Below are 55,450 nucleotides of genomic sequence, written 5' to 3' on the forward strand. Positions count from 1 at the left end.
AAAGAGTCTAAAACGATATACGTTTTGATGCTTAAAATAGCATTGGTTTTTATAAGCCCTTTGCTGACCTTTCTCGAAATATAAAAGTGGGAAGAGTATTTTTGTAACCTGCAAAATTATTTGCTTAACCTTTTACTTTTAAGATTCGGCCCGAGTTTTAGTTAATTTTGGAAATATTACGAAATTGTATCTTACTTTGTGACCAACCTTCAAATTTTCAGAATTAAATAAAATTTGCTTTTAAATTCTAAACATTATATTTTATCTTAAATTTCCTGTTAGCTTGGCGATTTAATAAAAGTTATATTGTATAAAAATATAGTAAAAGTATTAAGCAAGTTGTTTCCTGTTGATTGACTTGTAGTTAATTAAATGCCAAGCCAAGTGGCTTACAAGCTGGTTTACTTTTTACAGCGTCCAATAGTTACATAACTACGTCACGAGCACTCGCCGATGGAAATATGTAATTAAAATATTGTTTGACTTTTTAAAATAGTTTGATGTAGAATATTACATGTAACATTGTTAATCAGTTTTTTTAGAATGAACCCATTTAAAGAGAAAACATTTATTATAAGGAACCAAGGAACGAACGCTGGAGTAATGCTGTTTATGGTCATTTCTATAATGCGTACTCGGTAAGTCACATTACTCCTTTTTATCTTTAATCAATTACTACGAACGTTGTCATAAAGACGTATAGAAAAAATCATAACTTCCTTCTTTTTGATACCAGTTAATCTTACTTGTATTATAAATGCGAAAGTTTGATGGATGCATATATGTTTTTGTTAGAGTTTGTAAACTAAACGGCATTACGGGTCTCGATGAAATTTGGCATAGACGTAGAGGATAGTCTGAAGAAAAACATAGGCTACTCTCTTTTGTTTTTTTAATTCCACGCAAAGGAGTCGCGGGCGAAAGCTAGTAATAGATATTAATTAAAGTTTATTTGCAGTGATTAAAGTTGACTAACCATTTGTTTCGTAATAAAATTATAGTGTATCGAAGTATTTGCTTGGAAACTTTTGAATTGAACAGAATGAAATTTCTATAAAATAAAATATCATGCATTTTGTTGGCACACAGCCAGAGCGCGTTTTGCTGCCTGCAAAAATTAACCCTTACTAGATCCCACTGCTCCCCCGGGATACTACTGTATAAAAATACTGTAAGTTTTGTTGAAGTTAGTATCCTTTATTATTTAACAATGTTAAATATTAATGAAAAAAAAAACAAGAAGATTCATTAGCTAATCGACGATATACTGAACTGTCGGCTTCTGTTACTGTCACTGTCGTTACACAAACATTTCTGTAGTCAATTTAATCCATACAGCCATTTTGGAGGTCCTCGTGATCGGGGATATAGACATAATAAAACATATGTGTATTCATACAAATTATCACAGTTTTAATGTTAATTACGATATGGATTAAAATAATTATTATTAAAATTATCACATACTTGATACAGTCCACAAAGTTTTGCAAATTCTCTGACCCTTTTGTAAGCCCGCAAATTCCATAGCTCACAAAGTTTGGGGTGACGACATTTCAAACTCATATACAATGTACATACATCATAAGTAGGCTTGGAATGTGGACATGTTACATTAGATACATTACCCTACTAACGGTGAAAGAATTTTTAAAATCGGCCCAGTAGTTTTTAAGTTATTTCAAAACATACAAAAATACAAATCTTTCCTCTTTATAATATTAGTATAGATTATATTTTTACTGTAATAGCTTATCATATAGTTACAAAACTATTATGACAAACCGTTAGCCAGCAAAGATATCACTGCAGAGACGCTATAGAGCTGAACCTGTAACTCAAGCATTGGACTGAAGATGGCGTAAGACAGTCGGTGCTTGCGTTCTCTTTTGTCGGACGCCAAGACTCACTTTGAGTCGCGCCAGCGGTGTAAGTTAAGCTGGTCATAACACCATAGATACAGCAAGATAGAACATGTTGTTGTTGAAACATCCCCATTTACAGTTTGCGATAAAAGATTTGAAATGAATTGTAATTTGAATTACTTGTTATTATGATTTGCTAGTTTGTATAACGAAGCCAGATTCGCAATACGTCAGCTATAAATAATGCACGTCGCGTCGACAACCGGTGAATCCCCAGCGGCTACGAGGAGTACAGCTTTAATTCAAAATCAATCTCGATGTATTATTCAGTTAATTTCAAATACAGGTTTCTGTTTAAACAAATCCTTCGATTTTAGTTTGGTAGCTAAACATAACTATGCGTAATTTAAGAGCGGGAGTACACCTTTGACTAAACTATCACACAACTATTGGGCGATTATCAATTGTTTTGCAGCCAATTCAACTGTTTAGTGGCACAACTAAAAATCGAGTATTGTGCGCGCCTCTATAAAAACTCGTAGCAATCAAAGCATGAGTAAACAGTTGTGCGACAGTTTTCAAAGGTGTGCGCGCTGTAATTGTTTAAAAATCTTCATGTACACTTAAAAGAGTCGGTGGCATAGTTCTTCGCTTGATCAGACCATAACCTACTCGCCCAGGTTCGATCCCTCTGATTTACCTTAGTCGTTCGTGTTCGGCGATTTTTTTTTAGTTCACAAGCGTCAACTAAGCAATTTATTACTACGGCAGCCTGTCAGGTCTTGATTAATTTATCCTTCAAGTAAAAAAGTACCACAAAGACATTATTATTATATCAATTTGTCTTGTCGTATATTATCGTTGTTGTAAACTTCATTCAACTTGGAAAACATTTTAAATTGTAATGGCTCCGTGGAAAAATTCATTGTTAAAGTGACTATTTTGATGTATTAATTACTGCATGTAACCGGGAATTACAACTGTTGTAGCGTATGAGAACACTATCGTTATCACAGCTTTAAGAGAGAGAAAGTGAGAGACGGCATTATTGTTGCGACACAGGTTTTACAACAGTGGAAACTTACCATGATAGTTATGTACTTGTAATTGTACTAATGTGATGTGGTCCTGCGTATCAAATTGTTATAGAACGTATCAATTTGCTTAGTAGACTTATAAGTACTTATTAGTAGTAAGTTTGTTCATTATATGGCTTGCATTTAAAATTAATGTGTTCAAAGTAAACATTGTGAAGTTAAATTCGACGAAGCGTGCGTTTTTAATTGCGTTCGTTACAATTTATATTTGGGTAGTGACCTATTTCATATCGAACGTTAGCGTGAGTTACACTGTTGTGAACTTCGTTTGTGTACACGATAAATTACTTGCCCGTATAATTATGTACATTTTTTATTTTAATTGATTCATGTACAACAGTATTTAATTAAATTTTATGTCTAAAGCTTTTCATAGCGAAAAAATGTATTGATGTTGGTGGTTGTAGTCGGAAATCTAATTAAAAATAAGACATAAAATAATAAACAATAAAAGCTTTTTCATCATTTATTTTACCTTATAACCGTAATAGGCGAAAGCATTTATAATAAGGCTGGTCTTTGATAAGATCTTTGAAGAGAACAAATTGAAAATTAAACATCGAGTTGCAAGAACTTCCTCTTGCCGTTTTTACGAGCGGCCATTACTCTCCACCGGCGGCTTTAACATTTCTATTACCACTGCCCCGTCTATACCTGCCTTCCCTGTCTGAATAACTATAGGTACTGAGTCTTAAACGTTTATTATTTATTTTAATTATTTAAATTCTCGTATTTCAATAAACCTAATGGGGTACCTGAGAGACGCAGAGTAAAATGTAAATACACTCACACCTTATAATTTATAGATAAGTGAACAGCAACAAACCTCTTTACATTATAAATTGCACTTAAGTGCAAAAAATCTGCGAGTCACTGAAAAAGTTATAAAGGTATGCAAAAAAGAGCAAAAAAACAGTTTCAGGTCAAGCGATGTCACCCTTTTAATATTTTATTCCGTGCTTACATCAAATCCGCGCTAGCTATTTCTTTCTGATTTCCGTATCTTTTTATTAATGCCGTGAAAAGGTTCTTCCTAAAGAACACTACGGAAATTGTTCTAACTTCTAATGTTATGAAAAGCAACCTTGATTTCGACTTAATAATATGCTTTGTAGATTATCTTACGTTGCCTCCATGACAATTCATAAGAGAACACTTGTAACCCATACCAATATAAGAAATGCATTTTCACATGTAATTGGTGCTATTTCCTTCAAATAATTAATTTCAGTTTGAAAATCAGAAACTAAGTTAATAAGAAATTAGATTTTCTCAAATCATGCCACGCCGGCCTGTTAAATATTTATTCTACCCTTACATCTAATCTCAGTCGGGCGTTTGTGTCTGATTTACATACAATTTTTTATTTATACATCGCCAGGGTTGTTTGTTTCAAACAATTTGACAAGGGTTGCTTGCGACCGCAAAAGGGAGTTGATGGTAATAATCACGAGATGAAACTCTTATTAGCTAAAAAAATCAAACTTCATATAGTTTACTATATGTAGTACTTTTTAGATTTAAAAAATTACTTTAAAAAAAACGAGATAAAAAAGTTATATATGTCTCAGAATAAGGATTCCACATCCTACTATTCTATAGTTCCCTAAAGTTGATAAATGAAAGTCATGAACAGGATTATCTTAATCTTTTTATTAACAATAAAATGAATCATGTGCGATACATATTGAATTCTCAATTTTCTTTCATTGTCTTCTTGTTCCAGCTTCCTTTAACACCACGTCCTGTAATCTATTGAATGTTGAACACATGAACATTGTGTTTATAAAATGAATTTCCTAAATGTTTTTGGTCGACTGCCACGAGCAGGTAAACAGTGACACGAATCCCAACAATCAAATACATTTAAAAGTTAAAAAGCATTTTCGTTTCTGTGTTCAATTGCAAATGCAGTCCGCTTACCATTTTATAATCGAGAAATATGTAAGAAGAAAATTTATGGAATCTATGTAACAATAAATAACTTTTTTATTTACAGATAAAATTGTTTTTCCTATCTATTACACTTTTGGGCGTTTAAAATAAATTAAGCCATAGGTTATGACTAGAAGTGTTTAAATTATCCCAATGCAACGATGTGTCATTCTGGGCATGTTTTAAAAAAATAGGGTTATTTTTTTATTACCAGGAAAAATGTTGCCGGTACTGATCTTATAAATGATATAAAATATGGAAATCATAAAAAAGCAAATTATTTTTTTTATGGGAAAATACATTTATGTGATCACGATTTAAAGATTCTTTTTTAAATTTGAATTTGCTAATAAACTTTATTATTATTGAGTAAAAAAAAATAAAAAATAGTTTAAGATCGTACATTTAGTCTACAATATTGGATTTTATTTTTCTGGTAATTAAAAAAATAACACTATCAATAATATGGAAATAATATGGAAATAATATAGAAAGAAAAATATAAGCCCACCTTGCAAATTCTCAATCCTAACCCTCGTCATAGTCCCATCGGGTCACTCGTGGCACATTAAAAAAATGTTCCATTGAAAAATGTTAGCTTATAAATATGTACCATAGACAGTATTTACATTTTACTTAGTGATAAATTATTTTATTCGTTCTTACAATTTGGTACAGTTTTATGATCAGATCATATTAATAAATACATGTAATTACAAATTAAGAGACTAAATGAACATCATGAAAAGCTTTAACAATAAAAATTATTTAAAATGCGAAAACTTTGCATAACAAGATAAACAAATATAACATTTACCGATAATTTTATAAATAATTTAAGTACAAAACACTCATCAGTTACTTGATTAATAATATTTTAATATTAAAACATTTTTATCTACTTAAATCTTATTTGGCAGTAGTTGTTTTTTTTTTATTTACCAAACTGATGTAAGTATCTATCAGTTTTAAGCTACCTTAATACATAGGTAATAAATCGTTTTATAACAAATTCCAACTTACGATGGTCGATTTATTTATCAGAACTGATTCTGAGAGAACTAACGAGTTCGTTTACTTTTAAGAATATACACAGATTAACATATCAAATTTGTTAAAGAAAGATCTACCTATTCCCTAATCTGATGTGATATAAACATGGGAAAATGGTTGTGATAATTTACAAGGATCGGAATGTATGTATCGTTGAAGTCTTCCAGGTCTTTAACTATAATTAAAGCTCAAATTTAGTAGATAAGAAAGTACTGTCCTTTGATTCACAAACGTACAACAAAAATTCCGACGCTTGTCTTTGGCACATTCATTTGGCACATATTAAAACTTTTGAATACATTTTGGTTGGCAATACAACTCACAGATAACCTTTAGTTACACATTCTGCAATACAAGACAGTTTTACGGCGTAATAACAAATCAACAAGTACAATTAATTCAAAGATACTTTAATCCGCTGTATCTTAGCATGACAAACAACAAAGGTTATACAAACAGCTGTTATGTACAACAATCGTACGTTGAACATACAGGAGACATCGTGACGTGGCCTGCACACTGCCACAATATAAACACGTCGTAGATGCTCACACGCACGCGCACGCGCACGGGGCGGCCGCTCGCAGCAACACTACACACCTCGATGTACTTAAACGATAAAGGTTAAAGATAATATTGTCTGGGCAAAATCTCACTCCACAAACACTCGTCAATTAGTAGCGAGTCGTTAAACTAAGTATATGTATATAAATTTTGATAAAGTTAATTCGTATTTAACTATTCCATAATATAATTAATTCATCATAAAAACACTTCAATAGTCATTCGAATATTCACAACTTTGGTTACGTGGGTAAAGCACAATACGTTAAGAGTTAGGGCGCCACGCGGCAGGCGCAGGCGGGGCGCGGCCCGTGACGTCAGTAGACGGAGAGGCGCGGCGGGTGCGGGGGCTGGGGCAGGGGCGGGTACACGCGAGGAGGCTGCGAGGCGCGCGCTGCTTCCGAGGCGCGCCGTTAAATGATGCTCTCCCTGTTCCTCTCGTTCTCCTCCTGTGAGCTCAGCGAGCTGCCGCCGCAGATCTGCATCTCTATCTCTTGTAACCTGGGACAACAAAACAATACTATTAGTAATAATTAGTAATAAACAAATCTTCTAAAAACCCCTATATAGATATATCAGTTTACTGATAGAAAAATCTTCAATCAGTGACACATATGGATACGTGTTACGATTATAGAAAGACTATTTAAATTTAGAATAGACCCCAGACCTCTGATCGACTTCCCACTGTTGCTGGCTCAGTTTGGCGGACATGGCTGCGTTCTCCGTCTCGACAGTGTAGAGACGCTCGCGCAACCGCTTGATCTCGCACTCGAGCAAATCGTGCGAGTCGAGTAGTGCACGCGGTGCCGCTGCGCTGCCGCCCGCCGCACTGCTCCGCACAGACGAAGCGCACGACGCTACCGGCGACGCTACTCGTAGGGGGCTTACTGACGAACTGATGACAAAATACAAATATTATTACATTAAACCCAATCGGCAACGCATCGCCGCTACTCTTAAACAGCTTTCGAGAAAATCTAACTTTTATTTTGGTTCATAGTATCCGAAGAACGCGGCGCTCATTCAGTCTCAAGAACTGGCTGCCACCCTATTTAAAAGAAAGCCATGTGAAAGATTTAAAAAAAATGAAATTTACCTATAAAGCTGGTCCCGATAAGAAGGCGGGTGTGTAGTATGTAAGGGTGGCGGCAAAGGCGCAGCCGGTAGTTGCATTTCTTCAATAGGGATGCGACCGCTCGTTTCTACCAAGCCCGGTGTTGATTGACAACGGCCCATTGCAACTAAAATAAAGTGAACATTAATTTCATTTTTAGTTAACAATAGTTTGGTGCATTTTTTGTGTCAATGTTACCTTTTTCTAAGGGCGCCTTCTTATATTTCTCGAGTCTCTTGACGGCGATGGCTTCTAACCGCACCCTGGCGGCTGGGTACTCCTTCAGGACATCCCACATGTCCTTCTTGCTGAGCACGAACAGGTCCGAGTAGCCCACGGATCGCACCGACGCTGTCCGGCGGTTGCCTGTCGACGTGTCATCCACACACTCCGTGCCAACCGGTGCTCGGCTCATATAACTCATGCATTGTTCCAACTTACACATTTCATCAGTGCCAACCATGTTTTATCTCACCAAGAAAAACTGATGTGCCACTTTAATTCATTCAATTCAAAAGCCAGAACAATACACAAGTAATGCTAAAGACCGCCGATAACACCATAAAATTAAAAGTACAGGGAGGAGTTTTAGTTTTAATAAACCAAGCTTAAGAAGAAAAGTAATAAGTTAACTAACTTTACCTATAAACAAGAATTAAAAATTTTAAGACGAACAGTTTAAGATAAGGAGGGCATCATACTCAATCTTAAAAAAATAAAAGCAACCTCTATTAAAATATCCATATGTGCTTAAGTAAAATAAAGCGTTCCAGGTAGAAAAGGTATCTGATACCGTCTTCGTAGAAGACTCTAAGCATTACTACTCATTATAATGCCTATATTTTAACGATAACAATAGAAATTAAAAATAATCATTATAACTCAAGTGATAGAACGACTTCAATATAAATTAGTAAGTAAACATGACGAGTTACAATATTATTGGGATACATGCACCAAGAGGTCACGCCAAATATATGAAGTAATCGGGGAGGATGCAAAGCGACCGGGGACACTGCCTTCAATACAACCAAAGGAGATGAAACAATAATGGAAACCAAACATGACTGTAAAAGCTACCAATCGTAGGAAATCTAAATTAGAAGCTACTGAAAGGAAAGGAAAATATAACAGTTGGCCATTCACTATAATGAAAGATATGTTCATGAAATGTAATTTCTACAAAGATAAGCATGAAAAGGAGACTACAAAGAACGAAAGAATTCTAAAATGCTAATAGCTTTGATCAAAAAAATATAAAATGTAGAAGCGCTTCCTAGGAGAATCCATTGAATATTTGTTAGCGCTGAGTCAGTGCCCACCGTGCTACTCTTGGAGGGTATTTCCATTAGTAGCAGGTGAACTTCGTCGGCGATAACAAACGTTAAGGTCGATGTCCCAGAACCTGTTGGTGGCGGCGGCCGCTCCCTCGGCCTGACTGCAGCGTCTCCTCGAAACGTTTGCGTTTGCTTTTCAAAACTTTTCAAGAAAAAAAATAGAGTAACAATGGCGTGGCGTCTCGGGCCGTGGCGATATTTACCAAGTTGTTTACCTGCCGTGCCCATGTTCAGAATGGAAATTTCGCCAAAATAAGAACCCGCTTTTAGTGTAGCCAACACCGTCTTTCCGTTGTCGCCTACCACCTGCAGCTTGCCCCTGTTCACTATGTACATCTCCTTGCCGACCTCGCCTGAGGACAAATAACACATTGCTGATTCTGCTCTATTTTCAATAACAAGATATACTTATATTTATATACTCTCTCAATAAAACTCTAAATATATATTTTTTCTTTAGAAGCAAAATGTGATCAAATAAAGGTCTGGAGTGTAATATACCAATATAAGTCAATGATCGTGGCTATGATTGTGATTTAAATCAAAATTGGAAGTATTTCCTATTATAGCTAAATATTAAACGAATGGTTTGCTTAACTAAAAAAAACTCCCGTCTCACCTTTTCTACAAATGTAATCGCCCGGCGAGAACAGCACGGGCCGCAGCCTCAGGACAAGCTCGCACAGAAATCCCGCCTCCGTGTTCTGAAATATCTCCACCCTGCAAAATAGTATAAAAGACATAAAAACGAGTACTCATGCAAGTAAAATTCATTTATATAAAAACTTATTTTAATTACAAGATGTTCATCATTAAATTTTCCACATGAATGCAAGTCAAAGGAAAAATAAAAACATGGAGGCAGCAATAAGGAAACATAAAAAACACGGATCGCATAAACGAACGCTTTTGCATAATTCATGGACGTAAAAAGCGAATGTTTCTGTTTTTAATTATACAGCACGGGATATTAAGCTTCAACTGTCATTGCCGGGCTGCATTAATTAGAGGCCGTTCTGTTTACTCCTTGCTAAGTCATGGTCCAAATATACTCGCCTCATTCAATTTTCCAAATGACAATGAGTGAATACGACCATTTCATTCTACTTATAACATTCTCATTAACGAGTTTACACTGTTTTCGATTCTCGTAAGCCCGTAACCTACATAGTAAACCAAATAAAATTAAGAAAATAAAATAAAACACCACTACAGAAGAGTGTCAAAAATCCCTTTGTTAATCAAAAATCAGTAAATTCTGTAACGAAAATATAGAACGAATGTTTATCGACACAAGAGGCGAAATGTAATCCATTTTCCACGTTTCCACTTAAATTTTCTTTTATAAAACATGGGCCTGGTTCGAGATAAGCGCGCCGAACATTTTCCCCGACTGTGGCACAATTTGAGAAATGTTCTCAACAGAGATGGCAACCGGCCATACTTGCCGATTACAATTACAGTCTATTGTAGAAGAAAATTTCATGAACTCGAGGAATTGAAGCCAAATAATTTGTAAGTGCCGTGTACAAATGTATACTTGGTTTTGGAAAATAAATTTATGTTTTAAGATCTGTGACTGACCATTGTTAAAGCGTAAACCTAGACGTGAAATGTCAGAAGAAAATTTTAATGGCAAAGTAAAAGTACATTTCACAATGAAAAACTTTTCATGCACTCAGATAAAAGTAATGGATCAAACGCTTTCAAAACTTGATCTAAAATTTACCCTTTTGTACAAGTTGTCGGAGTTAGTTATAACTGTACTTTACTAAAAACTGTTTTTTTAATAAATAAATGCCATACAACAGCCATAAAAAACAACAAAAAAGCAAAAGAAAAATATATTTATTCTCTTAAGCTATTTCTTAAAAAATTACTTAGGTCCTCTCGTCTTTTGTTCAAAACAACAGCGACAGAGCATCAAAGGTAAACGTCAAATTATGGAAGGAAATGTAATAAGAGAAAATGCGAAATATAAATATTTAAAAAAAGAGATTTCTGCGACAAAAAAAGCAAACCTCTTCAACGTGTCAAGATGGACGTTGATGGCAATTTCCGCCTTGAGTTTGTCGGGGAGACAGGAGACAGCCTTTTCCTCGTCGGAGCACTTCTGAGTGAGCCAAAGATAATCGAACCATTTTATCACTTTGACTTGAAGATGCGTCGGTACTCTTCTCATCCGCATGTAAGTTTTTACGCCGTCTAGTTTCGCTGCAACAAAAACATTATTTTTTTATTATATATTTTCTGCTCATGCCGTTACACTTGCTAATTAAAGTAATATACAAATTGATTAAGTAATAATTTAAATGACGTTTCAGCGTTTTAAAGCGCAATCAAAATACCACGTGAATGTTTACGATTATTAATATGTATTAGAACCAACACTATTTTATAAAGGCACATAATAAAAGCCTTAATGAAGACGTAACTATAAAAATATCGCGAATATTTTTCCGTTAGTATAACATTGATTGTCGAATTCGGGCAAAAGAACGCCTTCGCTGAAATCGATTGAACACGGTTTGCCCATAAAGGCGAAATCTGTAGACGCCCACGATTGCTTTTTATTATTATTAGCGGGTATATTAAGTGATTTGTTGTATATAAGATACTTAAATGACGCTTTTCAAGTGTAGATTCCTTTCAGAGCATCGGTATCTTTTGTAAGTGTAATTTTTTGAACCACAGCGTATATTCAATTAAGTTTCATGATTAATGAATTTCATTCAAACGATTATGCGATGAAATATAAATAAATGGGTTTGTTAATTTTATTGACATTTTCAATTTAATCCAATGAATCTTACTTTTCGTTATATACTTACATTACTAATATTATAAATGCGAAAATTTATATGGATGTATGGACGGATGTTTGTTATATTTTGCCGCCTAAACGACTGCACATCATCATCATTATCGTTACCAGCTCACTATACGTTCCAACCGAGGGGCTCGGAGCCTACCCTAAGTTAGAGAGACTAGGTCATAGTCAACCACGCTGACCATGTGTGGGTTGCTTGACTTCACATATACCTATGATTTTAGCGCCAATATGTGCAGATTACATCACGATGTTTTCCTTCACCGTAAGAACGTCGGAAAAATTACGTACATATGAAAATTCGAAAGATCGAAAGTCACATTGGCTGTACATATCTCGATTTAATTCGACATAGATGTAGAGCATAGTATTTGCCGTATTTTTTTATTCTGCGTAGACTAAGAACGATTACAAGGGTGGCGAACCAATGTCATGTTAGAGCACACCACTGTTCACAAAATCAATTATGCACTAAAAATATGCATATGTTATATGAGGATCTCGAATTAATCCCTGCAGTATTGAATGTACCTAATAAACATGAAGTTAAAATTATTTAATGGAACTTCAACGATCGCATTAAACAATTTGCCACCCATGTACTAGTATAACATAGTTATCTATAAAAGCTAAACTATCTAGAATATTCATGCAGAAATTCAACCGGGTAACGTCAGATATTACAGTTAGTTTACAAGATGCTAACCATAATGTTAGTGATAGTCTAACATTTGCATAGTTTACACGACAATCGGTTAGGCGATATCTTGTAATCGTTACCGACTAATATCGACTGCGCTATTCCTATGAAATGTCTCACATACCTTGCAATATACACACAGTTTATACACAAACTAATGCTGACATATCTATACTATTATAATAAAGCGTAAACACACACTACTTTGTTTGCCTAAGATGTCAGCAATTACAGCATATTTTTGGATACTACTTTTTTAATGAAGCCCTACACTTACGTCACGCTTTAGGCTATATATTTTCACGCCATTAAACTTAGGAGATAAATATTTTGGATAAAAGCCTTAATGTGAGAAAGAGACCATAAGTTGCTGCCAACATCAAGGAAGCAAGATTGTCAAGGTTTGTAAGGTCATGTGATTTTGACATTTGCTATTGATAATTTGACAAATGTAAACAATACAATAATTTTATTATTATTCATAATTTACCGCGGATGAAGTCGCACGGAAACAGCTAGTATATGTATAAAATGAAATCCAGGACATCATTGGTCACTAAGTAAAGCTCTTAGATTTCTAATACTAAATTGACACTAGGGAAGAACACTAAAAGACTTCTGCAGCTAGAATTTTGTACAGATGTACATGAATTTGAAATATCGTTCAACATTTTATTATATTTATAGAGTACTAGCTTCCGCCTGCGACTCCGTCCGCGTGGCATTAATAAAAAAAAAGAAAGTAGCCTATGTGTTCTTTCAGACTATCCTCTACATCTATGCCAAAATTCATCCAGATCTATTCAGCCGTTTAGGCTACAAATTCTAACAAACATCCATCAATCCAAACTTTCACATGTATAATATTAGTATAAGTATATTAGTATGATTTGTAAGCTCTGTTTCCTTCAGTCTTATGAAAGATGTCTGACGCTAAAATCTAACTTAAAACAATATCGCAACAGTAGTTGCATAACGTATTTCGTTACTAAGTACAGAAATTCATGGAACACGGTGACGTCTGAATTGTAATGTTAAGTAAATCTTGCTTAATCACATCTGTCGTCGCACGTAAATTAATTCTAGTTTAAGCGCCTTACGTCAAGTATGCTGCACTTAATATCCTCTAGATGTACCAAGATGTACGTCGCATGCTGTAATGCATTTTGATGCTATGACACTATTCTATTAATTTACAAGGATAATTTTCAACCGAAATGCTTAACTAGAAATAAAAAATTGTAATAAACATAGCCTATGTTACTCAGCAATAACGTAGCTATTTATTGATGAAAGATTTTTAGTAATCTTCCCACTAGTTTTTCAGTTATTTAAATATATATATATATAAATTAACAAATCTTTCGTCTTCATACTACTAGTATAGAGTATAGATAATACGAAAATTATCCCGAAAGTATAGATGAAACATGATGAAAATAACAAAAACTCGATTTACAGCGAATATTAAACAAGAAAAAAACATTTTTCAAACCACACCACAATAAAAAAAGTTGTTAATTTATCTTCTAAAATTCGTTCAACAGTGAATTGTAGTCTGTTTCAATTTAATTTATAAAATACAAAAATAAACGTCAAACAAAACGTTCGTGTATAGAGTTTCCGCAATTAATTAAACAGCTCGACTATCAATGAACTGCGCGTTAATTAACGATGATAGAGACAGCGCGCGAACCAACGCTCTCAGACGCCGTGTTAACGGATTATTTTCACGGCGAGTTTCCACTGTCAAAGTACCTGTGTAACAACAATACTGCTAGGCAACTTAATCTCTGACAGTTCCTATGTACGATAGTACTCAAAACTATTTAATTACACAGCTTCTACTTAAAGCAAAAGTATGTATAAATACACTATGAAACTAAGCATTAGAAATAAAAAGTTAACACTTAGAATAACCCAAACAATTGAACATCTCGTATAAGGTTACAACGTTTGTAAAACAATTTTCAAAGCAGTAAAATTTTAGGAACAGTACCACCGCGTAAGTTTAATCCACGCTGTCTTAGTGAAACAAGTAATTTCTCCGCATCTGGCAACTGAACATTATTATTGCAGACATTTCGAGTAATTTAATTCCACTTCCAGTTGAGCCTAGCGCCGCGCAACTTGCAGCCAGCGGGAGAGCTCGTCGGAAATAAGCTGTGTAAAAATGCGCCGTGCAGATTCGGCGTAAACATTTCAATATTTTTATAGACCAAGCTTTCAACGAAATCCCGCGACAGAAGGATTCTAAGTGACGTCACAAATTGCACATTGTTACAACAGTTAAAAAAATAAAACAAGAGACTGTTCTATAATTTGAATTTTGAAAGCCCCAACTCAGATAACATCAGTTACCTCTTTTTTCTTAAATAAATGACACTCTCTTCTTAAATAAAAGACAGATGAACAATAATAATTACCAAGTTATACAAAAGCTTGAAAAAAACATGTTTTGTGTACTTTTTCGTCAGTAACACGGGTGCGTGAATCTTGCACCAAACGCAAACAGAGCGGGATCGTGGCCTACGGGCATAATATAAAATTCTACGAGCGACATGACTTTGTACGTACAAAGCCGGCACGAGTAACCGCGTTGATTGCGTAGCTACAACACAACTCGTCCAACAATTTGAATATAAACTAGGTGGTTACTCGCCAGCCGGGTGATCCACGCCATGTTTACCCTGCCTGCCTCTCTCACGACTATATCTCTGCACGATACAACGTTCGATGCATCGACAACCATTCGATACAAAGATACGATTAGAATATATATACGAAAAAGATACGATTCCTGTAGCCAAAACAGGTAAATGATATTTCAATGGAAGTAAATCAGGGTTAAAAAGGTTTTTTGAAGGTTTATAAAGCTGTTATTTGTAGAAGATAAGCCTATGAAAGGTACTCTTTTGAGAAATTGACAAAGAAAATATAACAATTTTTCTCTACGACAATCAGTCTTAGTAAAGGTACACAAAATAATCTACATGTCATAGTACCTAGAGTATAGTGTTTATGGTGATGAACCAAACTTTTTTTAAAGAAGATGGCAAATTAGCTTCGGTAACTTCGGTAACAGTGAGACATCACATCATCGACAACCATAAACATCCGCAATATCGAAGAAAAATTTACAAACAACAGAGAATAATAACAATGTTAACTAACATACCAAAGTTTTGTTTAGTATTATTTAAATAATAAGCAAGATCGAAATCTCCGTAGTTATAATTTTCGGGTTCTAAAATCCAATAGGAGAGGAATACGAACAGACAACAGTCGCAAAACTTTTAATTGGTAGCTCAAGTATTCCTCTATGTCGGGACTTTAACGCAACGAGATTGTCAAAGTAAATAAACTGGGTGTGTCTTATAATGACTTAAAATAATAACAATAAGTAAGGCAGAACATCTTTGTCTTCGATCCGTTCAAAGAGAAGTTTAATTGCTTAAAATTTAGAGGCTTAATAAAAAAAATATATGGTGATGATGATAAATGTTAAGGTTAATAAGTTTAATTTCGTCTAAATGTCATAGTACGAGTAATCTTAGCTGCTATATGCAGAATTGGGCAGGTCTAGTGACACCGCAACATGTTATATCATTGCCGAGTGTTTGTTGTGGTGACGGACGGTGACGGACGGTGACGAACGGTGACTGGGGGTTGTGTGCTGGTGGCGGCGAGTGCGAGTGGATCAATTATTGTCGAATTGTTGGTGTCGGGGCGCGGCGTGGCGCGGATCGATGAGGCGCGCGGGGCCCTCTGCCGGCCGGGCGCGGCGCGGCGCCCGACTTTCGCCGAGCTATTTATAGCATTCAAGCCGGTGACCCATTTCGCTGCAGCGCCGGCGAGGAAGGTCACGGATTCAGCCGGCTCTGCTCTGCCGTCGCGGCGCCATTGTCTTTTCAACCGTGCTGCAGTGCTAATTAAAGTTGTTGACACTCCGCCGGCTCTTTCTGCCTTCATAATGCTCGCCTTGTCCTTTTTCCGAATAAAACGTAATGGAGATGTATATTAATGCATTTTAGTGCTTTAATTTTTTTATTAAGGTATTATTTGTGCACTTTTGGAATATCACAATTTTACATTTAAATAAAAACTAATTGGGAATCCCTTGAGCATTTGCCTTCTCTCATTTATTTCAATTAGTTTTAGTGTAAGAACATTGGAAAATACTAAAAAAAATAAGTGTACTTGTTCTGTCCAAGTCGTAAGTTTTCAATAACCAAGAGCTATTAAACATCTATCCGAAGCTATTAGGTTATTGGCTAATTGTTATTCAGCATTCGTATTGTTGAGGCAGTGGATTTCCAGTGGAGTGGGGACGTGACGGGACGGGACAGAGGACGGGACGGACATGTCACGTCGCGGCACGTGTTAGCACGTGCACCTGCTTAGCGGCTTAATGCGAACACGCCTCGTCGCCAACACTCACGGATAATGGACGGACTTTTTAAGCTGCGCGCAAAAGATAACATTGACCATCATTAACATAAACCGCACCATGTTTAAAATAAAATTATTAACCCTGTTAAAAGCGAAAGTGTAAATATCTTTCCGGTTATAACATTTTCGTCAAAATTTTCATATATTATGAAGTTTTATTTTACAAAGTCTAGGCATAGGACCGAAACGATTAATTAATAGATCCTAAACATAATTTTTATTGATTATCATTGCAATAGAACAAAAATTGATTCATAACGCTTTAAACGATATATTTACTAAGTTTTTTATGACTATTATGACAGAAAGGTTATATAATGAAATGGATCAATATCGATTATTAGATGTGGCGTTGACTTCGCCGTAACTACTTAGGAACACATCAATCTTACCTTGAAACTCTTTCCTAGCGGTACTGACGGATGTGACGATGTTGGCCACATGCCCCAACACGGTGGCAAAGAGTAGTAACCCGAACAGAAGCTGCGCGATTACAAACACGTACTCGCCTTTACTCCGCGGCCGCGGTAGATCTCCTAAATAAAGAACACTTACATTAGAAAATATTGAACAAACGACAGTTAAAAAAGTTGTTTAAAATCTTAAACCAACTGACTACACCCCTTGTACAGTCATCAAAATTTTTCAAGTCAAGGTAACTGGAAGTCCCAATGGATTACATACACATATAGGGATAGCCGATACATAAGACATACATACCCTATAAAACAATGCTACTTAAAATAACAAATATTTTAAACAATTCCAATACATTGTAATACTTAATAAAAATTAGCATTACTTTAAATTAAGGTTGTAGATCCTAACTAAATACATCTTAACAAAACATTTTTGTTTTGTTAAGATCCCATTTGGACTCTTTGTCCCAATTTACTGTACAGTACAGTACAGTAAATTGGGACAAAGAGTACACTTGAATAAAATATCAATCAATACATACACACACTTATACACATACAAAATACATTAGAACAAAAAGTTCAAAATATCAGATAATAGCGTAATATTTAATGGAAACGTTTAAAATTTTAACAACTTGAATTTTAAACACCCTGTAATTTAAGCAGCAGGTAAATTATGCGAAGCGGCAATGGCGCACGGCTTTGTGGAATTTATTTCGAAACGATACAATTCAAATATTTAACTTAAAATGGAATCAAGTCGTAAATTGCATTAATAATACATGAATATTAAATAACTGTTGAAAACTGAATTAAATCCAGTATTTATTGTGAAAATGTCTTTTGTAATATCATTTTAATACTATCGATAAAACACTTTGATAAAAAATATAATAAACTATTTTCAGAATTATTCCATGAAGCTACAACACTCTGAAGACTAAAACAGTTACAAATTTGCTATGGGTTAAATAGTAATTATCTATAGTAACAAAAGTAATTTACAGTTTTGTAAACACATTAAAAACACATCTTATATTTTAACCAAATCTTACAGCTAATAAACAGTTTCGTTAACACAAAAATCACAACAAAGTCAGTCCACGTATAAAACCCTTTGCAAAACATAACGAAGTACAAATTGTAATAAGCAATATAATTAAAAGTGCGAAAACGGAACGGCGAACGGCTAATTAAAATTTTTAAAACGTCAATTCAGCTTTAACGAGGGGCTTTTCAAATTCACAAACGAAACGACCTATAAAAAGATAGCTCGGAATGAAAAAGATTGTTTTGCCTCGCATCCCCTTGAAACTCGTAAAGCTATCGAGATAGAGAACACAGATGTGAATTCACGTAACACGGGTGACCTTTAATGTCCATGACCGATGACATTTACGAACTTACCCTGGATATTGACCCCATTAACTTATATTACACAATGACCATTCAACTTTTATTAGCGAACAACTGTTCAAAAACTATGCCACACATTATTAAAACTACCCATACAATATCATTACCAATTACTTACATAATCAGTAGTTGACAAAATCTTTTAACGCTTTCAATGAACAATCTAAAAATTACACTTATTTTTAAGCCAATTTTTAAAAATGTATGTATAAATAATATTAACAAAATGCATGCGCAACTTTATGTATATGAAAATACTTGGTGTATTTTGAACACTTGCAGAAAGTTTGTTGTGGCTGAAATTTAGTATGCAAAAGCTCGCAAAGCGTGGTCGTCCAATAGGCTAAACGATTAGGAAGTCCAAACAGCGCGGCCGGACGGTTTGATGTTGGTCCGCTTTTAATGCATTTCCCGGACATTTCCGGGCCTCGGAAAGCACTCTAAGAAGTTACTCTTACTCTAGATGCAACGTTATTTAGCAAGATATTTATACACGTAACAGCTTGCTAGTGATTTATGAGTGTCATCCCTTTAGTGTGATTTGCAGTAGTTATATGTTTGTTAAGAAAAATACAAAAATCTACTTTAATAAAAAAATAACAATTTGATTTTAATTAATTCTTTCAATAGATGTTTGGAACAGCGATATTAATGAAGTCTTTAACATAATACAAAAAAACATTACTTAACTTTGTGACCTAAAGGGAAATAAGAATCTAATTAAGATTTCTCAAGACGATTGTTTATAAGAGTAATGAATCATAGCTTAAAAATACAACTCAATTTTAATTATAACTTAGTCGCTGGTCAAGGATAAGAAAAATAAAAAAAAACGGTCTCAAAAGGTAAAATATGGTGTACGACGAAAACAGAATAAATATATAATTTGTATAACAACAATATTAGCCTCCCTCTCGTTATCTTTGATAAAAGAGAGACACAGCATATCAATACGAGTTTCATAACCGAACATAAAGACGATGCGAGGTGTCAATTTATTGGAACGTAACATTATAATTGCAGTGCGAGATAAAAGCCCGTTGAAGCGATAAACAAATAATATGCAAGTCCTTATCCCGCAATAGCTCGGAGTTTGTTTCTCCCACTCTCACATCGACAACGTACGAGATAATATTAACATCAAGGGAAATACAGATCACGCTTCCCTATTACGTCTGCATGAATGATATTCCAACAATTTACCTTCTAACATCTACCATTTGCTATCAATTTTTCAAGAATATATACAGGATAGAGTTCTGGTGTATAATTTGATACATTCCACAATTTGGATATTTACTTATAGATGTCGTATTTTTTCCATAATTTTTAGTAATTTCAAACTAATTATGAACTGGTTTAATAGAGTATAAAGTAAAGAATTATTATATTATAATAGTTGTAGTCCAAAATTGTACTAGAAATAGTTATTTTCTTCTAAATTATTGCAAAATAATGACATACAACATTTTGCAACACAAAGCAGTGAAATAATACGAATAAACCGTTTTCTGGAATTAGTGTCAAAGAAAATTAGTAATGTGAAACGTTGTCATGTAAGTTGTATTAATGGAAGTACATGAAGGTATATTTTAAACATAACTCATTTCGTGGAATAAGGGATATTAGATGTGGGAGCTCAAAGCTCGCACAATAGGAAGAAAGCGGACGTCGGAAGACAGATCGCCACTCAAACGATGATGGCGGTGGGGTCGACAAACACACATCCATTCTCGCTACGACGCATTTTAATACTGAATATATCAACCCTGATGTACGCTTAAGCACTTACTTAAATAAGGAAACAATAGGAGAAAAAATTATTTATTACGTTGATTTAGTACATTTTTACTAGCTTTCGTCCACGACTGCGTTCGCGTGGAATTTTAAAATAATAGGTGGATATTCGTATTGTTTTTAGTGATGACGAAAAATATCGTTATTTGACTTGAGTATTAATAATTTGAATGAATGGTTTACATCGTTTTGTCATACATTTCATAAGCAATTTAATATGCGCCAGAGAGAGTATGCCGTTAAGGGTTATAGAGGGTGTTACATTTGGCAAGCTTGATGTCTGAAACGATCGCGGTTAAGAGCGTGGTAACACCTTTTTATCATACCCATAAAGGGCATTATCTGTCGTTAGCATTACGTGAGTCACTTACATATAACCAAATAAACTGAATTATGTTCCAATTTGTTTATGAAAACATATAAAGAAATATTATAACAAAAATAATATAACCGACATCCAAGTTAAATTATTATAAGCCACAATAAACTTCTTATCTAACAAATATTCATTAGGAAATGAGAATACAATGTTGTCTTTTATCCGGAATAAAATTCGTAAGGGAATACCTTTATTGTACGTAGATCCCAAGAAAATGGAATTATCATTACACAAAGAAATAAATTGTATTGTCTCGAGATCGCTGTACACAGGAAGTCGATCAATCTTGGTCCTCCTATAGCCTCGGTATTACGAAATAATACCGCAATGGGAAAATTTAAAAAGATATATCTTCCGATGCAGAGCTGGCGGTTTGCTACTCTAGATTTATGTTAAGCTACCAATCCCTTTCAAAATTATATTCCTTATTGAATTGAAAGAAACAAAGCTAATTGAAATAACCCCTTTGTTTCAATGTTTTATATGGGAATAACATTACAAAATAACATTAAAATATATCATAGTATAAAATATTCAATATATTTTGGCGAATAAATTGAAACGTTAATATTTAACAACTGAAATTGCGCATAATTAATGATTTGTAATTAATTTTCCTGGATATTAATGAATAATTTTTAAACAAATTAACAAACATAAAAATAACAAACTAAATTGTGCGTAATACCAGTAACTTTTTTATCTAATCACACGAACATATTTCTTTTTTCCTTTCATATGTGTGCTCCATTACGTTTCCTTTCATCCCTCGCCTCAGCATATTGAACTAATTTTACTCCCTTTCCTTAACACCAACAAAGCCACTACTCGATCGATCGTCTTTTTTCTTATACTAACGTACTTTTCCTTTTCAAATATATCGTTTACGTGGAAAAGAGTAAACATGCATTCGCCAGCATTATTAGACTGAAAATACTTAATATTAACTATTGCTCGAGACTCTCTCCGCTCGAAATTAAAAAATAATAAATAATTAGTGAGTAGCCTATATGTATTTCCAGTCTACCCTCTACGAGTACGTCTATGCCAAATTTCATCGAAATCCGTTCAGTCGTTTAAGCTACAAACTTTAACAAACATCCATCCATCTAAACTTTCGCATTTATAATACAAGTAAGATTTACGTATAGTGTTACTGTACTCTAATATTTTATAGTACTCGTACTTTATTATCATTGGTCTATTTTATTCCTACAAACAAATAAATTAAGCGTAAATCACTTTATCTTTCAAGTGTTCGCACTAACTCAAGATTTAGACTATATCTTTATTAAAACTAAGTGCGCGGTGTAATGTAAGCGTTTAAATATACATTAAGGTGAAGTAATACGAGAGGCAGTAAAGTAACACTGTTTGTGCTAAAGTTTCACTTAGCGCCAGTAATTCCTTGCAAACTCCACGTTTATGTCAAGCAAACTTTACTTACGTACCTATCTACATTATTGTAAACATTTACAGCGCGAAATGTAATTTATTCAAGTCAGGTAAATCATAAATTAAAAAAGAAACGAAACATTCGTATTATTATCGAATAAAGGTTTGTTTATCGTAAAACCATAATCTAATATTCACCCCATAGCATACAAAAGTTAACACATAAATTTGAAATAGCAAACAAAATTAAAACCATTCCAAATATTTACAATACATTATAAAAGCACAATGTTGTATCGGCGGACGTGCGCTAAGCACTTTATTTGTACTGTATTAACAATATAAATAAGCGGTATCTTTCCTGCAATTATCTACCCTATTTACGGGCGGAAAATGTCGACCTCCGGGCGCTCCCGCCCGCGTACGGAGCGCCACTCACGCAGTTTATTATTAATTCTGCTAATCATTGTAAGCCAGCAACTTTACCTGCGATCTAATTAACGATGGTAATATCTTGGTAGTCGACTCACGTTGCTCTTTGTCGTATTTACTGCCTCGGAATCACAATTTACTACTTACTTAACTTACTTTTACGTTGGTTTACGGCACTTTTATTTATTAACACCCGCTACATCTTTTTTAATCCTACTTTAGTTATTTATAGAATTGTTTTACCGCATTTTCATCTTACACTTGCTTTCGCCCGCGACTCTGTCTACGTGAAATGAAAAGAAACAAAAGTAAGTTGCCTATATGTTCTTCGAGACTATCATCTAAGTCTATGACAAATTTCGTAGAGTTCAGCCGTTTAGGTTACAAACCTAAAAAAACATCTATACATCAAAACTTTCGCATTTATAAAATTAGTAAGATTGTGTGGACATAAATAATCACGATCACTGGGAGTGCTTATTTTGTGTGTTCACGCGAGATGCACGAGGATTAAAAAGAATAGAAAACAAAAGAGTGCAAAAAATTAAAAATCGCGTGATTTTTTTTTTTTTATCTTAAGAATCAACTCATAAAAGTCTAGACAACTCAAGATCTTCACCGTGAAACTTGATAGGACATTTCGATAAACAAGGGATATTATAGCTACTTGACAGCGATAAAGCTCTTTCCAAGCATTTCTACTAACATTTTACGCTCTTTTAAATTTCATTTGCATAATGAGAGATTGTAAAATGTCTTGCTCCATCACAAGTTGAAAGATTAGACTTCACAACGTTTATATTTATTATTCTGTGAAGTGACAGACAAATTTTACTTGGAAAATTAATCATTGTTATCTCCCAATTTTACGTCAATAACAAAAGAACTCTTTCCCCCACGTGCCAACACAACCGTGTTTGCATTTCTCATAACGAACTATGTACCTTTAAACGTGAGATCCTTAACCATTTTGGGTCAAAATTTACATAAATCATTAAATGTAATTAACGAAACGTTGTCTCACGGCGTCGTTTATCGCGAATTTTGATGAATATGTTACATTACAGCGTGGCGCAATCTGTGCTATCTACCTTAACAGGGGAGCTCGCTAACGACAGATCCTCAACTAAATAATGGCAATTTCCACGAGCACACAATTTTCAGGTCGAATGAAAAGCGCACGATGTATGGATTACAATTTCGTAGCGCTTCTTCTAATCATTAACATGATGAGTTTTATTCATACACGTATTCAGAAGCTTCTAATTATTCATACTTGTTCAGCGATTATGTTTTAAGTCCGAAAAAAAAAAAGACATTTTTAAACTGCCGTAAAAACCAGTACGATTATTTTAGTTTTTGCTAAGTTATTTAGAGAATAAAGTAAATTAATTCAGTGAAATGTTGCTTTAAGACAGTTAGATAAATTAAATAAAAAAAGGAATTTCATTTATAAACACAAGAGTGCAGGCTTACAAACATTTGCTTCCATTACCTTTTTTCTTTTACTAACGTTTATTTAGTATTATTCTACTACTGTAAAATACATATATTAGATTTAAAATTAATTATAGCTCGTATGTAGACCTCGAAATACACTTTCGCAATCATACAAGTACAGCCGTAGATTTCTCTGCGGAATTCAATTACCGTAGAGGTATATCGCGATACATTTGAAGTTAGCTTGTTGCTTTGTAACTAACAATAATTTAATACATTTCACAATTCATTTAAAGACACATTACAAAGAAGATAAAATTAATTGAAAACGACACATCATTTAGTTCATACATTTTAGTCACCTGTATTCTAAAACAGGCACGTCTAAAGGTAAATTCCGGGTCCCTGCATTGTGGAAGGGTTCACATTGTTAGGGATAAAACCAACATTTGCCTATATTACAACACGCATGTTTGAAGTAACCCAGAATTTATAATAAGCAAACATATTTTCTCTGGCGACACGGTTAATATGAATACAGAATAAAACGAAGTATAAATGTGTCAACTTACCTATTGTGGTGAGCGCCAACGTACACCAGTAATAACTCTGAAGGTATTGTTTCACCACATCCGCCGTTTCAGTGTCATGATACACCCAGTTTTTACTACCGAACCCATTGTTTTTATATATTATATGGTACAAGCACCCGTTCCAATGAAATATCACTAATAAATAATGAATTAAACTGGTCGATCTAAATAGATTAGGATAGTTCGTGTGTCGCTCCGTGCGGTCCATGAACGCCCAGAAGCGGTATATCTTGACGAGCCGGAACGACCGCAGGATGGAGTTGAACCCGATGGACAGATAGAGGAAGTCCAACGGCAACAGGCACAAGCAGTCGATGTAGAACGTCGTAGAGTTCATATAATGCGTCCGCAACTTGGCCGCGTCCGTCTGCAGCACGCCGTCTTCTAAATAGCCCGTGCGGAAATGAAACAGGATGTCCGCCAAATAAAGAAAATCCGAAAAATAATCCAAACAGAACCACACTATCAACGTTTCACCTGAAACAAAATAAAAAAATGTTCAAGCGTCTTGCTCAAAACACAAGTAAAAACAACAATTTGTTCATTTCGGACAAGCAAATTAAAAGTTTCCGCACACCTTTAACAATTTATGGTTTAATAAAATGTTTTTCTTCACTATCTCAAGGGCAATGACTCATTTAGAATGAGAGTTTAAAAAGTATCCTCGCAGAATACGTGTTCACGGAAATCTGAAGCTTAAATAAATATTAAAACGATTGAAGGCTTCAAGGATGAAACATCAAAGCGTATCTTTGGAAGTATTACTTTGTCTTCGGCTCCAGACATTTAACTCGGAAAAGCTATTTAGGTAAGTAATTTAATTCTCAGCGGAACGAGTTGAGAACTATGCGCAGTGTGCGCTAGCTCGTTGCATCCCGATCGCTGCCACTAATCTAGGTTGCTATTTTAAGTAAAGCCGCCTTTTGTATAAGAATGGGACTTAAAATGATATTTACTTTAACTATCCTTTCATATTATGTAGTTTCCAAAAGTGATAGTTAATTGTATTAAAACTTTAGGAATTATTTAAAATATTTAGACCATATTTAGTGATACGTACCATTGATCTCTTGAAAGGCGAACCTGTAGACTATGACCCAGAGGTTGTAGAGGAAAGCAAGGGAGACCACCATGGACCAGTAGTAACAGAGGCGGCCCGCAGGGTCGAACACGAAGGACCAGTGTGGGCCGGCACGCAGCCGCCCGCTCGCGTACGTCGACCGCCTCCGCAAGCCCCCTCTGCTCCCGCTGCACAGAGTAGCAAAAACAACAAACTTATACACAAACAATACCAGTACTCCAAACTTTTCGTATGCATTGAATTTAATCTACAGTAGTTTTGTTAATCTGCTTTCTGACTCACAGTTCGCTCTATAACGAACTTACTTGTGCCAGTTTAAACAGACAACTTTTAAATAGACGCTGTTTATTTGCTAAGCATATTATTTAGTACGAGAAAGTTTTAAACGATAAATCGGGGAAAAGTAACAAATTACTCTTCAATATTTTTAATTTAGCATTTTTTCAAAAATTATACTTTTTACATAAAAATAACAAGTATCGTTTATAGCGTACGAATATTGTGAGTAAGCAGTGAAAATAATTTGCTTGATATAGCGAAACATAGAACATCATTCGTTAATTGTCCTATCATTTCTTTACTGAAGAGACAGCAAAACAATCGTAGCTCTTGCTGTAAATATTAATTTACTAAATTGTTTCTTAACAGACATTTAGCTATAGGCGCTATTATTTTTAATTAACTCGTTTTCAATCAGCTAAATGCTAATGAAATCATTTACTTAATTAGATTCGAATGAGCAAGTATATTTTTCTTTTCAAAGTCTGATTGGGCCCGCACGCATGATGGAGCGGGCCGCTTCATTTGTTATTATATCTGTACACATTTCCATGAGATATCGGGCAATCAATTTGGCCGGGACGTGACTGCCGGAGAGGGAGGTTCGTGAACCAAATAACGAGCATTGTCTAAGCAACAACATACTTGTCATATAAGTGAATATGTTTTCTGAACAAGTTCGTATGAACGCTATAAATGTATATTTTCTTATCTCTGTTTGTTGCAGCTACGTAATAACCTTTGCTGTAAGTTTGTTCGATATCTTTTATGAAGAATTTTTTATATTTTCATGTACTAAGATACTTTTTTATTAAAATATATCATGTTTAATAAGGTAAAGAAAAACGATAATATCAATTCAGGTGATAACTGAAATGAAAACAATGTTTTTCAAATTGAATTTTAATTAATGAAATGTTTAAATTGAACACGGGCTGAATGAAATCGCGGCGGCCGGTCGATAATAAATTAAGCCTTAAACAGTTAACTGTCTAAATTATCGAAACCGTATTAAACACCTGCTCGAACCGCAAGCCTCTCGGGTTTGTGTATCCAATTAATCTGGCGGAAACTCTACGGAAGGAGGCCGCCGCCCGCTCCCGCCGCTACGCAGCGCCACTTCCGCCAGAATCATTCATTATCTAAGACAAGTGCATTGCAATAGCTTCAAAATGTGCTTTCTGTGACAAAACTCTCGTACTTGTTTTATCTGTGATAGTAAATATTTAATTATCACAGTTTTTCTTATAATTAGGTGAACAGAGCTATAGTTGTTTCCTTTCTAATTTAAGCGTAAAACATTTCTCAGTACCACCGTGATAAAATCACGATCTTAAGTCGTCTATTTGTAAAGCAAATGAATTGCTGGAGCTAAAGAGTTTAATATTTAAATAACTTAAAGCTTCATCCGAACAGGATACCGAGTAGATACCTAGTACCGATCAGTAAGCCGCCATTGTCGGATCTGGAGCTGCGTATTTCTAAGAATCCGAAGTATTCCGGTGTACTTTGTACGAAAGAAAATCCGCAAGTAATCACAAAGAGCTGGCTATTATCGATGCGCAGTTCGACGCGGCTCAACCATTCCTAATATTGCACAATTTTCCACTTTGATCTTCTCGCTGCGGAAGTACGGGATTTTGTAATCGAAATACGAATGATAGAAATGTATGTATTTCTTTAAATTTCATTGTATTTAAACATAATTTAAATAAGGCAGTGTTACATTACTAAACATTTTTAAAATTAATATCTACGTTTGACTAATTTCCTTTTCAAAAGTAGTTTTATATAGCAGTTGATTATGAAATCACTAGTTGTTGTCCGCGACTTTGCCCGCGTATATTTAAAATTATCTAGCCTATGTTACTCATTGGTAACGTAGCTTTTTAATGCTGAAAGAGTTTTTGAAATCGGCGCAATAGTTATTAAATTATTTCAATACATACAAAAATACAAATCTTTCCTCTTTATATAGTATAGATAAGTACAACCGTAGATAATTACTAAATTAATAAATTAAATAAAGTTAAACATTAATCTCTTGTAATAGAAATGTATATAGAGAACTTTAACAGCAATAACGATATAAAACGCGACGTATTTATATCTCTGTTCGCGTTTGACCGGAAACATCCACTGAACTGTATTGTGGCTATCCTTTACAAATTAACGCCAATTTTCAAACAAACACTTTGAAATTCAGCGATGTTAATCCAATATAACGCTCAATAATTGAGGTGAAAACTTTATAAACAACGTATTAATAGTCTAATTATAGTTTATTTTTGATAGATTTTTTACGTAGATACAAAATATTAAAACCTAGTAGTTATAGGCCTAAGATTTGGACTAGTTCTAGACAAATACCATTAATATGGAACTTTTTGACATATTTTCATACAAATCTTTTACATTTTTCGATTTTCTAGGAGGTATCTATCCCCTGGTATATGTAGCGACACCCATGCTACTAGTTATGTTGGCAGGTCGTTCAAATTAAAAACCATTGTTGGATGTTCTTTAAAAAATGCATGTAAAATGTATATGTATTTTATAAAGACTGGATTTTATCCGACTTAATCTCGAAGCTTTAATCTAACGATGAATCAGATTTTTAAAAAAAGAGCCAATCAAACTAACGAAGCCCCTAATAGCAACTATCTTCGTTACTTAAATTCAACATTACACGAATTGCCAATGTACTGGAGGCGAAAGTCTTATTTGAAAAATTCGATTCCGATTCAAACGAGGAAAATGTGAATGCTCATTACAAATTTTATGGACTCAGTCATTTTATATGCTAATATCAACAATGGGGAAGTTCGAAGAGTATTTGCATTTCAACGTAAAAATAGAATCAAAATAATTGCTAATTCTTTCTACTGACGATTTTTTATTTGCGTGAGCTACTTCTAAGAACATAAATTGATTATATCTACTACCCTTGATGATGACTAGAGAATAAATGATTTTGTAATAATAATAATTAAAGTTTTTGGTTCTTTGATAATTTCCTTTACAATAATTGCTAATAACACTCACCACTGCACAGGCAAAGGACTCTTGTTCTGAAGTATTATTAGAATTCTCCTATTTGTCATACCATTTCGATACATCAAAATAATTGAAAAGGATAGTGTGAGGTAAAAATGTAATTTTATTTTCTCGTAGGTGTATCAAGTGTGGACAGTCAAACTGATAACATGACGAGGGTTCCACATTCTATAACGTTATTGTACTGTTAATCGAAAAACTTCTATAGAAATTTATTTCAAAATCTAAATATAAACGATATTCACTATTACTACACGATTTTCACTGCGGAATCACCTATACAAAAATTACAATCACTTTCGTCCTTTTGAAAAAACCACAGATTATATTTACCAGCAATAGAAACCCACCGTTACGTATCTCATTGCTGCCGGACAAATATTTTATTTTATTCATGAACGATAGATGAACATTCCAAAAAGTAAATCATTAAAAACCAGAAAACGCACTCAAAAGTAAAAACGAAAAGTCATTGTGGATGACGTCACGGAATTTTCGGCGAAGCAAAGCCATTCGTTATTGTAAAATCTCGGTGACACATTATGAATATTTGGTACGTTAGTGCGCCATCCATTATGTATGATGCGGTTGCAATTAATAAAAACCGTTGACACCAAAATTCCACCCTTCATATATTATTCGGAATACATTAACGAGTAATATTCCTTTGATTTGTTCATTACCAATTAATGAATCTATTATAGGTTATTTCAGAAAACATTTACGACTTGATATCTCTTTAAAATCAATGTTGTATGTCATGTATTTAGAAGATACTTCTAAGTTTCACTGTTCTAATGACTAAAGCAGTAATTTGAAATCGTATATCAAATTAACTAACATTTGTACAAATTACTTTTTGCTATGAAAACTTTTCTTAACTCTGGACGTTTAGAAATGAAGTCTATTATCATTTTATTTCATTTGAAAACATTATAATTTCGATTTACATTATAATATCCATTAATTTTATATTAATTGCAATGTATGTACATATTTACATTGCAAATAAAGTAATTATTTGAAAGTAACGACCATCGACAATTAGCGATGTAAAACGAATCCGCAGCCGATGGTTACATAATAAATATTGTTTAATCGCTATAATTGATTAAAATTAAACGAGAACATTTAAAAAGTCTCCCTTTACTAATCTGTTAATATATTGCATTAAAATTCAAAACAGTAATTGTTATTAAACTATAAGCCTTAACTTGGCACATAGCCTAGTCTTTAAATAAGTCTAGACTACAGTTTGCGGTGCACACTGTGCTGTGTTTTGGCATATCTGGAATGCTGATGCAATTGTTTTAATTTTAGAATAGAACCATGAGCGATAGATAAATATTAATAGCTAAATAGTATTATAGCGCGACAAGTTTATCTAAACCGGTAAGGGAAGCGCTGCTATTGTCGTTAGTTCTGTAATATGATGATGAGCGTTTAAAAACATGAGAAGATAGCTGCAGTACGATAAAGATCTTGTGACACTTTTTTGACATTAACGTAGGCGCCAATGGGTTATTTAATTTACTTTTACTTTTGCCCATCGGGCCAGAAAACTTTGTCGCTCTATACGTTTGTTGGCTGATCGTTGTCACATAGATACCTGTCGGTCCCGTTGCAGTGCGGTGCGGAGGCGAGGTGATTGTGCGAGTGATGCGGCGCTGGCGTTGCGGGCGCGCGCGGCGTGTGCGGCGTGCTGCGCCACCCGCCCAGCAGGGGCGCCTCGCCGCTCGCGCCCAACAGTTTTAATCTGTCACAAGTGTACATTTCAATACATACCATGACACAGAAAAGTTAAATCTTGGACAGTCAGACATTATTTGAAGGGTTGACAAATTACATTTATCATCAGAAAGAATCATGCACCATAAGTTCTAATGTTCATACGAATACGTGAGCATCGTAACAAAAAGTGTGAAAAACATTTTAACCTCGCTGCAAACATCCGCGTTCACTGATAAAAGAACGAAATCCTGAAAAAGGAATAATAGTTGGAAGTCCAATCGGTTCGGCTCACGGGGTTTCGCTTTTCGCATTGCTACGGAAATCTGAAATCTAAAAGAACCACCCGCTGAGCTTTCGTACCGTAAAATGAGATATAAACCGCTCAAAAATGTGATAGCTTCTATTGGGGTGACGTCGATACGCTTTCTGCCGCGTCGCGACGACGTCTTAGCGGTATCCAACCGAAATGATGGATTTGAAGGGTGATTCGAGCTATAAAGGAGATCTCTGGTAATTTCAAGAGCGCTTACAGGTTTTATGAGCATTATAGTAACAGAATATTCAACGTATGTTTTTTTGTATTTGTGATTTGGACTGATTGACTATTATTTTATAACATTTCACTCGAATTAACACTTCATGAAATTAACACAAGCTTATTTTATTTTCATTTAAAAGAAAAAGGGTCTTGGAGAGCAATGAAATAACCTATTACGAAATACTTGGCGAGAATAACAGGAATTAAACATTCTATTTCTACGTTTTTGTTCTTACTTAACCATTTAGAAATCAATGAAAAAATCATCAAGTAGCGAATCAAGCCGTTAGTATAAGAGGGTAAATTCATCAAGTCAACACTTATGATTAAGGCGTCACTCGAGTTGAGGGCTCACTTCGCAAACAAGAGACAGACCCTCGAACTACTTCACCGCTGCCTTAATGGAGACGCCGCACGTTTAAACATGCCACCTTAAGAAAATTGATACCTTCCGAAAAGAATTCTCCCACAAAAGGCAAGGAAGGAGTCCTTTACACCCAATATAAATATTATAGGCGAAGCGAAAAAGGTAAACGATATTTTAGACCTTTAAAGGTTACTGAAAATATATTTTATATGTTCTTAAACAATTTCATAAAAAAAGGTCTAACGTGAATCAACACAGCATTAATTTTAATAGCCACTGGATCAGTTTGTCAAAGAGGGTAAGATTTATACGAGTACGATCTAGAGAACTCTGTTCATATGATCATTACATTGATAAAACAAAATTAACCGACAGACTAATATTTAAAATATAAATTGAGCTATCTCTAAACATTTCATTATTCTTCACATTTTATACTTTTCATAATAAGTTCAGGTTGGTAATATACCATGATTAAAATTGTATTTGCTTGAAGCGCAATTCTGCTAACTATTCCAAAGTAAATTTTCCTCGCAAATGCATTTGAAAGAAAACACAACGCCAGCAAATATTTTTAATCTTGCGCTTTAAAACGCTTTTAATGTTCGCTCTATAGATTCTCAGGTCCGTTTCACATCAAGACTTTTTATATTTTAATCATAATAATCTTTTGTGATTTTTAATTCCCTGTGTGATTGCCCTCGTCTCTTTTATGTTTTTTTTCTCCGCTCCGTCTGGGACGTAGTAAAAGATTATTAAAAGATATTCTTAGAACAACATTAATGACCTGTACCATTGCCACTCGACTCTACCCTCCCTTCTGTTACTCCCTTACTTAAACACGTATGTATAGTTACCTAATTACAGAAGACTATAATTGCGAGTAATAATGTAAAGTTGAATAAAACTACTTAATTATCCTAAAACGATATTAACAATAGAGTAAAAGTGCTAAGTCTTATTGTCAATGAGTCTGAATAAATGGGTTCATAAGCCAGTGAGGCCGAAAGTGTTATAACCGCGATATATCTTTTTTATCGCCGCCCCCACTTGACAGATTTCAGTGCGGCGACAATGCGCTGCGAAGTTTTGCCAACATTTTGCTTCTGTTCAAACGCAAAGTGATACCGTTCAGTGTCGACTAGCCTCAATACGCCTTCACTTTAATATATAAAAATCATAGTGACGTGATCGTATTAGATAGAACACGGGTGATTGTTTGTTTTAAATGAAAGCACTAGCTAACAAATATGTTGGGAAAATCTAGAGTTATTTTTTCTCCATTGCCCATTCATTAAAAATAAAAAATACATGGACGATAATTTATGAAGTTCCTTCTTTATGAACTTAAAATATTACAATATAAATTAAACTTGATCACATTCCAGATATTTAAGCATATTAATAATATTTTAATAATTTAGATTTTACCAATACGACACCAACTTGCTAAGTACTCAGTATTGATAACATTTAAGGCTTGTGCGCCATCAAATTACGTTTACCCAAGATAAGAAAATCGACATCAGTGTGTACAGGGGCTAACATATTCAGAATAAAAGGGAAAGCTAAGACAAGGTATAAAGAGGGTCCAGGAGGGATAGTGGCCGTAGATTAATGCGTCCCTCTTGACATTTAAGGTCCGACACTCACTTCTTAAGTACACCAGAAATTTGATATAGGTGCGTCTTAAAGTACGTAACGACATTACGTTCTAAAATAATTATCTATAATTAATTTGCCATAAACAAATTGTCTAGTCAAAACTTTGTGGTTTTATATTTTTTGAACAGAGTATTTTAAAAGACTTCAACAAAGATCGTAGGGCTTTTTTCAGGATAAACTAACAAAGAGGATTTATAAATTTGTGTCGAATTTGTAATGGTTTTTATCTGCTTTTTAAACACAATCATGCTTGACGGCGTGCAGACAATCGGATTTTAATTTTTAAGGGATTAATTAAGAGATCTTGCAATTTTAAAGGTAATTTCCATGCAAGTCTGGTTAGATCAACACCATTGGATACAAATGAATCCATTTCTATGTACCTGAGATCACGTTGCCAATATCCGTCGAACTCGTCCTCTCTTGAAAATTTAAATAAATATAATTATAAGTTACTGTTCTTTTATATAAATGCGAACGTGTGAATTTATTTTATTCAATTCCTGGTAACTAAATTTACTATTTACTAGATTGAAATTCAATTATAACATATTAATATATCATATCGCATTGCTTCTGCACCTGAAGCAACCATTTCTGCTTAATTCATAAAGCGAATGCATTCCAGTAACACCTGGCGAGCTTCAAAATGTAGGTATTCCGTGTAACTATTAATATTTGCAAGTTTCGTGTAAATGGAAATAGAAGTACTAACGTACGTAACGTCGCTAAGCTTCCTAAGTACTAAGAATTTACAGAATTTAATATACCTTTATTAAAGTTACAGGACTGGAAATTTTGTCATGCTACGAGAATGTATCTGCACTGTTCTAACTTACACTTTAATTAAACTGTACTTTAAGTAAAACCTGGTTTTGCTTTAGTGAGCGCTAGTTCGGATAAGTTGTATGAATTTAGTATACATTTATGAAGGATTTTTTTACAAGATATGTATTAATTTGCAAGTTAAAATAAGTTACTTTCTTACTAATAAAGTAAACCTTGTAATTTTTATTGTGCTAATTTGTGCCAAAACATTAATAAGCGCATCAATATTATAAAGTTAAATAAAAGAAAGGGAAAAGTACTATAGTACTCTGACAGCTTCAATCAAGCATCGAACTGCCAGCAGTAATTCTTAGCGGCGGTAATACTGCAGCTATCTATTGCTTAAAGTTTTTGTTCTACATCGGTCCTTAAGAGATATGTTGTGTACGAACCTAGCTTTGTGCGAACGTCTGGAGCGCGAGGAGAGGTCGAGCTCGCTGGCGGCGGAGCACGCTGCGCCGGCCTGCAGCGAGCCGCGCGACCCGCCCAGCCGCCGCGAACTCAGCCGGCACGTCATCATTTCTACATACACAAACAATAACCAGAGATTAACATTAATTATAGAGTGCCCTAGCATTCAGTAGCGTAAACATTAGTAAAAAAAACTATACATTTGTCTCTCTGTTACTCAGTAATAACATAGCTTTTTAATTGTGCAAGAATTTTTTAAATCGGTCTTGGAGTTTTTAAGTTATTCAAATACATACAAAAATACAAATATTTCCTCTTTATAATATTAGTATAGATTTAGATATAGATTTATCGGCATAAATTTAACATAAAGGAAATTAAGATAACAAAATCTTTCATTCAACACAAAAAGCCATAGCATTATAATATGCACGACAAAGGAGATTTAGTAAAAAGGAAAATAATGAAGACAATAAAGGTGAGCCATCTTTCGAAACGGACAAAATGAATAAATCGGATGAAGTCTTTTGTTACAGGTCCGCCTTTTTATAAGCCGTCGACTAAAATTTAGCTCTCTATGGAGCTCAGTCCCCTAAAGTTCCGATCTAAATTACCATCCTGAAAGATATTCCTAGCAGACCGCTTTGGCTTGCACAAGTACTGGAGAAAAAGTTTAAACATATTTAAACGCTTTGAGAGCAGCAAATATGATATTTATACATTTTGCTCTAGTAATATTTTACGTAATGGTACATGGTGTTTGAGAGTAGCGTCAGTAGTGCAGTAGATTTGTAATATTAATTTAAAATAAACTTATTATCAATGTATAACTTATTTACTGTTAAATTTGCCTTTAGGGTATCATTAATTTAATAAGGATACAGCAATTATAGATAGTACAGTAATTTAGTACACGCAGATATTAGATAACCTAGATAAAGGTCTAAATGTGCAAGCAACAATTATTTATTGGACAGGCGGGGTCGGTAAACTGAGCTCTGACGTCACGGGCGCATCTGACGTCACGAACGTATCTGTATGTAAATAGGCTCGTACGTGGATTGTTTCATTCGCAGCAGGCAGTGGTTTTGCTAAAATTTAACGTCATGTTTCGTCGCAGTGCGGAAAGCAAGAATTTTGTTTATCCAATAATAACTTAGGTAATGTCTAAAGCTATCGCGAAAAAATTATTATTAAGTAAAAAAACAATTTTTATAATTACAAAACAATTGGTAATTAACAATAGTGACTTACATAAATAAATAAAGTATTATTTCTTTATTGAAAACCGTAAATGTTGAATTTAAACATTGTCAAAATTCCGCTTCAATAAACAGCTCAAACCAAGAAAAAAATTGCAGGTAGTTAGGTAAGAAACTGCTTAACATTGTGTAATTTGTGAATCTAATCGATATACATAAGTACGCCCAGGGACTTCCTTCTTGGCGAACACTTCTTCAATCACCTTTTCGAAATGTCTGAATAATTGATTATATCTTTACCTATTTGAAATATTTGCCAAGAAATAATAAATGGAGTTAAATAGTAATATTAAATATGAAGTATTAAAAAAATTAAGTAAATGAAGAAAAGGAAAATAAATTTTTCAAAAGTCAAACGATGACACGCCTCAAGATAATGTCAAGCAGGTACAATACCCGTCTTATTGCGTATAAAGAACGAATATTGTTTCTGTCGCCGTTTCCAAGGAAAATTTATGTGTGACGAGATAGAAATATCTCGTTCACGGATGTCTGACAAAGATTGCACGCCAATACAAAGACAAAAGCCTCGAGAAGCAATAGAGGAGCGTTCATCCATTGACGAGGATATTATTTTGATTTCTACGAATCTTCCTCACAACATATTTCAACTAGGATCCCGTCGCATGGAATTAAAGAAACATAAGTGAGTAGACTATGTCTTCTTCCAGATTTCTAACATCTACATATGTCAATTTTTAGCGAGATTCGTTCGCTCGTTTAAACTACAAACTCTAACAAAAATCTGTCCATCCATCTAAACTCTCGTATTTATAATATTAGTATGAAGTATGATATACATTTAACTAACGAATAATATAAATGTTAAAGATTCGCGTAGGCTAACTAAGTTTACAACCAAAAGATAAAGCTCAAATATGAACACAAAATTGTGCCAGATAAAAGTAACCGTAAGCACAGTACCATACTTTTTGTTGGTGTAAACCTGTAATTTACAATCAAGTATAAGGATGAACTTTCACAACATTTATCAGATGAAATTATATAGTTTTTTCCGCAGCCTCAGTGTTCATTTTAACCGCGGAAGGTCTAAATGTGTACAATTAATAACAAATAGTAGTTTAATAGGGAGATGTTTGTAGTTGTTGCGTGGCTTGCAGACGCGGCTCTGGTCGGTAGAGCCGCACTGCGACGCAACTTATCATTCATAAATGTACTATTATCCAGAACCCAGTACAATTCCAGTGCAACTAGCTATTCCATCATTTGTATTTGTTTTGGAAAAAAATATTGCAACAATAAATAACAAACCTAATAACAATAAATTTATTGTTGTTAAGATTTCAACAGATATCTATGTGAAGAACTCCTTTATATGCATAGTAGATTACAATAAATTTTCTGTTTATAATTATGTAGAGCTTTTTTATGTATAACAAACAGTTCGTTAACTTGAGAACTAAATCCAACTATCTCTTAGCAATTTCAGAGTTCAAATACACATTTTACTTACAAAGCAGAATTCGTTTAAAAGCCAATTTGAACTTATTTGAGAAGCTCGTGTGCGTCACTTATCTCGAGTGAGAGCAAGGAGGCCGGCTTTGCTGAGAAAAACTTAATTACCCGCTCTCTGGCTTCCTATTTCTAAATTACAGCCATGATACGAACTTTGAATATTCCCTGTATTCAAAATTAATTTCTATCGTCCCGCACTTCCTTACAACTGGAATGTTTTAACAACTGTCAAAATCAGATATCTTTCCAAAATACTACGCAAATATTTACATCCTTCCAATAACCTTTCAGATGTCAAAAGCAAAAATCATGTTAATCATTTATGTATTATCGCAATACAAATAAAGAAACAAACAAGGAATACAAAATAAATTCATATTCTTTAATTTGACGCTTTTAAAATATCAAACATGAATGTGCAAAAGCTAGACTATACAAAAAAGGTTTTTTTAAAACCTTGTTACGATCACTCCATTCAATACGAACTCATCGCAATACCGTTTAGTTTACTCGAATAAAATAAAACATCCGTAAAAATCGAGAGAACTATAGCCGGCGAAGCAAAAGTTCGAGTTTCCTTTGTGACCGATGATGTGTAAGCGAGCGCGGTCCGCAAACAGGGCTGTCAAATCTGTCCTGACAGCAACATGGCGGCGGCGGCGACTGCAGGCGTGGGGGGGCGTCACTGCGGCCAGTCAGTCAATTTTGCTTAAACAATGCAGCTTGCACTATTTACTTTGGTAATAGCTTGCATTCAATTTAGTTTGCTTGTGAAATAGTGTGATAACACTTTCTGATAATTAATAAATTAGGACATACTGCATATTTAATTATTTTGTTTTAAAATTCTACAGTTGAATAGTTACCATACCAAGGCCTACCTCTTTAGCTGTTAATTTTAGTTTATATATCTTGTTACATTTATCTACCAACATCAGAAGATTCCGAAGGGCTAAACAACAACCATAACTTTTATTTTGTTAGTGGCAACCCTATAGACCAGCAAGTAACGCGAAACGTTTTGCTTTCGCGTTGTAATTAATTCCTTAATATTGTTTCTTCCCATAGAATCATTCTTTTAAATTAATATTTTCATATCAACATAAAACATTTCAATGTAATCATTTATATATTTTTGTAACGTATTTTTTAGCTTCGATTGATTATTCACACGAAATGGTATTTTTTAAAGAAATGTCTATTTCAGGAACAGGATTTAAAGTTTGTGTTTGTAAGCGATCAGCGAGGCCGGATTGGCCACTCCCGTCACGTCCCGCGCCTAATAAGCTCAGGTGGAACGTGAATAGCAATTGATAACTCCATCCAGCTAGAATCGCGGTAAAAAAGACCAAAACCCTGTTATATTTTAAGTTGAATAATTGTAAACTAGTACCATCTTGTTTTTATGACTTCTTTATTAATATTTTTTACACAATATATGCAAATTATTTCAAGGGCTCAAATTATTTATTATTTTCTTCGTGTCACTTCTAACATTTTTTACTTTTTATTTTTCAATTTGTATTTGTCGCTGGCCAGTGTTAACATCAATATAGACTGATCATTAGTAGCCCTTTTATTAAGTTATAGCTGTTGTTCACGACTTCTTCCTTCGAAATTAAAAAATATAGCCTATGTTACTCACTATGATAAATTACCTCTAGAATAGTGAAGAAATTTTAAAAATCGGCCCAGTAAATTCTGAATATACAAAAATACAAATCAATCTTGACTTTAAAATATGAATTATTTTATTATGTTTATAACATGACATCGATCTTAACAACAATAAAATAAACTTTAAGGTAACATTTTATTTCAAGTAGAAGGATTTGCTGTATTTCATAAAATCGGTTTTACAAAGCAAAGATAAAAAGGTATTTGTATTATGACAAGTTTAACTTTGATCAGGGAACGTTTTAATAACATTCTGACCGAACGTTGGGGAAAAGGACGATCAAAGGAATCTCTATTCTTTTCCTGAATAGGTTTCCTCGGACCTTCGATATGCGATGCATTAGAGATAACTATTTCTTTTTAAAAAAAATCCTCGTCTAATACATTTGTAAATCTCCTTTTTGGTTATTTTATGTATGTAAAAACAACAGTTCTCCTAATATGTTTTTAAGTAAAGGAAATTTAGTAGCACTTTTGATATAGCAGACATAAAAATAATAGACCTGTCACCAATTTACCTTGCACGTTACAGTGTAAGACAATTTACGAAATTGCATTGTCACGATCCATTGTTGTTTCAGGTAGTTAAAGTACTTCTATCGACCGATTCATTATTACGAGCTTTGTACCGTAAGATGGCAACAATTTAATTAGTTCCATTAATTCATTGGACTGAGGCGACGACGACGCGCGCGGCGAGCTCATACCAATTAATTGTCAAGTATCATCTAAGAATACTTCAAGAAAAAAGATCTTATTATAGCACCCTTTTAATGAAGGATAGGGTTCACTGATTTGATTTGGTAATTTAGAAATTATTATAGCTGTTAAAGGCAGCGCCGCGTGCTTGAATTTTTATAAATTTAGATTAATTTTTTATTATTTCTGAGGAGTTTTAGGGAGTTAGACAAGCACAAAAGTTCTTCCAGAAGTAAAGAAGATGTCTAAGTTGTTGCAAAATTAAACATAAAAATTAAATACTTTATTAATTCCTACGTAAAACAAAACGTCAATGAACATAAATGTTATAAAACATCGATACAAAGATTTAACATGAGAAACAAGGAAGTCGTTAAAAAAGGTGATATTAATTCCCTGATGGATATCCGAAAGATGAAAAATTAAAACTCATCGCGGGAAGAAAGATGACGAGCTAATCAAATTTCTCGCAAGTTCGAGAAAGTTCGCGGCAAGTTCTCAGATTCAATTAGTAGATAGGCGGCGGCGCGCCTTGGGCCTCGCTACCTTCTCGCTGGCGACGACTGTACACAAACACTGCAACCAACTGCCGCAAACATTTCAATTTTCTGTTTTCCGTTTGTATTTCACTTTAGTTATGTTAACCTGTATTGTACTTCGCTAAATTTTAAAAACTATAAATATAATGCTATCAGTAGAAAATTTTAATTAAGTTCATTTTCGTACATGACCTATGTCCAAAAGTGGCTAGAGAAAGGTTGAGAACTATGATGATTTTTTTTACATTTTGTACTCAAAGGTATGTTAATTTGAAGTTAGTTAATTTAACATAACTAGCAATTTACTAGTACTTTACTGCACAAAAATGATTGGCCAGCGGAGGTCTGCAGTTAAAAATATCCCAACAAAATTATACAAGAGCAGCGGTTTATAATTACATTAGCCGAGCACTCTCGAACCTGAATTAGGTTTTGGGCAAACGAATTTGCACAGCGCCATCGCCACAAGCAAATACATTAATTTCAAAACGGCTCGCACATTCTGACAGATTGTTTTCAGTTCAGTTTCGTTGTTTTGCAATTTATTTTTAATCCTCAGTTAATCCGTTCGCTCTGCTTTTTAAATAGATAGATTTATGTTTGCAAAAATTGTTTTTCCGCGAAAGGCTTTGTTCATATTTAAGTAAAAGTTTCACTCGTCGCTCTATTTGTTCTGTTTTATAAAAATAACCTTAAATCTCGGGATTAAATTCATGGCTTTTAATTATCTTTTAATTGGATAATTACTCAAGTATCGAGATGGATATAACCTTTCTTTTGCCAAATAAAACAAATGGGATTTTAAATAAAGAAAATATTTTGCATGTTTATAGGTTTTTTTTACATTTAATACACACCAAAAATATACCAGAAGTGAGCGAAAGTAATAAACCGTGAATAAGAAATCTGCTGTATAAATTATTAAGCAATGCTTGAAAAGGAACACGAAATCTTATGAGATTTCTTTCGTAATGGAATAAGAAATGACCGGTAATAAAGTCGATTGTGACTTCTGAGGCTTTGGTTGTGAGGATCGTGATATAACTGAAGTCAAACTTGATTGAGACTATTAGTATTAAAGTTAACTATGTTTTTATGTAACCACTAAAAAAGTCTCGATTTAAAAAGTGAGTAACAAACTATAACATTAAGCATATTCAATTCAATTTTGTTTTCAGTCAGTGTTTCAAGCAATTAATTACATTTTTTTACATTAGGTATACTATAAATGTCGAAATGTGTTTACGTTCTTGAGTAGCACAGAGTGACACCGGACGGACAAAAATATTTAATCAGCGAATGTAACTCTGCACCTTATTCATGTGGTTGCAACATCTCTCCCTTGATACGAATATTTTAAAGCATTGTAATAAAAACGGGACCGTAAAACGCTGTTTCATTTAATTAAATTAAAACAATTTCACGTGCATTTTTGTGTAAATGTTTTAAAACCCGTTGTTAAATTTTACTTGCATTTTAAACAACAATAAAGAAGTTAGTTGAGTTGCGAGTGTTAGCAGCCAATAAAAACGACCAGTAATACCAAAACGAAAGCGTAAAAATCGAAACGTAACGGTTATTAAAAATTCCATTAGAATTGGAAGACGAAAATGTTTTCCCATACTGAAGTACGAACTACAAAAACAAATAGGAGAACATAAAAGCGTGGTAGTCGGTGTATAATAGTTACACCTGTTACGCGGCGTCATATTTCATGAGCTACGTCGTACGAATCGAATGTGCTACGAATGAATTCCTAGAAAATTTTTCATTTTATCGAATTTTATAAAAGTGAAATATACCACACCAAGCTCTTATCGATATGAAGGTATATCAAGAGCATACTTTAAAATTGTAAATTAAATTTAACTTGTACGATGAAATTCAATTTCAACGTTATTTTATATTCTACTGTAGAGGTATTTTTTCGTACGAAGGCAAACATTGGCTTTGACAAATAAAATAAAAAATTTAAAAGAAATAAAAAATAACACATCTTTAAATAAACTCTGCTCATTAACCTTAAAAGTATGCATTAGTTAAAAATAAATACAAATACAAATCCCCGTTTTACTTTACTCTGCTACTTAGTATTAACACGCTAATTGTCTACGCGAGCTACGACGGTGCTACGAGAACTACGACATTATTCACATTAAGTAAAATTTATAATTTTATGGCAATTTTTAACACAAATACACGGAATTATGGAGACATTGAATAAAATAGCAGATTTGTAATCTCATACACCTTTTCTTTGACATATTATTGTTACCTATTGTTTGCGATAATGCCCAATTCGATCCATTTCTATCCTTCTGTCAGTCACACGTTAAGGGTTTTAAATTAACTACTTGTTAATTACTTAATTATCGAATACATTAGTTTTGTTTATATTATATTCATTTAACAAGGCCTTTATCAGTCTGTTTTATACCCTCGTAGTTTATTTTGATTCATGTTTTTTTCAATCTCAGTATCAAGCGCAGTGAACCGTTACCTCAGTGCAGCTCAATCGCAACTCCAAAGATAAATAAAACCTTCCTTCATCCGTAGAAATAAATATCTCGGTATTGAACATTTTCTGCGCAGTCTGAATGTCAAAAGCTTTATACTGGTGTTCATTTACAATACACAGATGCTATATTTTATTTTGCATTTTTTATATACTTGTATATTGTAGAAACATGAATGCAATCAAATATAAGATTACATAAGATAATTGTTCTTTACTTGTACTTGTCCGTAGAAAAGTAAAATTGTTATTAAAAATTAACATTAATGTAAAATAACAAAGTAAAAATATAGAAAAACATCGTTTATTTAATTTTAAACCATAAATCGCCAGATACTGTCCGTCTCTGGGTTCGAAAGGAGATTCTATATTTCAGATCCGGCAATAAATTCTGTAGGATTACTTCTGTAAAGAACTGGCAGAGGGCGATGTTTGAGTATCTAACTTAAAGAAAATTCTCTCACATAAACATTTTCCAACATTTCCTGATGCGAATTTAACATTCATATCAAGTTCTAAATATCATCAAAATACATTTTGATATTATATGCTGTAAGAAGTTTAACCAATATAACTTACGGAATTAATTAATGTCGACAACTCCTCAAAATCAAGTAATTTAGGAATGAACAAGTCTTTCTATTCTACTTGTACCATATTCTAAAAGGGAAAGATGTTGAATATCCCGTTAATTTCGTTTAAATACTATTAAAATTATTGAAGAACAGTTATGAATGCGGCGTAACATCAATCAAAAGGCATTACTCGGCTGCCAAACACAGCATTAACAGCACGAACTACTAATTAAATTGGAAGCGACGGCCGACGTACATAATCCGTTATAGATGCAAATCATTTTAACTTCCCTATTAAATTTTTGATAGCATCGATTCGGACCCTACATAGGATGTTTGTATATTAAATGTATTCGGATACAGAATCGTGATATGTGTGTTTAGGATTAAAGGACACTACTGTCCAATTGAAATTTTGATATACATATGCACGTATAGATTGCACATTTGATAAGCTTGTATAACTCGTAGTACATAGTTATATTCCAAACAAGCTTTCGCGAGTGACTCCGTCCGCGTGGATTTATAAATAAAAACAAAAGTGAGTAGTCTATATGTTCTTCCAGACTATCCTCTACATCTATACCAAATTTTATCGAAATCCGTTTAGGCTACAAACTCTAACAAACATCCGTCTATCCATCCATCTAAACATTATTGCAATAAGTCGAGTTGAGAATTTGATCGTAACGTCTAGTTGCATGACACGTCTTAAATGTGAATTAATTGCACTAGACAATAATAAATATGGATTAAAAAACATTATTGCTTTACAATGCACCAAGTTTGTACCATAGCAAGCAAATATTAGTAATTGTTAGACGATAAACTACGTTTGAATAGAATCGCACATTGAGACATTGAAGGATTTGGTCACGTAGTCACACGTGGCGTCTATCCGTGATGGCATTATGCTGATGCCGTCTGATATGAGAGCCACGTCCGCGATCCTCCCCCAGCCGCCAGCCCGCAGCCACAAGCATACGCCAGTATTCAACACCACTCATCTCTTTATCGTATTGGAAAACAAATAAATCGATGTACCGTTTGCTTTAAACATTTCAAGCGAACCCACTCACAATACATTTGTTCGTTGAATACTAAATCGAATCGAAAGGACGGTATTGTGATCTTAGGTAAATCTTTACTCCTTTTTTAGATTCCAGGGACCCTTTTCAAACGAACTCAAGGATGTGTTCCGAAGGAGATGGAGGTTAATGAGTCAACCAAATAACCCTATCCCCCTTACAGAAGGCAGAGTATATTGCTTTATAAAATTTATGAAAAAAATTGAGTGACTGTAAGTATTAGCGTACGGGTCACATTAACAAGAGCATTACGAGCATTATAATGTGTTCTAGATGACTCTTATCAAAATAACATCGCTAACTTTTTGCAATTAATCCCTCGGCGATGAAACAAACAACCACATTCGTTCGAACAATGGAACTCAGTTTTATTAAAAACTAAAAAAAAATTGTACGTACATTTTGCAGTTGTGTACACTTGTCATCAAAAGACTGTGGTGTCGTGCCGTAATTACTGACATAATAGCATTCGCGTAAAGCAATTACATTTAAATACTTTGTATTAACATTGAGAGATGAAAGAATAGAGATTTTTGTTTAATATGAAATTGATCATTATTTATTTTGAGCAATATTGTTAACTAACTAAACTAAAATTTATTGAGAAGAGCTAAATAGAATTGACGAATAACGTAGGTTACTGGTCGACATCATTTAGAATTTCTGATGACTTTTAATGCTGCCACCAGAAGTTAAATGTAGAATTACAAAATATACGCTCATGCTTTGAATAAAAACTGATTAGCAAAGTACAAAGGTTAAACGTAAACATTTATATTTTCCAACATTCCTTTGAATCGGTAATGGAAAGGGAAACGAAAATCTTTGCTGAATAACGCTTTTCAAATGTAACACAGGATCTGAAAATAAATTAATCAAGAGCCAGGCAACTCACGTAGCGTAGATTTACGAGTAACCTCGCCTCCCCCCTCTCCCTTGCCTAACCTCTCCCCGCCCCCCACACAACACAACTCATCAATTTCCTCAGGACATACGACTTGGAATCCTGTTAATTAAACTATGCCGCCAAATTAAACCTACGCAATTAAGGGCACCTCGCATGACTGGTCTTGACAAAAGTATTCGTATTAATGCCGTTTTGTTCCAGAGATCATGTTCTGCGAAAACAAAATTAATCTCATTTCCTTTTCCGCAGCTTTTTCGTTATAAATCGAAATTGTTTCCGAACTTCAGAAATAATTTACATTCATGCAACGTTTTGTAAATTTCAATTATTAAATAACTTTGAAAATGCACTTGATTTAACAAGTACATGTCCATTTTACTTACTATTAAATAACTCCAAAAGTGGCAGTTAGTTTAGAATGCCTTGTTGAGGTTGTCAGTGTTACATACCTATGAGACTGTGCCGGCTGGCGCCGAGGCTGGGCGCGGGCGGCGAGCCGGTGGGCCGCAGAGCGCCCAGCGCGCCGCCGCCTGCGCCGCCAGCGCCGCCGCCCAGGGGCCCGTCCTCCAGCGCGCCTGCAACAAATTATACTCACTAGGATCATCTTTACAAAGAAACTATTTACTCATTTATCAATAACACGCTTCATCTTGGTCATATATTCAACTTTGTATTGTATGTATGCATACAAAGAAAATTACTTTTTAATGTATTTGAATATTCGGAAAAATTGGTTACAAGCTGATACTAATCAACACGAGACAAATGTATGCAAATATTAATGCATAGGGAATGCCAAATGGTACGAGAACTAACAGGTCTCCATGATGTTTAATAACAGGCGATAAGGGCTGACGATAGAGCGTCGATGGCGATGTGTTTCTATGAGACGCGAGGGACTCATACACTTGCTTTATGTTCTGTAATGCGAACACACCTTCGCGTTCGATACTAACATACATGATCTTGGAGTCGAATGATCACATACGAAAATTTATTAGTTAATGTTAGCCGCAACATTTTTTTACACACAAAATTTATTGGTCTTGTTTCTAAGTTCGCCATCATCGATATTTCAGGCCAAAATGGCGCTATACATATAATAGATTTTGAAGACATTCTGAAGGTGCATATATGTAATTTAATAATGCTTTAGTAAGACCAAGATAAATAAATTTATTTTTTCTAGTCACCTTTTATTGTCAAAACATAGATATTCAACATTTTAAAATCTATCTTCTATACTAATAATATTATAAAGAGGAAAGATCTGTATTTTTGTATGTATTTGTCTGTAATATGGGCTATATTTTTTTAATTTCACCCCGATGATGTCGCGGGCAACAGCTAGTATTTAATATAATACTCGCAGCTGCACATAAAAGGGTAACACATTGTTAATAATGTGTGTATTATACACATATCAGCGGTTTATATGAAAAAGTCCAGTCCTTAGTTTTTACGGACCATGTTAAACGAATTTATTGCTGTAATTTCTCCACTTTACTGTACATACATTTCGAATGTAGGTTGCGGAAAAATGTGAACATTTTTTGTCAGTTTGGGCAACAAATGGTATATGTGATTTAACATCAAGTAATAATAAGGTCGACCTGTGGTGTACGATAACATTTGGGGAGTAAAATTTTATTTTGTGGCATCTATTTTTATTAAAGTTGCAAAGTCCTAACTTGACGACATAAAAAATCAATATAAGTAATACTTAGAGAGAGAATAATTTCGAAGTTACATAATAAAATTGTATTGCAGTAGACATAACCTACCGTTATCAGGCGATGAAAACATAAACAACAATTAAAATAATTCTTTATTTATTTAACTATCTAAATGTACTTCAAACTATTGATAATAATTAATAAGAAGATCGTGTATCTGTTTAAATGTTTACGTAAAGAATTATTAATTTGAATTAATAAGCAACACTTGAACATAACTACAATATACAAATTTTATTTAATTATGACAATTATAATAAATCCCGCCGAGTTCATACAATGAAATTTATTTTCGTAAACGATGCAACGTGCAAAAAGTCTTAACAGTTTGAAAACGCTAGCACAATAGGCATAAAATGCTGAAGGCAAACAGCGTTACGTGTTACTACTGTTATGTGCTTCTGCTGTGTTCACACATTTTATGCAAATTGTACTCATAACTCGAAATTTGAACATTTTTTTCCATAAAAAAATATTAAAAACACGTATAATACATTTTTTTATTAAAACAATATCTACTGTATACGACGCGTTACAAAATTCAATAAAACTGTGAACTATTGCAATAAAATCGCATTAGTGCTGTATAAAATGTTCCGGAAACAGTGCAAAGGTAAGATTCAAGAGTCGTTACAAACAGTACATCTCTATCCGCGGGATTGCGAGCTCCGGCATAATGCCGTTAAACAAATTTATGACTTAATAGTTCACGTTGAAAGTGGATCGTCGAATGCTCCACTTCCGATTATTTTGTCGTCTCTATAATGTCTTCTGATCGATTTCGGATATAGCGGCATTTTCCGCCGCTGTCGATGAACGTCGTAGCGCGTCGGATGCACCGGATAAATAGCTGCGCTGTGCAAATTTATACTCAATCATTTACGTCATTTAAAGGTTAATGTCTTCAATATGAAGTGTAAAAAATACCACTAGTTTTTTCACCTATTTCAACGATTGGGACGAGAATGATATCTAGGCTTTTTAAAACGCACCAGTTATAACAATTCCTTGCATTATACTAGATTCTATTCTTTTAGAAATACTTTAATGTTACCTCAAGAAAACTGCACAAAAAAGCGTATTTCATTACTCTTAAAAAGCTGGGCAAACAACTATAATTCGTCTCGAACAAACGCTACAAATGTCCTCTTTCCGTGATAAATTAGGGACGAAATACAAATTACGTAACGCACAATAACTGAACCGGTTACGACTGTTCCGCAAATGAGTGTCCACCGGCCGAGATGAATATACATAGTTTGCAGTTTAGTAACGTAACTTAAGCCTTTATTGCAAATTTACTGTCCGGCCAGTCGAGTCCAAGTTTATTATTGAGTTACAGCAAACATTCACGTCGCCTCACTTCAAATTTACTGGCCAATTAATATCGTAGACTTTGAATTTACAATTGTCGTTGTAACTATAACAAATCCTCTTCTAAATTGGGAAACCAGTAACTACTGAAGTTCTGCAAATTAGTGGTCGACGGGTCTGTTCTTATTGCAATCTATGGACAACAATTATTTTGTACTAATCCGTTGATTGATTCGAATTAATATTTATAAAATTAATATTAAAATAGTTGGAATTCTCTAAATTTAGACGCAAACAGATAATAAATGACTGACAATTCTATTTTTAGACACTGTTACTTACGATATAAAAATATATTTTCAGTAGATTTCGCCCGTGGCTAGTCCCTGTGGTATTTAAAAAAAAAGTAAATAGCCTGTGTGTTCTTACAGACTTTTCTCTACATTTCAACCAATCATCGAGATCCGTCTAACAAACATCCATCCATCTAAACTTTAGCATTTATCATATTAATAGGAAAAAAGATTAATTAACAAAATGCATATTTCGTGGAAGTTCAACCGTAACTCTACAATTGAAGACAAAGAAAAAAAAACAAAAGAACGTTAAACTAAATACGACTCGATTATTGAATACAAAAGTTAAATCTTCCTTTTTCGAATCTGGAGAGCCGCCAAAACATTTAAAAGAAATAAGTTAATACATAACGCTATTATAAGTAAACAGTCACTACCAACGTTCGTGAAGTCATTACATCGCGGCGAAGTCGATCTCATTTCAGTATTTATTGAATATCTAAAATTAAGTTGAACGTTGGCGCATTCGTAGCGGACGTCAATCATATCCGGCCCGTCGTGGGGCCCTTGATTAAAATATAAATTACGAAATCGCATTCCATCAACTAGCGATACTGGAGTTGGCGCAAACATTTGATCAAATGATTGACCCGTTTCTCTCCTCGCTACTTACTCTGTAATACAACTCTGTCTGGTTGTGGACGTTAGTACATTTTTCGTGCATGTGTCGTCCTGCTGTAGCTAGCAAAAGAATTTTAAGGTCTCTCTTGCATTTTTAACACGTTATTTTTCAACGGTGTCACTGCTGATACTCTGGATTCCGTGTTACTTTAAAGTGTAAAACGTAATACGAAAGGAGACTCAAAGTATTTTTAATAATGCATATATTTTTAAATCTCATGTATTTGACTTTGTATGAATTTTATACAAGTTGCATTATTCATATGATATGAAGAGTTAATTTAGTTTTTCCAAGTTTGTAATATAATTTTTCATAAATTAAACATTATTTCAAATTTGCCATACAGACGCATACAAATAGAATAAACGAATAGATGCCAGTGAAGTTAGAATCATCAGGGTGAGTTGAAATCTGTAATGAATTTTGGCGCCTTGTCACTATTATCTTCTCATTCATAACTCATTCTCTATGAAAACACAGACATAAACATATGTTTTGTTACTGTTGTTTCAGAGATTGAAATCAGAATTAATGTTTGTTCTACATTAATAAATAAAACAAGGCCACAGACTGACGAAAAGTTATATTTCTACTTTTTTAATTTGTTTTATAAGGTCTAAATTAGAGCTCAGTTTGGATGAAATTGCAGCGCAAATTCTTCTTTTATTTACGTCAGTGAATATCGCATGCTGCTTGTTTATCGTTTGGTACAATATTAAATGCACACTCGGTCTTTCCTTTATTTCTTGTTCACTACATGACTGGGTATGACTTTAATTAAAAACCATGAATTCAAAGAATCTTTAACAGCTAAGACTATAACGTATTAACTATTCGGTAGAAAAAATCATTAAACAAAAACCGGCTTATTTATATTTTTGCTGTCAAATTGGTAAACCTTTTATACTGATCGAAAGGCAAACATTCAATGACCCTGAAACATATTTTTAGGGTAAATAAATGTGTCGATAGCGAAAATATACCACAGTAAGTGGGTTTAACTCGAAATGACAAATACGAGGGACTCGAAAACTGCTACAACCAACTGCCAAATATCGTAAAATAAACTACTTACTTGAATAAAAAAGGAAAGTCAATTTTATGGTCTAAGATAAAATGTCACGAAATTAAAAAAGTACACTTTTGCCTTTAGTAGATCGTTGTTGGCAGTATACTTTACGTCTAAACTAAGCCAAGTCTATCAGGAAGCAAATAAGCAATTCGTTCGTGCTTGCAGGTAACAAATGAAGTTAAATTTAAGTGAGCATAAAAGCACCCCGAAAGTTTATTTCTTTTTCTTTACTTTTTATGTTCGTTTTCGTTCAGACATCTTTTCAGGGGGACTTTAACCGAGAAAGAAAAATTCGGAAACAACCACCAAAGCAAACTTTGAAATTTAATCACATCTTTTTGAAGTTTAATTATTTACGAATCAACTTTTGCGCTTTTGATGGCCTTGCCTTGTGTTTCAACTTCCAAGCTTGTTACTTCTCGTTATTTATAAGGTAATGTCGTTTGTGCAGTAAAACAGAACGAATCTTTGAATTCCAAGTACTGATCACAATTTGGTTATCAAGATTATGTATGTAACAAAACAACAACACTATTTTTATAATTCTAACCTTTAGTCAAATTTCTAAAAATCGTTGTCATACAAACTAAATTGCTCAAAGCATCTCTCATGTTATATCCAACCATTGTCAATCTGTCCCACGTACTCGGGCAAGTTTCCACTGAACCGTAGCAAAGTGAAGCGAAGGCGTGAAAACTTTTATAGATGTTTTCGACTACTGACGTTTTCACGCGTTTTATATTCGAACGTTATGGAACTGACAAATTCAGAACGAAACTATAACAAGCTAAACACGCGAGTGGCTTGAATGCATTGCCTATTAGTAAAAAAAAAAATTGCAAATTTATGCATCATATTTTACTAGCAGTTGACAAATTTCAAGGCTTTTTGTAATTGCGTGAAAGAAGACTGGCAAATCAGTAAATGCGATAAGCACAAATTTACTTTAGTAGTAAGTTAATGGCAAATTACGCTATAACACGATTATTACTATACTATACACGTACGTACATAAGACGAGCTACAAAAACGTATGAAAGATATCAAAGTTCACTTACATTACCTTTCTAAAATAAACTTGGCACGTAGGTGAAACGCATAATCTATAAAGGTCTATATCCATTTTACGATTGGGGGAGTACTCTGAATGGCGAGAGTCGTAAACATGTGTAGTTTACGAAGTCTGCCCTCTAATATACGTTACCTCGCGACTCGCGGTCGCGCTCGCTTCTCTGTAAGGTGCATTCACAACATAACTCCCTTCTTTATGTTACCTTGACAACAAAGAATCACGGATACTTTTTTGAAATGAATGTACTTTCTTCCAGTTATATTTAGCTCATAGCATACGATATTTATAGTGGTAAAAGTTTATTATATCTATGAATAAACCTTACATATAACAAAAAAATTAAGTAATACTCTATTCCAAGACTAAAAACCCAAATAAACCAGATAAAAAAATACATTATTGACCACACTTTAAGACCTTTAGACTAAATAAGTAAATTTCTCTTATATATTTCGTGTATGTATGTATGTATTACGTAATACTAAAGGTCAATTTTATAAGTAAGTGTGCATTAAATTCTATTGTTCTTATTACAAGAGCAAAAATGTAAACCAAACAAGACAGCATAAAAGCAATTTCTTGTACTACTGACCAGTACCCGCTGCTGCAACATTGGAACCATTCAACGAAGCTACAGACTAATATTTAATCGCTCACTTATGGCATAGAATACAAAATACGTCATATTAAATATTGTTAAAGATGTCTATTGCTGGGTTGCTGACGTTTTCATTTATTTTATTGTTCATAGGGCTTTATTAATGTTAAGTTGCAAGTTTCAATCAGTAAATCTCAAGTTACGTAGTTCGGAAACTCATTTTATAAAGCTACCGAACCAAAAACACTAATGAATGGTTAAACGTAGCTGAGAAACCAGCGACATTTTAACCAAATATTTGTTTGCGTATTCTAGTTTCAATCAAATCTTGTAAATTAAAAGTAAACGACTTTTAAAAGCAGTTATACGAGCCTATTAAGTAACTAAAAGTAGGATGAGTCAAGAGATGGCGTTGGATGCGCAGCGTAAATAATAAAAATTAGTTATTTAAGCGGTCTATCGGATTCAAGGCAACTTTGTCAAATCTCGGGAGGCGAGGCAAGCGCGTAAACTTTTTGTAAAATACCTCTCCGTTTAGAGCTGCGCTTTCACAGCTGGTCATCGAGGGAGCTTTCGAAACTTTTGAGGGAAGGCTTTACGAGCGTGTCGAGCACCTCGCTAATTAGGCCGGAGGTCATTTCATCACGAATATTAATAAACACGCAGCATAATGCTGAAATGTCAGAGCGGTCGTTAAAGATGCTCTATATTTACTTTAAATTAAAAATAAAGTGTTACAACCGGGTCATTTTAATAGTCTCTTCAACATTTTTTTCCTTACAATCACTAAGTAAAAAATTCCACAGCATGAAATAAGTATAAACACTTTTTTAAATATCTTGTTTCACAAAACAAAAGGAGAATTCAATTTTTATCAAAATATTAACTCACGAATCCAATAATTCTTAAGCAAACTTCGCGTATCCTTACCAAAACCGAACGTAATGTGAAAACTTTTTTGAATTGATTATCAAGAAGCGAAATGACTTTATTGTATTAGTCAAAGTTGCGTTCTTGATAAAGCTCCGAGGAGTGGAAGCTCGGCTAAGTTTTGTAGATATAATTCTATATCTTCGACTCTTATAACCAAGTTTCGGAATTAGAACAATCAATCGCGCGTCAAGAACATCGATCCTACTCGATCTGGTCGAAATATTGTTCAATCAATTACTTTGATTGAAAATCCCATCTGGTAAGAAAACCTTCTGTAATATATCTAAATTACTTAAACTTCAGATTTTTTAAACTCGAAAACTAATCATCAATAAGACTTCATTATTCTCTTGTTTTTGAAACAAAAACAAATGACTGCTAAAATTAATAGGAAATTTTCGTTACTGTGATTAATGTTATCTTGATAACCATCCATCTACAAAATAATGTAAAAAAGAGAAAGTATTTCAATATAAAATATTTGATATTTCATTAATTAAATTCAATTGTTAATAAAGTGAGAGAAGGAAAGTTAAAGGTCGAATGGCTTCAGACCTTTCATTTGAACAATTCGCGTAACTCTTAACGACTAAAAATAAACGAATAAGTGTCAATTACAAAGATTAAAACGGTTCTCATGTAACACCGTGCCACTCGGTGCCACTCGTAATCGTGTCTAATTAACATATCTCTCCTAATGATGAGCGTTATTTGCTAGCATTATTTTAAATGTTTCATGTTAGGACCAGAACCTTACATTTAATATCTCTAATATTTTACACAAAGTAATCAAATAAATGTCATTTATTTTATGCATTAACAGTTCATAACCTATCTTTTACCTCTTTATAGTTTATCCAGGTTTTACTATGAGAAAATGAAAATCTTCTTTTCGTAAAAAAAAAGATATGAATGTGTAAGTCTGCTAAAACTAAAAAGCATTTGATCTAAATTTGTAAATTATGCCTAATATTATAATATTACAATAAATAGCAACACTAAGCTATAAGTATATATTTGTAACGTACGTAATTCACTCAAGTTAAATCGTAATCAACTTTATACAAAACATATTTAAATTGTACAGAAAAGCGGCGCGGTATTTCACCAAGACGTCATTGAAAACGAGACAAAGTTAAATGTAATTCATCTTCTACAGACGTTTAAAGAACTAACTCGAGGGACAAATAAACTTACGAAGCTTTCCGATAGATCGAACTGAATAAAAAAGGCCAAGGAACTTTAGCAGAGAGCTTTCCTTTGTGTTGCTCGTTCAATAAAGGCAAAGCACACTTTCATTCTATAAACGATTTGTTACTTTTGTTGTTCGATTCTATTTCCGTTCTGTAATAAAGTATGTTTATTATGTAGAATCAGTATTGTGTAACAACCGGCCGTGCGACTGCCAACTGACGATTAAAGTTTCAAACCGTCTCATGTCATTTTTTGTAGTATACAACCAAGACATTCGATACCTAATGTAGAAAGATTGCTAAGCGATCCATTAAATTAAATAAAATAATAAATCTAAAATCAAGATATCCAATTTCAATTCAGACCTTACTTCAGATAACAAAGTAACCTCAATGTTTTCAAGGTCAAATAAAAACAAAACGTTTACCACCATTGATCAATCACATACGTTCTAGTACGAGGTCTACAAAAGTAATGAAAAGAAAACAATGTACCCGTGTACGTGGCGGTCGTTGTGCGTTCGGTTAGGTCGGGGCGGGCCGGCGCGCCGCCGCCCGCATGCTATCAGCTGGCGCGCGCGCCCATCGCGCTGATGCCCCGGCCCTCCGCTCACCGAACACCACCTGCACACATAACACACGCTCAACAATCGACATATAGTTCTGTTGATATATTTTATGTATTAATATCTAAGAACAATTTATCAACTACCTGATATGCCTCGCCTTTAGGCATTATGAGCATAATTTTAAACAATTGCTGCACTTCGACTCAAGTTCTCTCACATGGAGTACTTTAACTACAAAAATAAATTCAAGTGGAATGTTCCCGAACGATTTCCTTCCACAATAGACTCTACGAATTAAATTTTGTTTAGCCAAACTTATTAGGACTAACTTAATTGGAATATGTACCTTTACAACCCTCTAACCCATCTCTGTTAACATAAGAAGTGGTAGATGACCCTGTCGATTTATTTTAAACTTATATACTTAATTTACATAGGCAAGAATAGCTGGGAAACTCTCGTCCCG

At 34.0% G+C, this 55,450-nt stretch overlaps 1 protein-coding gene across 1 annotated transcript; it reads right to left on the bottom strand.

Moving 5' to 3' along the window:
• Nucleotides 1–5,755: 5,755 nt before the first annotated feature.
• Nucleotides 5,756–34,890, bottom strand: LOC106110962 (cyclic nucleotide-gated cation channel alpha-3). The gene is made up of 12 exons (XM_013292931.1): nt 34,763–34,890; nt 30,851–30,997; nt 25,885–26,072; nt 24,804–25,301; nt 17,343–17,486; nt 10,990–11,182; nt 9,588–9,688; nt 9,184–9,321; nt 7,830–7,997; nt 7,614–7,758; nt 7,185–7,412; nt 5,756–7,015 (listed from the first exon to the last, which is right to left on the bottom strand). Exons 1-12 carry the CDS (start codon nt 34,888–34,890, stop codon nt 6,928–6,930), a joined length of 2,166 nt encoding a protein of 721 aa, XP_013148385.1. The 3' UTR covers nt 5,756–6,927.
• Nucleotides 34,891–55,450: the final 20,560 nt, after the last annotated feature.

This window comes from Papilio polytes, unplaced genomic scaffold, assembly GCF_000836215.1.
Source record: "Papilio polytes unplaced genomic scaffold, Ppol_1.0 DF824180.1, whole genome shotgun sequence".
NCBI classification, from domain to species: Eukaryota; Metazoa; Arthropoda; class Insecta; order Lepidoptera; family Papilionidae; genus Papilio; species Papilio polytes.

Bases quoted from the DNA above. Each gene is read 5' to 3' on its own strand.
- LOC106110962 (XM_013292931.1), bottom strand. From the start codon at position 34,890: ATGATGACGTGCCGGCTGAGTTCGCGGCGGCTGGGCGGGTCGCGCGGC. The intron at 9,689-10,989 runs GTTTGCTTTTTT...ACTATTTTGCAG, and splicing joins CATCTTGACACGTTGAAGAG to GGTGGAGATATTTCAGAACA. The intron at 7,759-7,829 runs GTAACATTGACA...ACTTTATTTTAG, and splicing joins GAAGGCGCCCTTAGAAAAAG to TTGCAATGGGCCGTTGTCAA.